Source organism: Schistocerca americana, chromosome 5 (genome assembly GCF_021461395.2).
Source record: "Schistocerca americana isolate TAMUIC-IGC-003095 chromosome 5, iqSchAmer2.1, whole genome shotgun sequence".
Taxonomy (NCBI): domain Eukaryota; kingdom Metazoa; phylum Arthropoda; class Insecta; order Orthoptera; family Acrididae; genus Schistocerca; species Schistocerca americana.
The window spans coordinates 430,452,580-430,524,668 of NC_060123.1; positions in this window are offsets into that span (position 1 = coordinate 430,452,580).

A 72,089-nucleotide genomic window follows, 5' to 3' on the forward strand; every position below is an offset into this window, starting at 1 on the left:
TGGCAATGGCCTCTTATAAAAGAGTTGGAGAAGACATACGAGTCAAATTCTGTGGTTAGAGAAGTTGGCGGGAACCATAATACTGGAGACTTGAATGAGTACCCAAAATACACATGTTCTTTGTGATTTTTATGGTCATGATAGCCCCTCTCATTGGGGAAAAAAAATCAGAAGTTTAGTTGATTTCCCAGATTAGTCTCTAGGTGTGAATTGTTAGGAGGGGCTATCAGAAGAAGAATAGATAATGCTAATGTTCTGCTGCTCTGAGGTTTAAGTCTGCTTGTGATAAGGGAAATGGAGATTTGCTGGGAGAAATTTTGTAGGTATATGAAAAGTGGGATGTAGATATGAGAATGACTTCTGCTGTGTAACGATGGGAGTAAAACACAGATATAAAGGCGAGCCCCTTGCAAGCAGTTGGTCTGGCATTGGATTATCAGAAATATTCATCGACATGGTGGGAGGCTGAATTTCTTAGGAGTGAACAACTGGCAAAACATGTTGTGTATTGGTGCAGATATATTGATGATATTATTTGTACGTCAGATGTTTACACCAGACAACTCAGAAATTCTTGGAAAATATGACCCAGTGGCATACTAACATAAAGGTCAGTATTCAGTTAGGGGATTCTAATTAACATATTCAAAATAGTAGCCATTAACTTAAAATTTATCTAAAATCCCCTTCTCCATACCCAACAGCTTACAAACATGCAGCATTTCACACTTGATTCACTGCCTCATTTCTATGCCCACGCCTCAAGAAAACTATGAGCAAGAACTTAATACAATAAAAACAACAGCTATAAACAATTAATTTAAATCTAACATTATTGATAACATAATCGACAAAAAAAACTGAAGGACCAAGATCTCTACTGCACCAGTGAACAACATAGGTAAACCAAAACGGAAATGCTGCAGTTTGCCTTTTATAGGTAAAATTTCTAGTAGAATGAGCAAAATATTAAAGGCATGGGGCTTTTCTATGTTTTACTATGTCCCACAGACATTAGTTAGTTCAAAGGATAAACCATCTACCATCATTAAAAGGGGGTTTACAAGATCAACTGCCAGTAGTGTCAGTCCTGCTATATGGCAGTAGACTGGGTGGTCAATCTAGTCTAGGCTGAGAGAACACCTTATAAGCTGTACATTAAAAAAAAAAAACAGATTCACCCTTTGCTGAACAGTGCTTAGACTACAACCAAAAATATGTAATATACGTAGTAATTGTACACATACAGGGAAAGAGTGCAAATCTTACTCAATTAGAGAAATATTAGTAATTGATAAACAGATATCTGTATCCCACATTTACTACTGAATGAGCAGGCTCAGTTCTATTATTTGCCTCTTTCAGATAATGTTGCAACTTCCACATATAAGGGAAACATTGGAGCCTTCATTGATAAATGGGTAAATCCCATCCCTGTGCATATGGCTCTACTCCAGTGTATGTTTAGTTAAGGTCAGAGTAATTGTTATCCTAATGAGTGCAATTATTACCAGATAGTTGAGGAGCAGAACAGCTGAAAATCACATAGACAGGATATAAACTTCTTGTCTTTCCTGGTGGACTGAAGTGACGTACAATTATTGTTTTTCTAGCTAGATAGTTAATCAATTGGCATGGTTTTTCAATGAGTGGCTACACCATCATCTTCCAGCAAATTGTCAGAATGACATCTCAATTATCATAGGCTCTGCAGGGGGTGGCTCAACAGATTCAGTGCTCCAGGGTAGGTAGGAGTAGGATGAAGGAATGTGCTTAAGTTCAGGCATGGTATGTCAGGGTTCACCTCATAGTTTGTCTCAATGTCTGTTGTTTGCAAGCATTTTTACAGTATTGTTGCTAGTAAATGCAGAATTCCTTAATGAATTCTGAGTGTGAATGTAATAAATTTCCTAGAGGCTGAAAAACTCATGTCCACAAATCAGCACAATTTTGGAAAATATTGCTCATGCGAAGCTCAGCTTGCCCTTTTATCACATGATATACTGTGAAATATGGATGAAGGGCAACAGACAGAATCCATATTTCGAAATGTCCAAAAAGCAATTGACATGGTGTCACACTGCAGACTGTTAATGAAAGTATCAGCATATGGAAAAGATTCACATATATATGAGTGGCTCAAAGACTTCTTAAATAATAGTACCCAGTAGCTGTTCACAATAACTGTCCTCGATGGTGAATGTTCAGCAGAGACAAGGGTATCATCGGGAATTCCCCAGGGAAGTGTGATAGGACCATTATAATTTTCTACATATGTAAGTGACTGTCAGACAGGGGAGAAGAAATCTGCTGTTGTTTGCTGATGATGCTGTGATGTATGGGAAGGTGTCAAAGTTCAGTGACTGTAGGAGGATACAAGATGACTTAGACAACATTTAGTGGAAGCTAGCTGAAAATGTAGTAAAATGTAAGTTAATGTGGATGACCAGGAAACACAAACCTGTATTGTTTGGAGATTTGGATACAACATTAGTAGTGTCCTGCTTGACGCAGGGCATAATGTTGCAGAATTGTATGAAGTGGAATCAGTGGCAGATACTGAAAATCCCCAAGGAGGGGGTGCTAAAGATATCTTGAGTTACCTTTATTTTACTGCAGTAAAAAATAGTCAAGTCACTTGAAAAGTTTAAGGAAGTTTTATTCAAACTGGTTGTACAAATATACAAATTGGAGAAAGCTTTTGACAATGTTGACTGGAATACTCTCTTTCAAATTCTGAAGGTGGCAGGGGTAAAATAAAGGGAGCGAAAGGCTATTTACAATTTGTACAGAAAGCAGATGGCAGTTATAAGAGTCGAGGGACATCAAAGGGAAGCAGTGGTTGGGAAGGGAGTGAGACAGGGTTGTAGCCTCTCCCCGATGTTATTCAATCTGTTTATTGAGCAAGCAGTAAAGGCAACAAAAGAAAAATTCAGAGTAGTTATTAAAATCCATGGAGAAGAAATAAAACCTTTGAGGATCGCCGATGACATTGTAATTCTGTCAGAGACAGCAAAGGACTTGGAAGAGCAGTTGAATGGAATGGACAGTGTCTTGAAGGGAGGATATAAGATAAACATCAACAAAAGCAAAACGAGGATAATGGAATGTAGTCGAATTAAGTCAGGTGATGCTGAGAGAATTAGATTAGGAAATGGGACACTTAAAGTAGTAAAGGAGTTTTGCTATTTGGGGAGCAAAATCACTGATGATGGTCAAAGTAGAGAGGATATAAAATGTAGACTGGCAATGGCATGGAAAGCGTTTCTGAAGAAGAGAAATTTGTTAACATCGAGTATAGATTTAAGTGTCAGGAAGTCGTTTCTGAAAGTATTTGTATGGAGTGTAGCCACGTATGGAAGTGAAACATGGACAATAAATAGTTTGGACATAGAAGCTTTTGAAATGTGGCGCTACAGAAGAATGCTGAAGATTAGATGGGTAGATCACATAACTAATGAGGAGGTATTGAATGGAATTGGGGAGAAGAGGAGTTTGTGGCACAAATTGACTAGAAGAAGGGATCGGTTGGTAGCACATGTTCTGAGACATTGAGGGATCACCAATTTAGTATTGGAGGGCAGAGTGGAGAGTAAAAGTCGTAGAGGGAGTTCAAGAGATGAATACACTAAGCAGATTCAGAAGGATGTAGGCTGCAGTAGGTACTGGGAGATGAAGAAGCTTGTACAGGATAGAGTAGCATGGAGAGCTGCATCAAACCAGTCTCAGGACTGAAGACCACAACAACAACAACAACAACATACAAATATACAAGAAAATGCCATCTTGTGATATAAAAAAGGTACAATTGTGGTTCTCTTCCTTAAATGATGAATTCTAGATGAGTCGATACATGGAGCACTTAACACTTAACAGAAAACAGTATCAATAATAGCTTTTGAGCACTAGCCCTGTTTTCCAGTAATACCATACACATTCAAACACACCACAAATGCTTACTCTCATGACCATGGCATTATTCTTCCATCATAAAATTCATCATATCACATGTTGCAGCCATGTCTTTGTATGCTGCAATGTTAAAAAACTTGTTTCTACTGTACCAACAGATGAAGGTAGACAAACAAATATCTTGTACAGCATGTGCAAAGTAGAATAGGCAGATCTAGGACAAACACACAATGCTTGCATAACAAGAACAGAACCAACTGATCACTCTCATTCTTGACTAATCTTCACACTTGCACTTGCTACAACTAGGACCTTTTACTTATTCATTCTTCAGTCTTAATATTTCTTTTTCTCAATGTCAACTAGCTTCCTATTCAGCGAATAGTCCATATTTATAATACTACATATCAAAAGTTCTCTGTACAAGAAAACAGTAGAATATTCACAACTTTTCTCAAACAAATGCGTGACAGAATAACATGTCAAGATCACAAGAATGGCCATGACTTTTCTCATAGGTATGCGTTAGCTATCTATGTGCCAGACAGAAACATATAAAATACGATGACGCAGATGTACTTGCTACATAGGAAAGTACAACTACTCGATAACTCAGTTCAGTTGAGTTGACTGAAGAAAGAAAGAAATAAATGAATATCATGTGGGCTGACTGTGGAGGTGCCATGGGTGCCAATGTGGGCAGACCCACAAGAGAGGGGTGCGTGCCCCACGTATGTATCTGCAACTGAGTGGAATGAGCATGTGAGGGTTGTGTAGGGACTGTGAATGGTTGACTTTGGTTTGTTGGGAGATTTAGGGTTAGTGTGAGTTATTGTTGAATACTGCTCAAGTTTTTGGGATCTGCACCAGGTTGGATTGAAGGAGACATTGAAACAGTTCAGAGGTGGGATGCTAGACTTGGTACTGGTAGGTTTGAACAACATTCAAGTATTATAAAGATGATTTAGGAACTCAAATGGGAGTCCCTGAAAGTAAAGCGATGTTCTTTTCAAGGAACAGTATTGAGAAAATTTAGAGAATTGGCATTCAAACCTAACTACAGAACAAGTCGACTGCTACCATCATAAATTTTGCTTAAGGACCATGAGAGTATGATAGAAGAAACTGTGGCTCATCCAGAGGTATGTGTACAGCCATGTCTCGATTGCTCTACATGCAAGTTTAAAAAGAAAGGGAATGATTATTAGTGGTACAGAGCACCCTCCACCACCCGCTGTACAGTGGCCTGTCAAGTATGTATGTAAATGAAGCCATAGAAATGGTCCAAAGCAGAGCTACAGTAAGTTAACACCAACTGTGTTCTACTTGAGATCCATTACTGGACAGAATAAGCTGAGGGTACTCCCAGCCATGAGACATCCAGTGACATGGATCCTGACTTATTGTGCCTGAACTCAAACACATCCCTCCTCAACCCTCTGACCACTCTCCCACCTACTCTGGCATTGGTTGGAGGAGGGCGACCCTCTGGCACTACCTATGTAGAAATAAGGTAGTCACTCTTCTGACACTTTTGCAGGAGGTGATGGATGTGATACTTTGTGTCATGTGGATGAACTCACCCAAAAAGAAACTTGAGAGCAATAGACAATAGAAACAGAGATGGTAAATACCCCTCCCCCCCTCCATCTACACAACCACACTCAGAGACTTTTCATGCTTTCCCAGTACTGCAGCCTAAAGCAACTTCAGTCAGGTTGCAGCACTGGGATAGAGTATAAATAATCAAGAGAAGGGAGATCTGAGAGGACACTTATATGGTGTATCAAATGATGAGCAAGTTTCTTCCACATTTTATATTAATGTGTTGAATACTGAGTAATGAGTCTAAATGAATGACTACAGAAAAACTGCTTACCTCAACAACAAGATAATTACTGTGTTACTGAAGACATTATGAAGGTGACATCAGAAACTTCAATGTGTCTCACCATTCACATCACTTGAATGTCTCTGTCCTTTCCTCACAGTGATACGTTTAAACCCTAGATGTTAGAATGTACCCTCAGCTCATCCATCTAATAAAATTTGCTTTGTAGAATTAAGAAAGAGACAGATGGACTGGTTATTATCTTCAGGGACACTGCTCACTGTACAGTCAGTATAAATGCACTCAAAGAAAGCACAAGACTTAACCACAGGAAATATAATTTCCTTCCTTTGCACTAGATGAGGTAGTGCAGAGATAAGACACAACTGAAAGGATAGCAGATCATCACAATCAAACCATCCAGATTTGAGTTTTTGGTGGTTCTTTAAATTACTTAAGACAACTGCCAAGGGGCTCCTTTGGGGAAAAAAGCCGTGGTTTATTTCCTGGCCTAATCTGTGCTTGTGCTCTAATGACCACACCTTTGGTGGAAAATTAAACCCTGAACTTATTGTAATTTCTTCTACATGTAAATAAAGGGGAATGTTTGGAGAAGTAGGAAAAGGTGTAGTAAGGTATTTTAGAATTCACATGCAAAGGAACTTGTTGTATAAAAAGGGTGTGAAGTAAAGGTAAAGGAAGTGACATCAGAGGAATCTGAAGTCACAGACAGAAATCAGTCAGCACAGTCAGCAATCGGGAGAAGGGGGGGGGGGGGGGGGGCGCAAGAGAAAAGAAAAAAGGATGAATAATTGAATAATAAAAGAAAAAATGGGTAGGCTTAGGTATGTTGAGCCTGGGAGGGTAGTGGGATGAAGGCTAAATAGGTGTGCCAGTTCCTACCCTGTGAGTTCTCGGTTGCAGTATCCAAATGACCCATAAAGTGTAGCAGGCTCTCATGTTTGCTGAATAATGCTCATGGACCTCAAGTTGCAGTAGCATGTGTCAATTAGATTTTGCATTCTTCTTGAAAAAACTCTATCATGAACAGTGGAAATGTTGCAGCAAGTGTACAAAGAGCAAGCCATGGGGAAAATAAAAGTTTTTGAGTGGCGTAAATGATTTCAGGAGAGTAAAATTGACCTTGTAGATACTCCATGGCCTGGGAGGGCCTCAACTTTGAAGACTGAAACTATGTCAACACAGCTGATCTCATGTTGTGGGAAGACTTTAGTTAACTGTTAACGAAATTGCATAGATTGTAAATATATCCTACAGATCATTTGATGACATTGTACAAAATGTTCTAGAATACAGAAAATTTGCAAAAAAGTGGGTGCCTCATGTGATCAGTGATGAACAGAAGGCTCACCTTGCAATGGCGTGTCAACAATGTAAGCGAAGGCTTCAGTGTGAACCAGATTTTTTGGACAAAGTAATTATACACGATGAATCCTGGTTTCATCATTATGACCCAAAGAGAAAACAGGACAGTACCCAATGGAAACATTCTTCAAGTCCAAGACCCAAAAAGGCCAAAGTTCAGATAAGTGCAGTAAAAGCTGTGCACATTGTCTTCTTTGACATGCAAGGCATTGTGTGGGTTCACGTGGCTCATGACCAACATACTGTTACTGCAAATTACTAATGTGATGTATTGAAGGAGCTATCAAGAAGGAAAACTGCAGCAAAAACACCGCATCTTGCTCAAATGGGATGGATCCTTCATCATGATGATGCACCGGTTCTTCATGCCATCAAGATTCAAGAAAAAATCAATTAGTTAGGCATTGAGGTGACACCACATCCACATTATTCACCAGACCTAATGCTGTGTGACTTCCACCCATTTCCTGAGTGACAAAAAAGCTTCCGGTTCATAGTGATCAAGAGCTAAAGAATAAAATTTCTCATGTATTCAACAGACTATCAAAAAGGGGCTTCAGGTAGTGTTATGAACATTGGACTGAATGCTGGAATTGTATTGCATCCAAGAGACATTATTTTGAAAGTGTGTATAGCAACTTGAATAAAGGTGAGAGGTATTTTCCACCAAATAAATAATTATGATTATTTTTTGACACCACCTTGTAGTTAAAAAATATCAACTATTTGGGATACCCACACAGTAATAGCCTAGTTCCTAAAAAATTTTTAAGACAAAAAAAGTTTTGGAGTGAGAAAACATTACATAAATTATTAGTTGTGCATCCTGTTGATTTGGAGATGGCAATGATTGATGGTCAGGTTTAAATATTATTTATGTTTGGTGCAGAAGTCCTGAGGTGACTTTTTGGGTAATCTCATATTCTTATTTGATTTCAAGGATTTTCAATAATAAAAGTCTGGTGACAGCTCAGTTCCTTTCCTGAAATTCTTTGTTTATTCACAACAGCACTTTGTAACTCACAAATGAAAACTCAGACTCACTAACTCTCACAGAAGATAAACTAAACTCACCTGAACTCCCTGACTGATGGACTCCAGTGGTTGCAGCCTTTTTATGATACCTTGACAACTGACAAAATTTACTTCTTCATTAAAATTACAATATGATAACAGTTTCATAATTAAGATGATTTTACTGCAAATATAAATTAAAATTGACATGATATTTTCAATTAATACACTACTGGTCATTAAAATAGCTACATCACGAAGATGATGTGCTACAGACACGAAATTTAACTGACAGGTAGAAGATGCTGTGACATGCAAATGATTAGCTTTTCAGAGCATTCACACAAGGTTGGCGCTGGTGGCGACACCTACAACGTGCTGACAAGAGAAAAGTTTCCAACCAATTTCTCATACACAAACAGCAGTTGACCAGCATTGCCTGATGATGCCTCATGTAAGGAGGAGAAATGTATACCATCACGTTTCTGACATTGATAAAGGTCAGATTGTAGTCTATCGCGATTGCTGTTTATCATATCTCGAAATTGCTGCTCGCATTGGTTGAGATCCAATGACTGTTAGCAGAATATGGAATCTGTGGGTTCAGGAGGGTAATACAGAATGCCGTGCTGGATCCCAATGGCCTCGTATCACTAGCAGCTGAGATGACAGGCATCTTATCCACATGGCTGTAACAGATCGTGCAGCCACGTCTCGATCACTGAGTCAACAGATGGGGATGTTTGCAAGACAACAACCATCTGCACGAACAGTTCGATGACGTTTGCAGCAGCATGGACTATCAGCTCGGAGACCATGGTTGCAGTTACCCTTGATGCTGCATCTCAGACAGGAGTGCCTGCGATGGTGTACTCAACGACGAATCTGGGTGCATGAATGGCAAAACGTCATTTTTTCGGATGCATCCAGGTTCTGTTTACAGCATCATGATGGTCGCATCCATGTTTGGCGACATTGCAGTGGATGCAGATTGGAAGCGTGTATTCGTCAGTGCCATATTGGCGTATCACCCAGTGTGGTGGTATGGGGTGCCACTGGTTACATGTTTCGATCACCTCTTGTTCGCATTGACGGCACTTTGAACAGTGGACGCTACATTTCAGATGTGTTACGACCTATGGCTCTACCCTTCATTCAGTCCCTGTGAAACCCTACATTTCAGCAGGATAATGCACGACCGCATGCTGCAGGTCCTGTACGGGCCTTTCTGGCTACAGAAAATTTTCGACTTCTGCCCCGGCCAGCACATTCTCCAGATTTCTCACCAATTGAAAACGTCTGGTCAATGGTGGCCGAGCAAGTGGCTCGTCACAATACGCCAGTCACTACTCTTGATGAACTGTGGTATCGTGTTGAAGCTGTAAGAGCAGCTGTACCTGAACACGCCATCGAAGCTCTGTTTGACTCAATGCCCAGGCGTATCAAGGCCGTTATTACGGCCAGAGGTGGTTCTTCTGGGTACTGATTTCTCAGGCTCTATGCACCCAAATTGCGTGAAAATGTACTCACATGTCAGTTCTAGTATAATATATTTGTCCAATGAATACATGTTTATCATCTGCATTTCTTCGTGGTGTAGCAATTTTAATGGCCAGTAGTGCATGATTAAAATGAGGATTTTTATCAACATTTTCCTTTTTCAATAAATTACCAGGCTTTTCACAAATATTCTTGTTGGGACACATGGTTGTAATGTATGTTTGTATTTTCAGCTGTTTGGAATACTTGGTTTACTGTGGACAGTTAAAAAGTTACAGGTGTTTTCGAGTGCTCAGCGAATTTTTACCAAACAAAAAAAAAAAAAAAAAAAAAAGGATCGAAGAATTTGCATAAAGTTTTACTTGAAGATGTAATAAAATAGAAAACCACATTCAAAATTTTGACTGTGGCTTTTGGAAAATCTATTATGACTACAAAAAGAGTTTACCAAGTGTTATAAACAATTCAATGGGGGTTGAGAAGATGCTGAAGATGACCGTCATCCTGGATGCCCTAGCATATCACTTACTGATGACAGTGTGCAAAAAGTAAAGAAAATGGTTCTGGAAAATCACCAAAGCATTGTAAGAGAGGTTGCTGGTGACGTCAACGTAATCTTTGGCTCATGTCAAGCAATTTCTCCAGATGATTTGGGCATGAAATGTGTAGCAGTGAAGTTTGTTCCAAAGTCATTGCATAGACATCGCTCAGGAATTGCTGAATGAAGTTAACAATGATGCAGAACCTCTGAAGAAACAGGTGATAGAGCATGGATGTATGAGTGTGACGCTGAAACCTAGGCCCAATCGTCCCAGCAGAAACTGCCTGAAGACCCAAGACCAAACAAAATTGAACAAGATTGATCATATGTGAAGGTTCTTCACACCGTTGTCTTTGCTCACAATGGGATAGTGCAGTGAGTTCTTGCCTTATGGTCGTAAGGTCAATCAGGACTACTACCTGAAAGTTGTATACCATTTGTGTGAAGCAGTCTGAAGAAAGCAACAAGGATTGTGGCAAAACCACTTGTGGAAATTGCATCATGATACTGTTCCCACTCACACCTCAATGTTTGTTCATGATTTTTTGGAAAAAACCGTTATTTGCCTCAGCCACCATATTTATAGGCTATGGACCTCTGCAGCTTCTTTCTATTCCTGAGGCAGAAGAGAATCATAAAAGGATGTTGTTTTTTCCATCATTGATGAGGTAAAAACAGAATCATTGATGGAGCTGAACATCATAATGAAAAGCAAGTTCCAGAAGTGCTTTCCAGATTGGAAAAAAGGTCTGGCAACAGTGTATTATGTCTAAGAGAGATTACTTTGAAAGGTACAAAGTTGATGTTGATGAAGAAATGAAGATACTCTAAGAAAAACAAAAGTGTCCATTACTTCTTTATCGTATCTTGTAGATTATAATAGATCATTAAATTAATTCTGTTAGATCTTGATTTAGGAACAGTAGCAGTTTTTGCATATTCTTGCTTGAAGACTGTTGTACTTGACATGGTACAAAATTTCTGCCACTGAATGGAAGCAGTGGTCTAATAAGAATGCCCTTAGTGATTTATAAAACAGTGAAAATGAGGAAATAACTTTTGTTTTACATGGTAGGTCATTTTAAATTTGTATAGCACTATTTGTAGCAGAGTTTTTAAAGACTGAAGTCCTTGCTGGATGGACATGGAGTCTTTTTGCCCTCTGTTGTGTCCATGTATGTTAAAGATTTTATTTATCTCTTTTACATTATTTCTCACAATTTGTATGTTTCTTTAATAAAATTTCAGGGGAATGGGAGGATCAAAAACTTTTGAAAGAGGGGCCTGCAGGAATCTGTTTGTAGCACATGGTGCATTGTGGTTATAGCTCCTTTTTGGGCCAAGAACATGACTGAGCTAGCAGTTATTCTACCCCAGAACAAGCAGTGGCTGCTGTGTAAGAGCACAAGAGCATGTGAACGCCAAAACTTTTGAATCCTTGCAGATTTATTGGTTATTTTTCTTTGAATTCTTTTAAACAGATATAGATGCAATAATCTGAAATATACGGAGCTTAAATCTACCACACTATGCCACATTGCTACCCCTTTAGACTCTGTGAAACTTGGTATCAGGGGCATGAGCACACCTTCAAGTGTGCACATTTTAAAAAGGTTCTGTTGATGTGTGACTGACTGGCATGATGTAATTGACTTGTGGGTCAAATACATGCAGATCACATAAATATTGTGCATGGTTAGTGGCATGCGCAGCTTGGCCTTACCACTCAACTACAAGTGTACGTCAATGCCACTAGATGGTAGCCCAGTCTATTTGCTTGCTAATTTGCATAAATCCCATTAGGTGGCAGCACACTCATCAGATATGCCAATTCACTCAACATAATAGTAAAATTAAATTGGATGTCAGTATATGTTATATTTATACTGACAGAAAAACCTGTTTTGTGGGGTTCTGAATGAGTTACAGTATATTAAGTATTGGATTTTATCATAAAGTAATCCTTTAATATTCCTAAAAGGAGAGTGTACCAGTGTAATCTGTTGCACTTACCTGTTGTTAGGTGACTTTGTTGGCAGACATTAAGGCAGTATTACATGAATTTAATCATTTCCATAAACAGCAGTTTATGTTGTAGTTGATTGGATACTCTGTGGGTGAAAGTACAGACATAAAACTGTGAATCAGCTTTTGTGTGCAATCTCAATATGAACTCTGTTGAATCAATTTTAAGAGCTAACAGAAAACTGAATTACCAGAACAAGTTAGCTGCAAAGGAACTAGGGCCTCCGTAGACCAGATTTGTTGATTGAGAAAGTTACAAAACCAAATAAGTGAACATTTAACAAATAAGTGTACAATAAGCATAAGTGGTTGTGTGGGAGCAATGTAAGATGGATACTGTACCGTTTCCCATGTCTCATTTTTAGATATTTGTGGACTGATACAAGTGTTAGGGATCTTGTACATTTGTTTGAAAAAATAAAAAAGCATGAATACTCCCACTTACACAAAATGTGAACTCTAAACTGTCAGTGCCTGGTAAAGTGAACGTCAGTACTCAGCCTGACAGCGTATTCAGAGAGTTTGTAAGGAAACATAACGAGCAAGTGGACAGGAGTAGACATTTTCTTTCCAGGTTAGTAGACTGCATAAAATTTTGTGGTGTGTTTGAGTGAGCTATATGTAGTCATGATGAAAGGGAAGATTCAGAAAACCCAGGAATGTTTCATGGGCTTGTAAATTTAGTAAGTGCTATTGGACAGTTCATTGAAGGAACACTTAGAAACTGTAACTGTGTTTAAAGGGACATCCAAAACAGTTCAACATAAACTTCTGGATTGTATACTAAGTGTATGCAGAGAAATAATAACACAAGAAGTTTTAAGTGCGTATTATTTGGCTATAATGACGGATGAAGCAACAGATGTGTCTACCATGCAACAATTAATGAATATGTATCTAAAAATAAAGACCATGTAACTTACCATCATATGAATGATATTAATGATTTCAATCATAGAGCAATCAAGACATTTGCACAACTGAAAAACAGATGCATGGATTTTCTTTATAAACAGCCAATGTCAGTCAAGTTGCTGCAAAGTTTTCTCTGTTTAATGTGTATCTACAGTGCAGCATAATGGGTATTAATATTAACTCTTGTGTGGGATATACGGAAGGATAGGACATTTCATAAGAAGAGATTATGCCATTTTCATGCAGACTTGGTGAGTGACAAAGCTTTAGTAATATTAAAATTTGGCTGATGAGATGAAGAGTAGTGAAACTTTATACATTATTTCATTCTGGATCTAAACTCTACTTAATTACATAAAAAAACTACAAAATTTCACAAAAGCAAATCTTTCTTTCATCAGACAAGTTACGTATGTTATAATAATTATTATTTCTGTTATTATTAATTACTATAATAATAATAATAATAATAATAATAATAATTACAAGCATTGGCCAAATGACTTAGAAGATACAAAAAAAGTGAAAACAGAAGGAAACAAAACCAAACATTCAACACAAACCAAAAGAAAATTTACCAGACAATAGATAACACACACATTAAAATAAACAATCCACCAAACATAACAGACATGGAACACTTCTGGAGCAACATATGGTCAAACCCGGTACAACATAACAGGCATGCACGGTGGATACAAGCAGAAACAGACACATACAAGATGATACCACAAATGCCTGAAGTGATAATTTTGCAACATGAAGTCACCCAAGCAATTAATTCTACTCACAATTGGAAAGCCCCTGGAAAAGCAAATTTCTGGTTAAAGAAGTTCACCTCAACACATTCACATCTAACTAAATTATTTAACATTAATGATATGAATATAATAGGGAAACATTCCACGTGGGAAAAATATATTTAAAAACAAAGATGATGTGACTTACCATACGAAAGCGCTGGCAGGTCGATAGAAACACAGACACATACATACACACAAAATTCTAGCTTTCGCAACCAATGGTTGCTTCGTCAGGAAAGAGGGAAGGAGAGGGAAAGACGAAAGGATGTAGGTTTTAAAGGAGAGGGTAAGGAGTCATTCCAATCCCGGGAGCGGAAAGACTTACCTTGGGGGGAAAAAGGACGGGTATACACTCGCACACACACACATATCCATCCACACATATACAGACACAAAGTCGCTACACTATGCATACATTGATTACCAAAAAGCTCTTGATAGTGTACCCCACTCATGGTTACTACAAATATTGGAAATATACAAAGTAGATCCTAAATTGATACAGTTCCTAAACATAGTAATGAAAAATTGGAAAACCACACTTAATATCCAAACAAATTCTAATAATATCACATCACAGCCAACACAGATTAAGCGTGGAATATACCAAGGAGACTCATTAAGTCCTTTCTGGTTCTGCCTTGCTCTGAACCCACTATCCAACATGCTGAATAATACAAATTATGGATACAATATTACTGGAACATACCCACACAAAATCACACATTTGCTATACATGGATGATCTAAAACTACTCGCGGCAACAAATCAACAACTCAACCAATTACTAAAGATAACAGAAGTATTCAGCAATGATATAAATATGGCTTTTGGAACAGACAAATGTAAGAAAAATAGCATAGTCAAGGGAAAACACACTAAACAAGAAGATTACATATTGGATAACCACAGCGACTGCATAGAAGCGATGGAAAAAACAGATGCCTATAAATATCTAGGATACAGACAAAAACTGGAATAGATAATACGAATATTAAAGAAGAACTAAAAGAAAAATATAGACAAAGACTATCAAAAATACTGAAAACAGAATTGACAGCAAGAAACAAGACAAAAGCTATAAATACTTATGCTATACCAATATTGACCTACTCATTTGGAGTAGTGAAATGTAGTAACACAGACCTAGAAGCGCTCAATACACTTACACGATCACAATGCCACAAATATAGAATACATCACATACATTCAGCAACTGAAAGATTCACATTAAGCAGAAAGGAAGGAGGAAGGGATTTATCGACATAAAAAACCTACATTATGGACAGGTAGACAATTTAAGAAAATTCTTTATAGAACAAGCAGAAACTAGCAAAATACACAAAGCAATCACTCATATAAATACATCGGCTACACCACTGCAATTTCATAACCACTTCTACAACCCTTTAGATCACATATCATCAACAGATACGAAGAAAGTAAATTGGAAAAAGGTAACACTGCATGGCAAGCACCCATATCATCTAACACAGCCACACATCGATCAAGATGCATCCAACACATGGCTAAGAAAAGGCAATATATACAGTGAGACGGAAGGATTCATGATTGCAATACAGGATCAAACAATAAACACCAGATATTACAGCAAGCATATTATTAAAGATCCCAATACCACAACAGATAAATGAAGACTTTGCAAACAACAAATAGAAACAGTAGATCACATCACAAGCGGATGTACAATACTAGCAAATACAGAATACCCCAGAAGACATGACAATGTAGCAAAAATAATACATCAACAGCTTGGCTTACAACATAAACTTATGAAACAACATGTTCCCACATACAAGTATGCACCACAAAATGTACTGGAGAACGATGAATACAAATTATACTGGAACAGAACCATTATAACAGATAAAACAACACCACATAACAAACCTGACATCATACTCACCAATAAAAAGAAGAAATCAACACAAATAATTGAAATAACCAATCCTAATACAACAAATATACAAAATAAAACAGGAGAAAAAATTGAAAAATACATCCAACTGGCTGAGGAAGTCAAGGACATGTGGCATCAGGATAAAGTTGACATACCAATTATACTATCAACTACAGGAGTCATACCACACAATATCCACCAGTACATCAACGCAATACAGCTACATCCAAACTTATAAATTCAACCACAGAAGTCTGTAATTATTGACACTTGTTCAATTACCCGAAAGTTCCTAAATGCAATGTAACATATACCGTACAGTTTAAAGGAAGTCAAGCTTGATCAAGGTCCGCGTCACCTTCCATTTTTAACCAGACATAACGTCTGAGACAAGAAAGAAATAATAATAATAAAAAAAATAAATAATAATAATAATATTATTATTATTATTGTTATATTAATATTATAATTATAATTATTATTATTATTGACAGTTGCTGCAGTTGTATAAATTTGTTCACAATCATAACTGTTATGCAACAGATGCTATTTTACATATTCAGGTTGATCTGAGTCAAAATTTGTGAACACCCATAATGTATACTCATGAGCTGCCACTGCCCAGAATATGATCCCATACTGTAAAATGCTGTGGAACTCCACAAAGTACGCAGTTTATACAATGTGGAAGCTTGCTTTGTGTGAGTAAACATAGGCTGTAGGAAACTTTCTTCAGTGTTTAATTTGCTTCTGTTATGTGTGTCCACCATTATAAATCATGTTGATGCCATACACCTAAAAGTTTTGTTTCCAGTGGTGATGATATTTGACTGGAGTTCATTTTCATTAAGGAGTTCGAGGCTTCCCCCTTTAAATAGAAGTTTAGAAAAGTAGTTGTGAATTATTTATTATTATGTCATTTGCTTGAAGCAACATAAGAATTGAAAGTCATCTATGAAAAATGAATTGTATAAGTGTTTTGTGATGTATATTAAACATGTGTATTGTATTGTTCATCTGGTGAAGCTTGGTCTGTTAAATTACACCATACAGCCATCCTGTCAGTAAAATGTGACTCTGACTTTAACATAGTAGGATTTATTCACTTGTTGACTTCACCATTTTCTGCACCTATATTTCCCTTACATATTTACATTCTACATCTTGTATCTCCTATGTCTGTGATTATCTGTTTTCCCTTTTTGATATTGCAAACTCACATAAAATAACATGCTTAAAACTTTTTAATAAATTTCCAATATCTATTCTGTCATTGCCCTAAAATATTTTCAAGATTAAGATTTATGACTGGTTACCAAAACACACATGGTCTAGGTAGAGTATCTTTGATCAGTAATCAAAATTTCCTCCATATCTGGTTTGAACCCTGCCACCACTTAAATTTTGAATAATCATCAGCATTGGCTGAAGACTTCCTGCATAAGAAGTCACCCTCATTTTACCAAAGGCCTTGTCAAAGAGAGCGAAGGAGGGGACAGAGGTTCAGGACACTCTCTTGCCCTTGGGGTGGGAAACTTTCCCTAAAAGCAGAAGGATCAGCAATGATCAACAGCATGAGGATGCAGAAGGCAATAGAAACCACTGCATTAAAGACACATAAGGTGTATCCACAGGACATGTGGCCTGTAATTAAAAAAGAGGCTTGATGATCTCTCGACTGAAAAAAGATTCTAAATATTTCCCCATTTGGATCTCCAGAAGAGAGACTACCAAGGAGCAGGCGAACATGAGAAAAACACTGAGTAATCAATGACAGGATAACGATCTATGAGTTGGGACAAGGAATGTCAGAACTTTGAATGTGGTAGGGAAGCTAGAAATTCTGAATAGGGAAATCTGAAGGCTCAGGCTAGATATAGAGGGGACCAATGAAGTGAAATGGAAAGAAGACAAGGATATCTCATCAGACGATTATAGTGTAATATCAACAGCAGCAGAAAATGGTATAAGTGGAGTAGGATTTGTCATGAATAGGAAGGTAGGGCAGAGAGTATATTACTATGAACAGTTCAGTGACTGGGTTGTTCTTATCAGAATCAACAGCAAACAAACACCGACAACGATAGTTCAGGTATACATGCTGACATTGCAAGCTGAAAATGAAGAGATAGAGAAAGTGTATGAGGATACTGAAAGGGTAATATGGTATGTGAGGGGGATGAAAATCTAAAATGCTATGGGCAGCCCGGTAGCTGGTATCATGTCAGAGATTTTTATAAACTCAATGGAGCAGAAGTTGTTTTGGAATTATCTGGTCCTGACAAATAATATAATTTTCTATGTGAGATATGTAGATGACTTGCTGTTTGTGTTTGAAGGTTCCCATGAAGGCCTAGAACTGTTATTTACCACTTTCAATAACCTCCATGAAAAAATCAGCTTCACACTGAAAATGAGACAGCTGATAGAACCTTAGACTATCTCGATCTGACTATCCATTATTGGCAACAAAATAGATTTCAACATTTTTTGAAAAGCAACCTACTCTGACAACGTCATCCCAGCTGATTCCACCCATCCTCAGGCCCATAAAATGGCCTTCTTTCACTCAAGTATCCACCGAGCCCTTTCCATTCTGCTTTTGCCAGACAATTTACAGAATGAATTAAAGGTCCTCGAAAACATCACTCAGAATAATGGATATAATTGCAGTACAGTGAGGCATTTGTTTTGTATAAAAAAAGGGCCCTGTCTGTTAGGTGTAAAGAGCATCTTCGGACTAAAAGCAGTGATGGAACATAAGGATCTACATTTGCTGAACATCTTGTCCAAATGGCCCATGCTCCCAAGCCTCTAAAAGACGCAGAACTTTTGCATAATGAAGTCAAAGGATGTAAGTTAGACACCATTGAAGAATTGAAAATTTTTACACATCTTATTATTGATAGAGAAAATTTACTTAATGATCAGCTGCAACTAAAAAATAGAAATTATTTTGAAGGATTTCAACCTTTACTCCAGTGGAGTTGACCCACGGTCCGCTTTGAATGGCTGATACTGTTTCCTGTCTGCTTTGCCCTTTATTATAGTGCATTTGTAAATTGTGTCTCCATATATTTTGTATTATACTGGTAATGTCACCAGCTGCAAAGGTGTTTCTTAATTTGCCTGATTTATGTTCAAGATATTTCATGCTTTGCACACCTGTCTCTCCCATACTAATTTGTTATTGTAGTGGGGTTTCATCCTCCTATTGTAATATTTGAATGTAAATTTTCTTACCCTGACTTAGTAGCCAGTTCTTAGGAAAATTGTTTAATGTACTGTACCATAGGTAGGCATTTGTCCATTTCCAGGACTGTTTTCTGTCACATTTTGTTTACAATTTACATTGTGCTAAGTAATTTTGAGACAGCTTGTGTCTAATGCTTGTGCATGCACCTGCGAATGCCCTGCGCATGCTCTTGTTCGCTGGCCAAGCTTCGCCGCAGAACTGCTCGTGACACCTAGTTTCCTTGTTGCTTACGTGTGACCCTTATTCCTGGCCTGGTGTAGCTCCATCTACTTTTTCTTATTGTTTTTAGTATTGACAGACATAATCTTATGATTATGCATCTTTATTCTGTATTAGTTTTATTCTGTGACATGGCCAACATTTGTCCCTCAAAACAATTTAATTTTTGTAGGTATCATGATTTTCCTTATTATGAAATCATTAGACTGATAATGTACTTCAATGTTTAATATATGTACCTATGGGTTAATTTATAGGTTCTGAAGAATATACCATTATTGGCATTGAAACCTAGGTAAACTAAAAAAAGTTTACCTTGCAACTGAAGGCTGAATTTCTTATTGTCGTAATTTAACTTCTCATTATGGGGTGGCTTGATGTGCTTCCTGTGCCTCCTACATACAACTACTTTTGCACCCTATTACTACTTGCAGAATGTAGGCTAGGCTAAGTATCACCTTCCTATTACTCAGGCCTAATGCTCTCAAAGTCTGCAATGAAACTGGGGCCTGACCAATGATGGGCAGCTAGTTAAGTCAGTATTGAAAGGGGGCATTGAACTTTGTCTTCCTGGAGGAGTGGCACTGCCTGGACTTTCCACTGGAGCCTTCTTGATACCAGTACACGGTGCTGTGCTGATCAACGTGCAGTCAATGCTTTAGGGATGTGCAAATCACAAAACACTGAAACCCAATCATAAAAAGTAATAACAGAGAACTGTTCTTACAACAAAGGAAGGATATATTCTGGTACATATCAACTTGTAATGCAAACATAAATTTGTAAAAACACCTGCCCAGTGACAGTGATAAGCAAACTATCAGTACATGCAACATGGGCTGTACAATCCTTAACAACTGGGTAACATCAGAATTACAGTAGCAGGTGATGAGATAAGGCTTCAGTACTACCAGAATTATTTTACCACATGACTGCCCTTAATAACTGAAATAAAGAATAGCTCTTATTAAAATAAGTATCACTACTTTTACTAGCAGACTAGATGAACTTTCAGTTCCCAAAAATGTTTTACAAGCTTGCCTGTAACAATTGCAATGAAAAGGGAACCTCTTATTAAAATAAACTTCACTGATTTAAATAGCAGACAAGACAACATTTGAATCCCCAAAATTGTTTTACAAATAGTTGCCTACAATACTTGAAATGAAAGGGACAGCTGTATTTGAAGAAAGCTTCACCACTGAAATAATTTTCACTTCTTTTGGAATGAACTGTGACAAATAACAAATACAATAATATGGTCGAGGGGAAACTGGCCAGAGTGCAACAATGTTAATGTGGCAAGCACACAGGTTATAGTAACAAGCTCACCTAAGTATTTAATGAATCGATAACAAAGGGACACTCAAGTTCTCCACAATCCTGACTGAGGCAAATTTCCAGAGCTTACCATCCCCATGATTGGCCAAAACACCATCCTCATACAGATCATGTTCTACACACTGAGGCAGAATTTAATATGTCAGGGCTGAATGATAGTAGACTGTCTTATGCCCCAGGTGCTCTTTCCACTTTCACTAACAGTGCCACTCTGGTTACCCACATGCCAGTCAAAGTACCTGACATGGCAAACCATCGAAGAGTCCACATGGTTATTGTGATCGAGCAGTCAATCTGAGCCAGCATGCCTCATTAATTGTGTTGGACTTCTCAAAGACCTACTCTCCTCTCAATCCCTGCAATTGAAAGACTTCTTTGCCCTCAGTGCTTCCAACCAAAGCCAACTTAATTGGAGCACTGAACCCTGCCTCTCCCAGTTCATACTACCATCCAACCATTCAGCAGAAGAAAGAACAGCTGTACACAACCTCAAAGCAAATCCCAACTGAATCATCCTACCTGCAGACAAAGATTTCACCACTGTTGTTATGAACTGCAGTGACTACTTGGCAGAAGGCTTCTGCCAATTATCTGATAGCCCTGTCTATAAACTCTGCCAGAGTGATCCCATTTGAGAATTTCATCACAACTTCCATTCCCTGCTTAAAGCCCTAGCACCTTCCCAGAACCTCTCCCCTGAATCCACTTCCATCGTCACTGCTATGACACCTCACACAATTTCTACATGCTCCCTAAAACTGACAAACCCAACATTCCTGGATGCCCCATTGTAGCTGGTTATTATACCAACACCTCCAACCAATTGTCCATAATCTAGCCTCCAATGTCAAATGTACCAACCACTTCCATCATTGACTTTTCACCCCTTTACTTCCTGTACCCCCACTCATCACTGTTGATGCCACTTCCCCACGTATCAACATCCCTCATGTCCTTTGTCTTACCACTGTTGAACAATACTTTTCTCAACACCCTCAGGTGAAAACCCACTATCCCATTACTAATCCATTTTAATAATTTTATCTAACTCATAAATACTTCTCCTTTAAAGGGAAGGTACACAAACAAATCTATTGAACTGCCATGGGCATCCACATGGCACGGCACCCCCCTCCCCTCTCATGCCAACCTGTTTATGGGCCATCTAGAGGAGACTTTCCTAGCCTGCAAAAAAGGCAAACCCCTAGCCTGGTTCAGCTTCTTTGATGATATCTTCATAATTGGGACTCAGGGCCAAGACACCCTACCCTCATTCCTTCAGAATCTCATCACCTTCTCTTCCACCTGCTTCATCTGGTCCTCCTTGACAGAGTGTGCCAGACCTCCTGTTGTCTGATGTCTCCATCAATAAGTCTGTCCACATTAATCACACCAACCATCAACATTACCTGCTTTTCAACAGCTATCATCCATTCCACATCGTACAGCCTCTATTGTCCAGTGGGTGGTCTGGATGCTGAGTGACACTGGAGACTGGAGAAGGTCTCTCTAATCAGCTAATATGGATATAAGTAATTGGAAAGTTGGGAGATGTAGGGAACTCAGTCAGGAAATAATTGAAAAAAGACAAGGTTTGAATAACTGCAATCATTAATTGCTCATCTGAGCAAGAATTGTAAGAGATGGATAATGACTTGAATGAAAGTACACTTCTTCTGACTGCAAAATATGGTGAAGGGAGATATGCAACTGAGTACGAGTGTAAGCAGAACCAGAGTGAATAATACAAGTTTAGGTCCTGTACCTGATCTACACAGACATCCCTCCTGGACCCCCTTCTGTACTGAACTCGCTTTCGGGCTACACTGCCTCTGCCTTTTACCTGTGTGGCAGGCTGCATCACCCCTTCCATACTGGTGCCTCTGTCCACTGCCCTTTGAGGCCTTGTATGTCACCATATATGTTCCCCACCTTGAGGATTCTCCTCGTGAGCTCACGTGATACCTCATGCGTCCACATAGCATTGCTGGCCAACACCCAAGCCAGTACCTTTCCTATGGCATCGCCGTTGTACTCTGAGTACTTTCTTGAAAAACTTATTCATTCTGGCTTCTGTCCATTGCCTTCTCTAAGTACAAGACAGCCCCCCCCCCCCTCCCATCCCTCGCCGTGCCCTCCACCCAAGGAAACATCTGTAGGAGCTATCCTCAGACCTCCACATATTTATACAAGAATTTTCATAAATTTTATTTCATTAATGGGGAAACATACACATTTGCTTTACAATTATGTTCAAAATACATGCATAATTACTTTAGAGCTGTCCATGACAGAAATACATATAAATCAATCTTTTTGTGTAAGAGAAACATTTACATTTTTACATTTCACACTTGAAACATAAAAACCATTTTATTTTACAGTATGAGACATTTTACATTATCCTATGCCATTATTATTATTATTATTATTATTATTATTTCTTTCTTTTCTCAGACGTTATGTCTGGTCAAAAATGGAAAGTGACGCGGACCTTGATCAAGCGTGACTTCCTTTTAACTGTACGGTATATGTTATATTGCATTTAGGAACTTTCGGGTAATTGAACATGTATCAATAATTATGGATTTCTATAGTTGTATATATAAGTTTGGATGTAACTGTATTGCATTGATGTACTGGTGGATACTGTGTGGTATGACTCCTGTAGTTGATAGTATAATTGGTATAATGTCAACTTTATCCTGATGCCACATTTCCTTGACTTCCTCAGCCAGTTGGATGTATTTTTCAATTTTTTCTCCTGTTTTATTTTGTATATTTGTTGTATTGGGTATGGATATTTCAATTATTTGTGTTAATTTCTTCTTTTTATTGGTGAGTATGATGTCAGGTTTGTTATGTGGTGGTGTTTTATCTGTTATAATGGTTCTGTTCCAGTATAACTTGTATTCATCGTTCTCCAGTACATTTTGTGGTGCATACTTGTATGTGGGAATGTGTTGTTTCATAAGTTTATGTTTTAAGGCAAGCTGTTGATGTATTATTTTTGCTACATTGTCATGTCTTCTGGGGTATTCTGTATTTGCTAGTATTGTACATCCGCTTGTGGTATGATCTACTGATTCTATTTGTTGTTTGCAAAGTCTTCATTTATCTGTTGTGGTATTGGGATCTTTAATAATATGCTTGCTGTAATATCTGGTGTTTATTGTTTGATCCTGTATTGCAATCATGAATCCTTCCGTCTCACTGTATATATTGCCTTTTCTTAGCCATGTGTTGGATGCGTCTTGATCGCTGTGTGGCTGTGTTAGATGATACGGGTGCTTGCCATGTAGTGTTTTCTTTTTCCAATTTACTTTCTTCTTATCTGTTGATGTTATGTGATCTAGAGGGTTGTAGAAGTGGTTATGAAATTGCAGTGGTGTAGCTGATGTATTTATATGAGTGATTGCTTTGTGTATTTTGCTAGTTTCTGCTCTTTCTAGAAAGAATTTTCTTAAATTGTCTACCTGTCCATAATGTAGGTTTTTTATGTCGATAAATCCCCTTCCTCCTTCCTTTCTGCTTAATGTGAATCTTTCAGTTGCTGAATGTATGTGATGTATTCTATATTTGTGGCATTGTGATCGTGTAAATGTATTGAGCGCTTCTAGGTCTGTGTTACTCAATTTCATTACTCCAAATGAGTAGGTCAATATTGGTATAGCATAAGTATTTATAGCTTTTGTCTTGTTTCTTGCTGTCAATTCTGTTTTCAGTATTTTTGTTAGTCTTTGTCTATATTTTTCTTTTAGTTCTTCTTTATTATTCGTATTATCTATTCCTATTTTTTGTCTGTATCCTAGATATTTATAGGCATCTGTTTGTTCCATCGCTTCTATGCAGCCGCTGTGGTTATCCAATATGTAATCTTCTTGTTTAGTGTGTTTTCCCTTGACTATGCTATTTTTCTTACATTTGTCTGTTCCAAAAGCCATATTTATATCATTGCTGAATACTTCTGTTATCTTTAGTAATTGGTTGAGTTGTTGATTTGTTGCTGCCAGTAGCTTTAGATCATCCATGTATAGCAGATGTGTGATTTTGTGTGGGTATGTTCCAGTAATATTGTATCCATAATTTCTATTATTTAGCATGTTGGATAGTGGGTTCAGAGCAAGCCAGAACCAGAAAGGACTTAATGAGTCTCCTTGGTATATTCCACGCTTAATCTGTATTGGCTGTGATGTGATATTATTAGAATTTGTTTGGATATTAAGTGTGGTTTTCCAATTTTTCATTACTATGTTTAGGAACTATCAATTTAGGATCTACTTTGTATATTTCCAATATTTGTAGTAACCATGAGTGGGGTACACTTTCAAGAGCTTTTTGGTAATCAATGTATGCATAGTGTAGCGACCTTTGTTTAGTTTTAGCTTGACATGTCACCTCTGCATCTATTATCAGTTGCTCTTTACATCCTCGTGCTCCTTTGCAACAGCCTTTTTGTTCTTCATTTATAATTTTGTTCTGTGTTGTATGTGACATTAATTTCTGTGTAATGACTGAAGTTAATATTTTGTATATTGTTGGTAGGCATGTTATGGGGCGATATTTAGCTGGGTTTGCTGTATCTGCTTGATCTTTAGGTTTCAGATAAGTTTGTTTGTGTTGAATGTTTGGTTTTGTTTCCTTCTATTTTCACTTTTTTTGTATCTTCTAAGTCGTTTGGCCAATGCTTGTAATTTCTGCTTCTTTTCATCTAATTGCTCTATCACTTCTTGTTGTGAGATTTTACCTAACCTTTTTCGTTTTTTTTTTCTGACATTTCATTTCTTATAAATTGTGTTAGCTGTCCAATGTCGTGTGTATATTTAGTGTAGTGAGTGCTCCTATATAATCCAGTAGTTGTAACTCTTCCATAGTTGTGTTTTCATTTATTTTGTTGTGTATGATTGTGTTGATAGTTGTTATTGATGTTTCGACTTGTGGGTTATTTGGTGGCCTATGCAAAAATAGTCTGATGTCTGTATTTGTGTCTTTGTATTCTATATATGTCAGCTGAAATTTTTCTTCTATATCTAACATGTGTGTCACTTTGTGTTCTATTTGTGCTTGTTCTGGTGGCTGTCTTAAGATTTTGTTTTCCTCTGATTGTTTAATTGGTGCGTGTTGTTCTTTGTTTGTTTGCTGTGGGATGTTTAAGTCCATTACTGTATTTTCTTCTTCTTCTGATTGCACATTATTTTGTTCCAGTATTTGTTGTACTTGTTGTTTGATGTTTTCTAATTCTGACTGGGGTATCCTGTTATTTTTGATTATTACACGGATCTGATCAGCTAGTCGTTGTTCTGTTAAAAATTTTAATTCTGGGTATCTGGTAATAAATGTTGTGTATACTTGTGATCTGTATCCAGTTGTGTTGGTTCCTAGGTTTGTTGCTTGGTAATAATAGAACATGAGGTGTCGATTAACTTCATCTGACCATCTCATCCTCTTTGTTTTCCTTCTAGGGTGGTTGCAGGAAGCGTATCCTGCAAAACACCTCTATTTGGATTTGAATCATTTTCCAGTTTGCTAGCAGTGTCGTTACCATTGTGGGCGGGCATAGGGTTCAAGCGTCGTCCCCGACCATGACGGCGCTTGTCCGAGGCTTCTTCAGTTCTGCCCTGAACCAACTAATCACACTAAAAGAGGGGTTAGCCCTATTATTATTATCATCATCATCATCCATCATCATCATCATCATCATCATCCATCATTATCCATCATCATCCTACCAACTCTCTCCACTGTTAGGATGGATATGTGTAGTATTTTACAATCAACTTTACAATGAATTACACTTGATACATTGATGTACACTTCATAACCATTATAACATAATTACAGTTATAATAGTTGAAACTACTTTCCATTAGTTTTGTCATACTTTTTGCCACTTATCATTCTTCAGCGTTTGTCCATTTTTATCTTAACACTTTGATAAACACCACCTATAACTTCACTTCTAACATTTCTAGTAGGCACTAGAGATCTGTCAAAAATTATTGCATGATTGTCTCTAGATGTGCTTCTCGTAGGACAGAAACTGACTATATTCCTCTCTGAACACTGATTTATGACAGTGTTTTTAACATGTATTTTTCTACAACAATCATTACCAATTGTTTTTCATAGAACTTAAAACAGTCTTGGCAACATTTACAGTATCTGCATAGACAACATAATATTGCTAAAATTACTATACCTGAGCCCATGAAACTCCAGAAAGAGAAATGACTTAACAGGAAATTGCTGAAGGCACTTCTCTCCTGGTATTCAGTCTCACTTTGTAGCTCATTTAAGTTATGTTCTGCATTTCCTAGGTGATGTAACTGCCTAATTGCAGGTTGTATTGGCAGTTCCAGCCTAAGTTCACTTATATTCTTCCTCTCATTATTCACTATGCAGCGATCTATTTCCATGCATATGTTCAGCACAATATCACTACTTGGGACATTTGTTAGTATTATATGTTCAGATTCTATCACCATCTTAGCCATATATCCACGACATTTGCCTAAAAATTTTATTTCCGCGGTTCCTTGGAACATGATAACATGATAACTGTGTGTCATGACAAATGACGGTAATGTCTTTGTCTACTGGGGCAACAAACAGCCATTCATTATTACTTAACTGTGTCCACAGACTGTTGTTTAACACTATTAGCTTCTGCATGTAATCCCCGGGAACTTCTCACACTGGTTGTAGCATCTTAGCATCACACTTCTTATGATCACATTTGAGCAAATGTATAAATATCTGCTTGCATATTCTGAGACTCTGATCTACTATATTACTCTGTAACAAATCATTACTTGACTTTGCATTCTGATGTTTCGTGTCATCAACTAGCAGTAGCTCTTTCTCTGGGGCAATGTACATAAATAAATGTTTTGTTCCATCCACTTCTGATGGTAACAATAGTATTATGTAGAGGTTATGCAAATTGTTCTCTACTAGCGGGACATAATTTGTTTCTAGCAATGGCAAAAATCAACATAAATAATTCTGATGAATTGATCTCCTCTTTTTACCATAAGGTTTACAGGGAACTGATTGTTTTTAATGTCATTTTTTATTGGTTCTAGATATCTTACTATCTGAACTGGATTGATCTGGCTCCAGAATACCATTCTGAGCATTGGCAGTCAATGATATTAACATATTGTATTGCCATTGTAGCTCACTGAAAATGTCTGTCAGTTGTATCAGCTGTTTATTAACAGTGATCAAAATTATGGCTCTCTCTAACCGTTTGTCAGTAATGTTCTCAAATTCTATTATGTGCTGGCTTAATTGTGTCATTCCATGCATGATAATTTCTTTGTTTTTTTGTTATGGGGCTTACTGTTTGATTAAAAGTAGTCAAGGTTGCTTTAACTATTATCACTTGCTCCTTTGAAAGTCAGAATAGGTGTTTCTGTTCCCCTCCTAAGACATCCATCCTCACCTTGAAATACATGGGGTCATCTTCATCTAGTGTTCAAAACAGAATCTTATGGACCTTGCGCATAAAGTTTAAGATTCCTCTTTTCTTTGTATGGAATTCATGCTGTGCCAACTGTGCAATGAGACCCATTGCCCTTTCTATTTTTCCTATGTGCCTTAAGCAAGTTTCACACCGTTACACTCTGTTGCACCTACATTCAATAATGCCAACCTGTCTTTATAATGTTTGATTGCTCACCTCATGAGAACCCCAGTGTGCTCAAATTTGTCTCAGTTCCATTAAATTAAAATAACTCACACTTTTCCATGTTACACTTGAAATTCTCATTCAACCCATATTGCCATAATACAGTCCAGGTGACAACTGGAACTTCATTACTTGTGTGCATGGCCCTCGTCTGAAGTGCTCAACCCCAGTGAGCAGTAGGATAACATCAACAAAGCAATATGATGCAGACATGTGGAATTAGAAAAAATCCTTCAGTCTGTATAAACTGTGAGATATTTATTTCATTTCAGACTGATTACAAAATTATGCATCTTTGTTCATACCTGCATGTACAGACCTCACCGTTGTGTATCTAACTTATGTAATCTGCATTGTTGTATGCTCTCAACAAACAACAGAACTTCATACCACAACAGAATTCATTTGGCTCTGGGTTCCTATTGTAATGTTTTTTATCTTTTATCATACATTGTGCATTCGGTGTTCTTGCACATCGGTGCATTTTTTGCATGCGCTCCTTTAGCCCTGCCACATAATCATTAAAATCTTCCTGTAGTATCTCTGGAATGTTATATGTTATTCCAAAGAACAATTCATGAGGTGTATAACCTGTTGCACTATGTGGTACTGTATTGTTCACAAAACTGTGTATGGAACCCAACTGTCCCAATTTGTCTGATTTATTTGCATAGTGTTAATGTTCTATGCGGCCTCCCCAATGCTCCATTTCTTGGAGGGTGGTAACTTGTTGTCTGTCTTTTCTTGATATACAGTAGTTTTCATACTTTTTCCATAGTCTAATTGATTAAATTACTTCCTATGTCACTTAACAATGCTGATGGTATTCCATACCTCAACACAATGTTCTTAATTAGCAGCCTCGCAACTGTGTTGGCATCTTGGCTTTTAGTGGGTTCAGCTACCATAAACTTTGTTAGCACATCCTGAAATGGAGGTCTGATTTAATGGACCTACTATCTAAATGTCACACCTTCCATAAATGTGCTCTGGCATCTCTATAATCTCTAGAGGCATCTTTATGATCTCTAGAGACATCTTTATATGCTTCCTAGTGAGCTTGTTCTTCTGATGTCTTTCACATTTCTGCATATGTTGTTCTACATCTTTCTTCATACTGTTCCATACTCAGAGCTTCCTTATTCCCTCATAGGTTCTTCCTATGCCCTAGTGTCGTTCAGCGGGATAATCATGAAACTGTTTCAGTCACACTTATTTCTTCCATCTTTCTTGACTCGGCAGTTTCTTGGTTCTGAATATACTTTTCTATATCCTTCATGCAGTTTTCACAATCCTAAATAATATCTTTTACTGTTCTTGGATCAGTTGTGTTATGCCTTGTGTCTTTATTGGCTGCTCACATAAACCAGCAGCCCTGATGACATTACCTACCGATGGTCCTTGATCCATGCCACAGCTTCTGTTTTTAGCATGTCGTGACCTAGGCTACTGTCACTTTCTAGCCACACACCATCTGCCCTGGCCTCTCTCACTCATGAGAGGGTGTTGGTGACTTAATTTTGTTTGCCACTTTTGTGCAGGATCTGTTAGTCATATACCTCCAGCTTTAACATAAATTTCATCAATATGGATGAAGGATCTGATATACTACCTACCCATGGTAGGGTTTTCAGATCAGTACACATCAGCAACTTTCTTCCAAATACATATGGTCTAAAATATTTCACTACTCAACCAACGGCCAACATCTCCCTTTCAATTTTACTGTGCCCTCTTTCTGCCTTGTTCAGTGTCCTCAAGGCATATGCGACTTCTGATTTTTCCCCGACTTAAAACCAGTCCAGTATTTGACGAGCTAGCTTCATGTTAATTATGAAATCCTTTTCAAACTCCTGGTACTGTAGTATAGGCGGACTAATCAACTTCTCTTTCAAATGTTGAAAAGCATTTTCTTGCTCGACACCCCATGTGTCATGTAGTGGCTTCGCAATGTTGCTGAAGTTGCTTATAAAATGCCAGTAGTATCCCATGAGGCCTAAATGCATCTTTAATTACTTTGTTGTTTTCAGTTGTGGATATTCCTTTATTATATTGACCTTCTGTGGATCTGGCCTCAAGCCCTGGGCTGACAAAATATGACCCAAATAGCACACTTCTTCCTTTATCAAAAACTCACAGTGATCCACTTCTAGCATCTAATTGTGGAGTCTAAGCCTGTCAATACACCTGTCAGCTATACATTATGTTCCTCTAAGGAGGAGTCAAATATTACTACGTCATCCATATAGATGAATAGTTTGCCACCTTGTAGCCCTGTCAAAAGAGAGTTAATTAACATTTGAAATATACTAGGAGCTGTTTTAAGATCCATGGGCATTCTTTTGTACTCACAATGCCCATTATGGTGTATTGCAAACACCTTTTTTCGATCCTGTTCACCTGAAAAGACTTGATAATAGCCCTCTCCTAAGTCAAGGGACGAGAAGTAATTTGCTTTTCCTAAACTATCAAGAATTTCTTCTATATTTCGCAATGAATATACTGAATTTAGGGAGATATCATTAAGTCACCTATAGTCAATAACCATTCACCACTTTTGATTTCCACTGGTATCCATCTTTTTTGAATTAAGATCAAGAGAAAATTCTGACCACTTTTATTTGGTACTATAATGTCGTTATCTAAGATCTTTTCAATAACCTGCTGGAGCACCTCCTTTTGTGCTTGTAGTACTCTATAGGGTTGTGAACTTATCATCCTACTTTCTGCTTGCAGTAGCAATTTAATTTCATTCCTGATACTGTCCATGTAAGATAATATGTCTGCTGACAAATGGAATACATCACGGTATGTGGTGCACAACTCTGACTGCTGCGTTGTCTTCCACATCAAAATGGCTCTAGCATATGTTCTCCTTTAATACACTTATCCTTGATTTCAGATGTCACTTATTTTCACTGACACAGTTCACACTAAGTGATTGCCACAACAATGTCTGCTCTGGAACTGCTTCTGCTACTGCCTGTGGGTAATCTACTGTCACTCTCTCATTGGTACTGTGTAGCACACTCATTAGGCATTCTCCTGATTCTAGTTTTACAGATGCCTCAGGTAAATAAACACTCTTGGTGATTTCCTGTTTCAGAATGATAACCTCTCTCATTCCATTTGCCCCTATTTTTTTCGACACACCTGTTCCTCTCAGCATCCTATTGTTTACATTGAAACAACTTGTCTGCACTCTTTTTGCTTCTCTCTGGCATTACCTGTTGCCTGCCTCTGTTACATTCCAACAGTTAATGAGATTCAGTGACTATTTGCTTTGGCATTTCCATATGTTTCTCACTTTGCACTTGAGCATCTCTTGCAAGAGCCTTATAGTTTCTTTGAATGTACTATTCAGAGCACATCCTGTGACTGTCTTCATTTCCTTACACACCTTCCAATCTGTGTCTGAGGTGTCTGTGACAGAGCCTTCTCTTTCTTGACCTGCACAGCTGCATTAACAAGTTTCCAACTTCTAATACCAACCTGCACTGAGCAGAGCTCACACTCTTGTTCCTTGTGATACTGTGGATCCATAGGCTTCCAATGGCATAACTGGTTATGATGCCATGTTCTTTAAAAAACGTCTTTGCCCACCTGCCCATCAAATTGAAGATCCACATATTCCCCAATTATATGGAAATGCTGCCTCACTTGCATTCTCTTTCTCATTTATAATACAGGGGTTACAGTTCCCTCTGCCCTTGCATACATGTTAGTGATTCCCCAAATCCTAGTACATTTAGCTGGATTATACTTTGTGCCATTTCTCAAACAAATTCTGCTAACTAGGCCTACCTGTGCATCTCTAGCCATGAGCAACCTCAGGCAATTAGTACTTGCTGTCCTGACACTCCAATTGTATAAAATCATTTTTACTTTCACAATTGGCTGTTAACATCTTTCCAGGTAAGACAAAGTGACTGCTGTTACTTAGTTTTCCAGGCTTTTACTTCTGCTGTGTGCATTCTGTACATGGCAACCACTTTCTGGGCATCTGTTGTGTAATGGCTGTTATGTTTGTATTTAAAACAGTTATGGACTTCAGATGCCAACATAGACCTCTATGACCTGCTTCCCTGAAATGTTGCTGCATGGTATCCAAGATCGAGTCCCACTGAGCTATACTTTCCTCACGTGCTTACCAGTTTGCAAACATTTGACATGTGTAGATGTTAAGTGCCTTTTTACTAGCACAGTTTTCCACTAATACGTGTTGCACATCTAATCAAGTGGCACTTAAATCTCTAATTAATGTCTTGCTACATATTGAGCCCACTATTTTAGTTTTAACAAATTTCAAAATGTTATCATGTTTCTCTGGGTCTACAAGTTCAAATGAAGATTGCAATTGTCAAGGAACTCATTCAGAGTGTTCTTAGTGCAAGCAAATGACTGCAGTATTAATTTTAGCACATCTGACAAATTAATGATTTGGATATTTTGTGACTCATGTGCATCAGAGCCTGTGCTGGAAACATTATCTCCAGTTCATGACGTGCCTGCTAGTCTTTTAGCTCATTGCTGGAATTCTAACTGCTGCGGTTGCTTTTTTGCACTGTCTGCTGCAAAGCGTTGCCTTGCACACCCATCCGTCATTGCTGCTTCTACTGATGTCTGCCTACCACTGTCTCACACTGCCACCTGCAAACTGGTGTTTCTGTCTGCACTGTGCCCTCACACTATGTGTTACCTACACCTCTGCCTGTCACTGCTAGTGCCGATGCACTGCTTCTGTGGTGTCTGTGACCCTGTGCTGCCCGCCGAGACCATGCTGCTACTCTGTACCTTCACACTGTCTGTGGCCTTCACCGCTATCTGCAACTATAATTGCCATTGCACTGTCTCTGCATGCTGTCCAGTGACCTGTGCCACCTGCTGTGGTTGCTGGCTGCCACTACCATTATTGGCTGCCCACAGCCACTTTCTGGGATGTTCTCTTTGACTCCAGGCGCCATCTGACCACTGCTACTGAGGCTACACCACCCCTGGCTGCCTTCTGGGATGTCCTCCTTGTCCCCAGATGCTGTCTGTTGCTGGGCTAGTCCCAGCCTCTTATTCTTTCATCAGGTTTCCTTCTTCTTCTTCTTCTTGAAAGTGAGAGAGTAACCCTCATTTGTTTCTTCCCTGGTATTCTGGCTCTGCTGCTGGACTGTGTGTGGGTTATCTGAGTAATGAAAAAGGGGTTCTCTAAGCCATTCTATCATTTTATGTGACTCTGGGCTGAGCAGGTTTGATATTCCAAAGAGAGGCAACCTATTCCTATAACTCATAGAATGATAACTGCATGCTAATTCCGCAGTGTAGCCCCACATCTGGCCCCAGAATAAAAAATTTATGTTGTGTCCAGCGAACGGTGTAGACACTCAGTGACATTGAAGACTGGAGAAAGTCTGGAGATGGCTTACTGGAAATTTGAAAGGGTTATGGAACTCAGTCGGGAAATAATTGAACAAAGACCTGAATAACTACAATCTTTAATTGCTTGTTTGAGCAAGAATTGGATAATCTCATGAAGGGAGCTACATGATTACATAATAGAGCAAGCAGAACCAGAGTGAATACTACAATTCCAGGCCCTGGACCTGACCTACACAGACATCCCTCCTGGATTGCCATCTGTACCAAACTCTCTTGTGGGCTACACAGCTGTCCAGCAGGCTGCATTGCCCCTTCCATGTTGGCACTTCAATATATGGTATCTGCCAACACCTTGCCATATCTTGGGGCTTCTCAACTTGAGCTCATGTGATACCTCATGAGTCCATGTAACATTGCCAGCCAACACCAAGACACTGCCCTACCTGTGGCACTTCCTTTGTACACTGAGTTCTTTTTAGAAAAACTTATTCTTTCTGGCTTCTGTTTGTTGCATTTTATGAGTATGCAACAAGTCTGGCAGTGACAAGAGCTCCTTATCTTTGTATGCTGAGGGTCTCGCCAAAGTATTCACAGACAGGCACTATCCCCCAGACCTAGTCCACAAACAGACTTTCCATGTCATTTCCCCTCACACACCCAATCCTCCCACCAGAACCAGCGACAGAGGATTGCCCGCTTTGTCAATCAGTACCACCCCAGAGGGGAAAAACTGAAACACATCCTTTGTCAGGGCTTTGATTACCTATCATCATACCCCAAAATGATCCAAGATCCTTCCCACCGTTCCTAAAATGGTGTTCCATCACCCGCCCTACCTCCACAAAATCCTAGTTGATCCCTATGCCAGTCCCAATCTTACCACCTTGCCACAGGAATCATATCTCTGTGGATGACCCATTTGCAAGACCTGCCCAGTCCAGCCACCAACCACTACATATTCTAGGCCTGTCACAGGCATATCCTACCCCATCAGAGGGCAGACCATCTTTGAAAGCAGCCATGTCATTTACTAGCTCTGCTGCAATCATTGTACAACTTTTATAGCTTTTATATTGGTATGAATAACAACCAGCTGTTCACCAGAATGAATGGTCACTGCCAAACTGTGGCCAACAGAAAAGTAAACCACATGGCACAACATGCAGCTGAACATAACGTATTTGATTTCAATGGCTGCTTCACTGACTGGTCCATCTGGGTCCTCCCCACCACCACCACCACCACCACCACCACCACCACCACCACCACCACCACCACCAGTTTTTATGGGCTGTGCAGATGTGAATTATCCTTACAACACATTCTCTGCTCCTGAAATTATCCCACCCCAACCTACGGTAACCTACTGTCCCCACACCCTCTGCCCAACAGTTTCCAAGCCCTCTGCCCTATCACCTCCTACCTATTCTCATCCCCTCTCCCTCTTTGTGTTCCACCCTGCACCCATCTTTCCCCTTCACTGCTCCTCTCCTTTCTCTCTTACCACGCCCCCCCCCCCCCCCCCCCTGCCAACCTCCCTGCCCCACGGCATCCTGACACTGCACTTGCTGGCAGTCTGCTCCCTGCATGCTCCGTCAGACAGCACTCTTCTTTTCCCCCTATCCATACACTGCTGTCCCTTCCCCTTCCCCACGCCCTCCAGATTGCTGCTTCCATTTTATGTGACATTTGCATTGTAGTCCAAGCTGCCAGAGACAGCAGTCATGTCTGCATGAGGTGTGCTTGCTTGTGTGAATAAATTTGTATGTGTATTTCCTTTTCTGAAGAAGGATTTGGCCAAAAGCTAATGTGTAAGTCCCTTTTTTATTGCTCCTGTCTGCAACACAACGTATCATCTTTATGCTGAGTATCGTTCTACCTTTTCCTTTTGTTGTGATCCTCCCTCCTGGAGTTTCTGTTCTTTCATGTTAAGTCACTCTAGTAGTTATAACCCTGCCTGTATGACCAACATAATATTTGCCACACAAATTACCAGAAATCTCATACATTCTACTCTGTTCTAAAATTAGAATCTTGTCTCTACTGTCGAACAGAATGTGGGCAATATTCCTACTATAGAAAGCTGGTGTACATTGTCTGAATGAAGACTCATTACTGGATGACATTGCTGGTGGTAAACCTTTTGGGGTTAAGGCCCTTGGAAGACACTGAGTCATGCTGCTGCTGGTAAACCTTTCAGCATATACCCGAAAGGTTTACCAGCAGCAGCATGACTCAGTGTCTTCTGAGGAGGATAGAGAAGTCCTGTTGATCTCTGTCTATTTTTCCACTAAGTGTTTATCAATTATGGTAGGACTTTGACTATTACTTTATGCAATTTCTTTAATTATTTTTAATTCCTTTTCAACATCAGATTTGGTTGTGATGTAGATAGCAAGCTATGTGCCAAGAGTGCAAGGCTGCAGGTTTGTGTGTTATAAGATGCTGGGAGTTGGTAGGTGTTCTGTAGAATTATTTTCCTGTATATCTTAAATAAATTCTTTTGGTTGTTAATATGAAATGAAAGGTCTAAGAAGTTCACTGAGTCCCCTTCAGACTCTATTGTAAACTTAATTTTATTGTGGTGCGAATTTAAACATAGGAAAAATTTGTTTAATTGTCTGTCTGTTGAGAATTGTTTAGAACATTTCTTTTTATTTCAAGCTAGTTTATGAAGCTGCAAGGCATGTTAGCAATACTTGAAGACTGGTTGCAGGAAGAATCTTGCACATGATCTTCTTAAAAAAATTTACTCTGGTAATTAGTTTTTACAAGTGTCTCACGTATTAAACATGAATTGCACGGATCTGTAGAATTTCTTATGTTCAAGAGCTGTTGATGTTACAAGGCTAGTTCTAACAAATGAATGATAGGTGGGTCCTTCTCATTTTGAGGCTGAATAATCTGCCTCTCTACTCTTCTTCGATCTAGCCCTCTTTCCTCTCCAATGAACAAAGTAATCATTACAAAACCTGCAAAATGTTTTTCACTTCCAAATGTGCTGTTTGACATCACTGGTATTTTGTCTTTTGAAGGTAAGCAATGTCCAACCATTCTCTCTATTTGTAGTTTTATAATTTATCATGAGAATTTTACTTTTGATGCAACAAAAATTAGGGGAGATTAAAAGTTTGAAATCCAAAATGTTAGTATTCATGTATCAATCAAAACTGTTCCATAGACTGCATACATAGTTGTTTCGTCTTTAAATGTTATTGTGATTTTCAATCTGTAAACTTTCAGAAATTATATGATAATAAATGGCATCATATGCAAAGTAGAATACTGTTGAAGTGTGACACTCTTCCCAATATTGTCCAAAATGTTGGAGAGAGGAATTGAGAAATCAGTCACTAAATAACCTACATAAAATTGTGCTGTTTGTAAATGCCCCACCTCAGCCTCCTCCTTACCCCCACCCATTCACCACTCCGTAGTTTCAATTGATTTATTAGTGGCTTACAGTTTCTGTTGGCCTACAGTCTTTCATATTATCCTGCTAGAACTGTAATGTTAGTGTTCACACGGGCCTTGTAATTTGTGTACCATATTGAGCTAATAATATCTTGATGATGATTAGTTTTGTAATTTTAGAGAAATGTTCATTTTAAGTTGAAAGACCAGTTGCCATTTCTCCATCACAGATAATGTAGATAGTTTCAGAAAGTGCAAGCAATGTTCATACATGTGCATTTTTAACTTCTCATGGCATAATGAGTAATCCATTAAATTTTTGTCATGCAGCCACACAAATATTACTACTTCTACTGATATTTTGGGCACGTACCTTCCAGCCATCCTCATAGTGATTTGCAAAACTAAAGGCAAGGTGTCAAGTGTGGCCTTATATACTCCACTGTGGCAGTATTTCCTTGGGGGTCACAGATGCTGGCCAGTGGCAGAGCAGTACACTTACAGATGCACCACTTGTGATGAAGTCTTCAGACGTTTGATTCGCTTATTGATATATGTTCGGCAGCAGTTCACCTTGATGGCTTCTCTGCAATTTCATTACACAAAGAGCCAGATTCCATGCCTTATTCAAACTAAAACCATTGTCTCTGTTTATTAAGTTATTGGTTAATCCAGTTTCATTGACTTCCTTGAAAATAGAATCTCAGACAGAAGAACTGGATGCTAAAATCTTCATGTTACTGTAGTTTATAGAATGATCCATATCTATACAAGATTCTACCACAGATCACTTATCTGGCTGTAATAAGCATGCATATTTTCATTGTTCCATGCACCTCTCATGCACGATGCATGTTGTCTGACCTATATATGACATATCACAATTACCGCAAGAAATCTTATACACACCAAACTTACAAAACAATAAATCATCCTTCACAGAACTGAGTAAGGTTGCAATCTTTGTAGACGGCTGTATATTGCCTTAACATAGTGTTTCTCAAGAATATGGCTGCAAGGGAAGAGCACCTGCACCAGGCAAAAATGCTCTTGATCTGAAGGTATTACTTTCTTCTTCAAGATCACATACTTACATTTTAGGATTCAGTTTGAATGCTCTGTGAATTTGTTGCTGGGGATATCCATTCACTTTAAAATGCTCTTGGGGAGGAGATGGTTTTATGGGTCCAAGTTTGAACAAATTATGACACCAAAGATCAAGGCTTTTGAGCTCCTTGAGTTTCTCACATAAGTACCATGACCATGGAATTGTTCTATAATTTGTAAGGTTGTTTCAATTTATCAAGAAAACTACAGTAAACAGAATTCTACATGAGGCTGGTTTCACTATTGTTAAAGAAAGGACTCATTTTACTTGTCGGAAGTTTAATAGCATTTCTGAACACCTTTATTTGCATAGGAAAATGTAGTCACCACATTCATAATTCTATGGATTTTATTCAGAGGCTTAGCAACTTCAGATTAGCCTGCCCAGCTAGCTGCGCAGCCTAATGCACTGTTTCCAGAGCGGGAAGGCGTGCCGGTCCCTGGCATGAATCCACCTGGTGGATTAGTGTTGAGTCCAGTGTGCCAGCCAGCCTATGGATGGTGTTTAGGCAGTTTTCCATATGCCTCAACGAATGTGGTCCTCAGTTACACTACATCAATGATTGCTGCGCAAACATTGTCTCCATGTCCACGTACACACAATAATACTCTACCACACAAACATTTAGGGTTACACTCCTTTGGTATGAGACATTCCACTGCTGGCTGAACTGCACAATAAACCTGGGTGTGGTGTGGGGCAGCAGTGGGGTGGGTGGACTGCTGAGGCCTGTTGTGGGATTGTGAACCACTGAGGGCTACAGGGGGATGAAGCCTCTCCATCGTTTCTAGGTACCCAGTTCAATACGCAATAAAGACACACACACACACACACACACACACACACACACACACACACACACACACAAAACCTGAGTCCAAAAATTGTGGATATTCCGGTTAGTTTTGATATGGTATCAATATATACCAAAGTACCTTTAAAGGATTCTTTGTTTCTTATTGGCCAACATTCAGACAAAAACATCACAGCTTTATTTGAGCATGTACTCCTGTCATCTTATTTTCAATTGAATTTTATGAGCAGATTGATAGAGTTGCTATGGGAAGCCTCCTCTCCTCTCTGGTAGCTAATTTATTCATGGAAGACTTTGAGGGCAAGTCTCTGAACTCGGAAAGTTTTAAGCCAACAGTCTTTTGAAGGTATGGAGATGACAATTGCAGTTTGACCTCACAGGAAGGATGAATTAATTCTTGAACATCTGAATTCTATCCACGCTAGTATCAAACTTAATACAGAAATAGAAAAAGATGGATGCCTCCCTTTTTTGGATGTTTTCATTTGTTGTAAAGTTATGGCACATTAGGACATGCTGTATATCATAAACCAATGAATAATAATCTATATTTACATGCCAATAGCTGCCTTTACCCTTCACAAACTGCAGGTGCCTTCAAGACCTTAGTGCACAGGGTGCACTGTATATGCAATAACGATAATTTACATTAAGAGCTCACATACCTCAATAGAATTTTTAAAATTGATGGGTATTCCCAGCAACAAATTCGCTGAGCATTCAGTGTGAATCCTAGAGTGCAAGTATGTGATCTGGAAGGATTTTCGCCATATGTAGGTGCTCTTTTCGTGCAGATAAGCCATATTCTTGAGAAACACTGTGTTAAGGTGATCTTCCAGACTTCTACAATAAAGATTGTAGCCTTACTCATTTCTGTGAAGAATGATATAATGTTTCATAGGGTGGGTGTGTATTGGATACCTTGCAGTAATTGTGATATGTCATATGTAGGTCTGACAACGTGCACTGTTCATGACAGGTGCATTGAACACTGAAGATACGCTTGCTTACAACAGCCACACAAATCAGATGTGGCAGAATATTATGTGGGTCATTCGATGAACTATAGTGGTGTGAAGATTTTAGCATCCAGCTCTTGCTTTTGAGATTCTAATTTCAAGGAAGTCATAGAAATTAGATTCACCAATAACTTAATGTAGGTTAGAAAATTTAAAAAGGGAAACGGATAGGTTAAATTTAGATATAGTGGGAATTAGTGAAGTTCGGTGGCAGGAGGAACAAGACTTTTGGTCAGGTGAATACAGGGTTATAAATACAAAATCAAGTAGGGGTAATGCAGGAGTAGGTTTAATAATGAATAAAAAAAATAGGATTGTGGGTAAGCTACTACAAACGGCATAGTGAACACATTATTGTGGCCAAGATAGACACAAAGCCCATGCCTACTACAGTAGTACAAGTTTATATGCCAACTAGCTCTGCAGATGCTGAAGAAATTGATGAAATGTATGATGAGATAAAAGAAATTATTCAGGTAGTGAAGGGAGACGAAAATTTAATAGTCATGGGTGACTGGAATTCAATAGTAGGAAATGGGAGAGAAGGAAACATAGTAGGTGAATATGGATTGGGGGTAAGAAATGAAAGAGGAAGCTGCCTGGTAGAATTTTGCACAGAGCATAACTTAATCATAGCTAACACTTGGTTCAAGAATCATGAAAGAAGGTTGTATACATGGAAGAACCCTGGAGATACTAGAAGGTATCAGATAGATTATATGATGGTAAGACAGAGATTTAGGAACCAGGTTTTAAATTGTAAGACATTTCCAGGGGCAGATGTGGACTCTGACAACAATCTATTGGTTATCAACTGTAGATTAAAACTGAAGAAACTGCAAAATGGTGGGAATTTAAGGAGTTGGGACCTGGATAAACTGACTAAACCAGAGGTTGTACAGAGTTCCAGGGAGAGCATAAGGGAACAATTGACAGGAATGGGGGAAAGAAATACAGTAGAAGAAGAATGGTAGCTTTGAGGGATGAAGCAGTGAAAGTAGCAGAGGATCAAGTAGGTAAAAAGATGAGGACTAGTAGAAATCCTTGGGTAACAGAAGAAATATTGAATTTAATTGATGAAAGGAGACAAATATAAAAATGCAGTAAATGAAGCAGGCAAAAAGGAATACAAATGTCTCAAAAATGAGATCGACAGGAAGTGCAAAATGGCTAAGCAGGGATGGCTAGAGGACAAATTTAAGGATGTAGAGGCTTATCTCACTTGGGGCAAGATAGCTACTGCCTACAGGAAAATTAAAGAGACCTTTGGAGAAAGGAGAACCACTTGCATGAATATCAAGAGCTCAGAAGGAAACCCAGTTCTAAGCTAAGGAGGGAAAGCAGAAAGGTGGAAGGAGTATATAGAGGGTCTATACAAGGGTGATGTACTTGAGGACAATATTATGGAAATGGAAGAGGATGTAGATGAAGATGAAATGGGAGATACGATACTGCGTGAAGAGTTTGACAGAGCACTGAAAGACCTGAGTCGAAACAAGGCCCTGGGAGTAGACAACATTCCCTTAGAACTACTAACAGCCTTGGGAGAGTCAGTCCTGAAAAAACTCTACCATCTGGTGAGCAAGATGTATGAGACAGGCGAAATACCCTCAGACTTCAAGAAGAATATAATAATTCCAATCTCAAAGAAAGCAGGTGTTGACATATGTGAAAATTACCGAACTATCAGAGTAATAAGTCACAGCTGCAAAATACTAACGCGAATTCTTTACAGACGAGTGGAAAAAACTGGTAGAAGCCGACCTCGGGGAAGATCAGTTTAGATTCCATAGAAATGTTGGAACACATGAGGCAATACTGACCTTACGATTTATCTTAGAAGAAAGATTAAGGAAAGGCAAACCTATGTTTCTAGCATTTGTAAACTTAGAGAAAACTTTTGACAATGTTGACTGGAATACTCTCTTTCAAATTCTAAAGGTGCAGGGGTAAAATACAGGGAGCGAAAGGCTATTTACAATTTGTACAGAAAGCAGATGGCACTTATAAGAGTCGAGGGACATGAAAGGGAAGCAGTGGTTGGGAAGGAAGTGAGACAGGGTTGTAGCCTCTCCCCGATGTTATTCAATCTGTATATTGAGCAAACAGTAAAGGTAACAAAAGAAAAATTCAGAGTAGGTATTAAAATCCATTGAGACGAAATAAAAACTTTGAGGTTCGCCGATGACATAGTAATTCTGTCAGAGACAGCAAAGGACTTGGAAGAGCAGTTGAACGGAATGGACAGTGTCTTGAAAGGAGGATATAAGATGAACATCAACAAAAGCAAAACGTGGATAATGGAATGTAGTTGAATTAAGTTGGGTGATGCTGAGGGAATTAGATTAGGAAATGAGACACTTAAAGTAGTAAAGGAGTTTTGCTATTTGGAGAGCAAAATAACTGATGATGGTCGAAGTAGAGAGGATATAAAATGTAGACTGGCAATGGCAAGGAAAGCGTTTCTGAAGAAGAGAAATTTGCTAACATCAAGTATTGATTTAAGTGTCAGGAAGTCGTTTCTGAAAGTATTTGTGTGGAGTGTAGCCATGTATGGAAGTGAAACGTGGACGATAAATAGCTTAGACAAGAAGGGAATAGAAGCTTTCGAAATGTGGTGCTACAGAAGAATGCTGAAGATTAGATGGGTAGATCACATAACTAATGAGGTGGTATTGAATAGAATTGGGGAGAAGAGGAGTTGTGGCACAACTTGACATGAAGAAGGGACCGGTTAGTAGGACATGTTCTGAGGCATCAGGGGATAAAAAATTTAGCATTGGAGGGCAGCGTGGAGGGTAAAAATCATAGAGGGAGACCAAGAGATGAATACACTAAGCAGATTCAGAAGGATGTAGGTTGCAGTAAGTACTGGGAGATGAAGAAGCTTGCACAGAATAGAGTAGCATGGAGAGCTGCATCAAACCAGTCTCAGGACTGAAGACCACAACCACAACAACAACAACAACAACAACAACAACAACAACAACAATAACTTAATAAACAGAGATAACGGTTTTAATTTGGATAAGGCATGGAATCCACTGCTTGGTGTAATGAAATTGCAGAAAAGCTGCTGGTGACATACATTGGTAAGCAAATCAATTGCCTCAATTCTTCACTACAGGTTGTGCATGTTTATTTGTACCTCTTTGTCACCGATCAGCATATGTGACCCACGTGCACAGAACCGTTGTGGTGAAGTTTATAAGGCCATGCTTGGCACCTTGCCATCAGTCTTATGACTCACTCTGGACAGTATGTGGCTGAAGTGTCAATGGAAGAAGTAATATTTGCATGGCTGCATGCCTGGAATTTAATTAGTGTTTATACACACTGTATTGAAAAGTCACTACTCACATGAATATTGCCAACAGAAATGCCCATACTGGGGGACTTTAGCCAATGAATACACTAATGATCACTCAGTCCATAGTACACTTCAGTACAACAAACTAACATAAAACAAAATTGCAGAGAGATGAAAATTACACAACTTGTGGTCTAGTGATAAGCATTGCTGCCTCTAGATTCTGGGATCCCAGGTTAAATTCTGAGCTGGAGATTTGCTTCACTCAGAGAATGGGTGTATATCTTGTCCTCATCATTTCCTCATATCATCATCAATGTGCAAGTTGCAAAAGTGGCATGGAAAAGAAAGACTTGCCGTAGGTGGCCGAACTACCCAATTGGGTCTCCTGGCCAGTAATGCTACACAATCATTCCACTTCAGATATGAAAAGACAGTATAGAATGGATATACATCAGGAAATGCTGGCGAAAAATTGGAGAAATAGAGAAGTAGTAAAACCTACTAACAAAAAGGCATTACTAATTGACACATGTTAACTGCATGACACTCTATACAGGGATGGCCACAAACAAACCGATAGGATACATAAATGGACACAAATGAATCATCTTCTTTGGGGACATTCAGAACTCACTTGCTGACCATGTTCTACAGCATGATTCAAAAGACACAAGAGGCAGCTACACCTCACATACCATTTGGATACTCCAACCAAGGACCAGTTTCCCTGCACTGTGGGGAAGAGAGAATGCACACCAACATATCTCTCATCCCCTTACTCTCCTGGCTCAAACTATGAAAAACACTCACCCTTCACACATCCTCCCTTCTTTTTTCTTTCTCAGATACTGATACTTCCTGCTAGTGGCCTGTGAACAGTCACTGCTACAAGCTCATGTGTTTCCTGATCCACTGTTATGGCACAGTGTCCAAAGAGCTATTCAGTATAGTATTCACTAAACTGAAGGGGCTGAGGCTTAGCTCATTCTTCTGGATTTATAACAGCTCAGTCTCTCTTCATATTGGTTCTACAGTAGAATGATGAAGATGATACTGGTCAGTTTCAGTAATAACCATGTGATTTTCTGATATGCTCTGATATGCATTTTTCTGTATGGATATGAGATTTCCATACTTTTTATGAATGAGGCTTCTGATACTTTGATGGATGACGTTAAACACATTCTCTTTAATATCCATGGCTTTGTGCAAGCTGTGGTAATTTGTGTTGGTATAAGGTATTTCAACTGTAACTTTATTTATTCTGCCACTCTGCCTTTAAGATGAATTTACCTTAAGAGAGGGCTAAGGAATACATTCAAAATTCAAAATTTATGGTGTAGGATGGATACTGCTTTGGTCAGATCAGATGCTTTTCCTGAATGTGCATCTTACCAAGAGCATTCAGATGCAATATAACCCATGTATGATGTGACTGAGTGAGGGGAGATGCATCAATCAATGTTTTGAGACATGGAACCTAATTTTAAATTACATTGGGAGATGTATTCTGGTAGATGCATGATCTAGTACAGAAATAATTTTCCTTTTATTATATTTTACATGTTTTGGCAATTCATTGTTTGCAGTAGGGCTAGTATTGAGCAAACATATTTTCATGCAGATTCTTAAGGTGTCTAACTTTAACTACTTTATTTAACGAATGATGTTCAGTTTTTATGAATTATGTCAAAATGTATCACTCACTGGGTGCTATTGCTGATGGTACGTAATGTTTTTGCCTATCAGATTCTCTGATTGTTAATGCTGTTGATACCACAGCCTGCTGACTTCAAGTTGTTCTTGTTAGTGACTACAGTGCTTTTCAATGTTTAAACATTAGTGTGCATTTGTGATACATGGGGGTAAGATAAACTGTGATGGCTTTGTTATAATTTATGTTGTTGACTTCAGGAATTGTATGTATCAAGGAGAGTAACTATTTTGTAGTAAACAGGAAGGCACAGTTGGAAAATGTGTAAACAGTCTGCAGTGCTAGAGCTCCAGTAGCATAAGGGAGTGTGGTGATGCTAGCCCTAACTTAATTATCCCAGCACATCCTGTTGACGATTTGGAACAAATGATGGCCATTACTTAATATGTTAAGTAACTCTGTATATTTATTAAAAAGTGAAACTCATGCACTATTCTCAAAATATAAAACACTCTAAGAAAAAGACAAAAACAATTCTGAATGCTTTTAAAAAGTAAAAAAAAATAAAAATAGTACCCATAAGTCAAATGAAATTGAGCTCCCAGAAAATAATTGTGGCAGAAATAATTGTGGCAAAAATGGCAATACTTTCAAAATGCTACACTCCAAATTCTGTGATTACTTTCTCAGAGTTGTAGAAATATTGCAATCACTAACAAATAACCAAATATGGATGCATTAACTACAGTTGTGCAGACACTGCATACACCACATACTGACGTTAGGATCAAAACGACAAACAGTTTGCAGTGCAAGAGCTCCACTAGTGTGAAGGGATGTGATGTCAGATTAAAAAATTCATCAGGTCACTAAAAACTAGTAATTCTGCTAGATATGATAGTATTTCCAGCAGAATATTAACATCTCATGTTGACTCAAAAGGTTTAGCAATAAGCTATCTTTGCGATTAGTCACAGACTTTGGGCATATAAGCTGACAGACATGTGGTAGTGACGCTCATTTATAAAACTAGAGATGGGCAAACTACCTCAAACTAAAGACCTATTTCAGTCCAGTCTCATCAAAAGTGTTTGATAAAGTGGCCTATGTTACAATTGTGAGGGTCAATGGGCTGTGACCCTTATGGATGCATGATGACAATCTGTGGAGCATGTAAGGATCTGTCAGGTGCCCTGGGCACTAATGACACTGCATTAGTAAATTATACATTATTAGCTATGGTTTTACAATTCTATTATCTTCTCCATGCCAGCAGCGAGGAGTGCTGTGGATGCAGCACATGTCGTTGAATGCACATGCAGCACAGAAATCTCTCGGGCTATTGGTGAGATCATGGGTGCTGAAGCAGCCAGAGCAGTGCCATGCTCAGTAGTGGACCCAACTGGCAGCAGGTGTTGCTCATCTGGTGATTATGTCCAACAGCTTGATGGTGCTTTTTATCAAGGTACACTTGTGGATATCGAAGGGAATGCTCCAGTAGGCTTCCAGCAGGTCTGCATGGGATGGTGACAGTGGTGCAGAGCTAAGTCGTGGCCTCTCCACAGAGGAAGGGCATTGATGCTAGTGTCTACTCACAGACAAGGGGCAGCAGCAGCTAGCATAAACCTTTGGTAAAGCAATAGTACACCAAGCACCATCTCCTTGGCTCCAAGGGGCCAATGGTAAGAGGCTTCAAGTCCAGCTGACCAGGCTGACTGCATTCTCAAAGATAGTCATCTGGTGACTGGTAGTCAGCACATCACAGCTCATACCTTGAATCTGGCTCACTGCAAATGAAATAAAGAAGGGCTCAGGAGACTGAGTATTTACAGTTGTCTGTAGAGACAGTGATGTTATGTCTTGGCAAGGATTACTGAATGTGGCTTAGCTTTCTGGGTCTGATGGCAGTCTTCACCACACCTCAGTGTCTCAACAGTGGCTTTCAGCTCTTCAGCTTGGCACACTCTGCAATGTCAGTGGGCTAAGATACATTCTTGTGTAAGATTTACATCTTGTTCTGGCACCCTGCAGTGCTGTCAGCACGGTGGTGTGTTCCCTTCACAATGAGCTTGTACTGCTGAAATGGTGTTTCAGACATCTTGCTCAAGTAATGTCTGGCAATGGCCTTGGTTGTGTGCCACAACGTTTGCAGTATAAGCTCTCTTGCTTGTTTCATTTCAGCTGTGATGCTGCACATAAGTCTGTCATGGTTTGGGTAAGTGGTGGCTGGTGGAAACTTTAAAAATTTTTACATTTGCCCAGTATATCCTTTTGCAGTGCTACAGAGTACTGATTCATTTAATTGAGCAGAACTGTCTCACAGGGTAGCTTCTCCACAGAGAAAACAATACAATACCTCAAAAATGAAGTTCTGACAGACATCTGATAAAACTATTAGTATATTATGTGACCTTGCCTTTGACTACATTGACCAACAAATTCTAATTGGAAAATTAAAGTAATGTGGCATAATAATAATAATGATGTTAATTTCATGTGGCCCAACAGCCTTATGTACGTCTTTCATTTGGACATCATATAGGTGACTGTTGTGTCCTTAACCTATCCCAGTAATCCTTCCAGGGAAGGGGAACCTATAGTTTAACAAGGAATCCAAACCATATTCAAACAATTTATAGAAATGCAGTTGGGTGATGTCATAGACAACTGTCAATATTTTGACCATGCCATATTTTGACCTTGCCATTTTCAAGGTATAACTGCAGCAAGTAAGCAATGTGGAAGGGAATTTAAAATCTTGTTTTCCAGAGAAACTCCAGAAAGATAACCTCTCATACACTGTAAACACTAGCATCATCACAAACCAAAAGATGACTGATGTCACAAGTTATCAATAGTGAAATTAATAATCTGTAGGTGAGGTAGCATTAACTCAGTCCTGTTTTTTGACAAGAGAGAGGGCAGGTTTCCACACAGAATTTAAACAAAAACCACCATCTCTGTTCATAAGGCAACTTGCTAATTTAATTTCAACAACTTCCTTAATAACACTATCCAAATAGCTGGAAGTGCATGCCAGACTCTCCATGTTGTTATATTCCATAGGATTACCAGTGCCAAGACAATGTTCTGTAAAGGCGGATTTACTTGGCTGTTGTAAGTGCAAGTGCTGTTTATGTTCAGTACACAAATCCTCCGCAGTCCTGATAGTCTGACCATTATATAACATACAACAACTGCAAGGAATATGATATACACTCATCATATGCAAACAAAGATCATCCTTTACAGAAACTAAAAGGACCCTGATATTAGATGGTGATCAAGAAACACACTTCACATCATATTTCCACAATATGTGACAAATGCTGCTTGAAATGCTCCCTGTGTAAGACAAAAAGGCTGCACAATTTGTTGCCACCATGGTATTATGATCACTCATCCAGTGCACAGTTGGTGATAGTCAATGCACATCTGATCTGTCTTTCACTATAACCATTCTGACAAAAGATGACTTCGAGATGGGCTAACTCAGCTGACAAACTCTCAGGGTCTGAGATGACATGGGCCTTGTGAACCTTCACGTTAAGCTGGATGGTGACAACTTGTAACGTCTAGTAAGAAACAAAAACAACATATTATGTAGTAACGAGAAAATTATATGTATCATATTGTGTTATTGTATAAAATTATGTATTTTTTTTTATTATTTATTTTTGAGAATATCTGCGTCGGCGAGTAATGAAACCGCCACAGACGATAAATGTCGAACAAAGATTAAAATAAGTAACTAGTATATAATACGTGACGAATAGCAATTTCTTTGTCTTCTTCATCTGGGAGTCGAACGAGTAAGATACCCTGTGTCGTAGTAGCGAACGCTAGTGTAGCATTCTTTTGTCGAGACTAAGCAATGTACGCCATTACGTGTGAATTCACAAAGGTCTGTAATCACTGAGAGTTGTTTAAATGAAAACTTGTATTATTTATTGTTAAGCTTGCTTGCATATTATCCCATCCTGTTGAGACATTTTTCAGTTATATAAATATTATCTGTGGTGCTGAGCTGCGTGGAGAACGAAGAGCCGCTGCCGCGGCGTATTTAAACGACTTACAATATAGTCGAGCATACCGCAAGGAAGCGGTAAAATAATAGTAAAATAATATTATTTCTTTTAGCTCCCAGACTGGCAGTGAAGATCAGCAGATTTTATGATGTGTTGCAGATTGACGCGGGCTGCTGATAGGATATAATTTACAGTGCAAATAATTTAATGTACCTTCAGAATCTGATAGGAATCCTGCTGTGCTCCGTTCTGATCTGGCAAACTTTATAGTGACAACGTATTTTTTAATGAGAGTCTCATGTTCTTGGGCTAGTCGTGGTATGAAATAGCATTTTAACGAGAAATAAAATCCACTGCGAACTTGTGTTTTTGAACGATCACACGGACTGTAACATCAGTGCTCATAACAAAGTAATTTCAACTTTTAATCACTATGAAGTAGGGAAGATATATTGATTCTTAGCATGAGTTGCAGTTACGAAAAATCGTTCCTTAAATTGTAGGCCAGATTCAGAACAATAAGACTTCCATATATACATTTTATTCCGCTAAAGGGTAATGATGATAAAGAAAAGCAAAGCACAGCATTGCTAAAAGTATTTCACGTAACTCTTTTCGTAAATGTGTTGTTACAAAGAGAATAAATAAACCAAAGAGCAACAATTTTACAATCCGCGAGAGAGTTGGACGTGAAACTGGCGCCCCACGTTGGGCGCCAGTTTCGCGTTTTTGTTTATCGCATATACGAAAAGAGCCGCGAAATATCTGTTAATAATGCTGTGCTTTGCTTTTCTTTATCATCATTACCCTTTAGCGGAATAAAATGTATATATGGAAGTCTTATTGTTCTGTATCTGGCCTACAATTTAAGGAACGATTTTTCGTAACTGCAACTCATGCTAAGAATCAATATATCTTCCCTACTTCATAGTGATTAAAAGTTGAAATTACTTTGTTATGAGCACTGATGTTACAGTCCATGTGATCGTTCAAAAACACAAGTTCGCAGTGGATTTTATTTCTCGTTAAAATGCTATTTCATACCACGACTAGCCCAAGGACATGAGACTCTCATTAAAAAATACGTTGTCACTATAAAGTTTGCCAGATCAGAACGGAGCACAGCAAGATTCCTATCAGATTCTGAAGGTACATTAAATTATTTGCACTGTAAATTATATCCTATCAGCAGCCCGCGTCAATCTGCAACACATCATAAAATCTGCTGATCTTCACTGCCAGTCTGGGAGCTAAAAGAAATAATATTATTTTACTATTATTTTACCGCTTCCTTGCGGTATGCTCGACTATATTGTAAGTCGTTTAAATACGCCGCGGCAGCGGCTCTTCGTTCTCCACGCAGCTCAGCACCACAGATAATATTTATATAACTGAAAAATGTCTCAACAGGATGGGATAATATGCAAGCGAGCTTAACAATAAATAATACAAGTTTTCATTTAAACAACTCTATTAAAACCTTTAAATATCTCAGTGATTACAGACCTTTGTGAATTCACACGTAATGGCGTACATTGCTTAGTCTCGACAAAAGAATGCTACATTAGCGTTCGCTACTACGACACAGGGTATCTTACTCGTTCGACTCCCAGATGAAGAAGACAAAGAAATTGCTATTCGTCACATATTATATACTAGTTACTTATTTTAATCTTTGTTCGACATTTATCGTCTGTGGCGGTTTCATTACTCGCCGACGCAGATATTCTCAAAAATAAATAATAAAAAAAAAGTACATAATTTTATACAATAACACAATATGATACATATAATTTTCTCGTTACTACATAATATGTTGTTTTTGTTTCTTACTAGACGTTACAATGTGCAGCAAGCTATTTACAATACAGCCAAAGTATGGTATACACAATGAGTATGAAATAAGGGAATGGTGCAACATGAGACAAAGTTAATGTTTTGACTGAACATCATGCCAAAGTTAACTTTTGGTTACAGAAAGTTGTTGCCAGTGTAAAGCTGTCATGAGATGTGTCTAGCATATAAGACAGACCAGTTAAACTGAGTACAAATATTTTACGAACTAACTCAAGTGATGAAATACCACGAGGTACCAGGAGACCGTTTCGCGTGAGAAGGTATACCATAAAACCAAGCATTTCAAGAATTATTCAGTAATGAGTGATATGATGGGAGGAATAAGTGGGACTACATGTCAAAGTGTTGTGGATGGTGGTACTGAATGATGTTTTCTCATAAGGATGGTTTTTGGAGTATGCTGTGTTGGAAAGCACAAGGAGGAATGTTTTTATCAAGTTCTGAAAGTTGTCCCAAAACAAAGGATTAAGAAACCACCAGAAAGACAGATGAGGAGCCAAGTATAAGAATTTAATGAAGCCAGGGCATGTTTTGTTAAAGTTGATATGTCAAGAATACTTTATTAAGAAAGAATGAGAGTCATTTTAGTTTGTTATTGTGGACTGGAGTGTTAGAAGCTTTTTTTTTTTTTTTTTTTTTTTTGTAAGAAAATTTGCCAGTGCTCTGAAAGATCGAAGTTGAAACAAGACCCTGGGAATAGATGATATTCCATCAGAACTATTGATGGCCTTGGGAGAGCCAGCCATGATAAAGCTTTTCCATCTAGTGTGCATGATATATGAGACAGGCAAAATACCCTCAGACTTCAAGAAGAATGTAATAATCCCAATTCCAAAGAAAGCAGGTGCTGACAGGTGTGAAAATTACTGAAATATCAGTTTCATAAGCCATGGTTGCAAAATACTAACATGAATTCATTACAGAAGAAAAGAGAAACTAGTAGAATTCTACCCTGGAGAAGATCCGTTTGGATTCTGGAGAAATGTAGGAAACCATGAGGCAATGATGACCCTATGACTTATATAGGAAGATAGGTTAAGGAAAGGTAAACCTTTGTTCATAGCATTTGTAGTCTTAATGAATGCTTTTGACAGTATTGACTGGAATACTCCCTTTGGAATTCTGAAGGTAGCATGGATAAAATAAAGGGAGTGAAAGGCTACTTAGAACTTGTACAGAAACCAGATCATGGTTGTATGTGTTGAGGGGCTTGAAAGGGAAGCAGTAGTTGAGAAGGGCATGAGACACGATTGTTGCCTACCCCCAATGTTATTCATCTGTACATTGAAAAAACTAAAGAAAAATTTGCAGTAGGAATTTAAGTTCAGGGATAAGAAATAAAAACTCTGAAGTTTGTTGATGACATTGTAATTCTGTCAGTGACAGGAAATTACTTGGAAGAGCAGTTGAATGGAATGGACATTGTCTTGAAAGGAAGATGTAAGAAGAACATCAACAAAAGCAAAACGGGTATAATGGAATGTAGTCAAATTAAATCAGTTGATGCCAAGGGAATTAGAAGAGGACATGAGACAGTTAAAGTTTTTCCTATTTGGGCACCAAAAACAACTTATGATGCCGAAGTAAAGAGGGTGTAAAATATAGACTGGCAAAGGAAAGAAAATCATTTCTGAAGAAGAGAAATTTTTTAACTCTGAGTATAGATTTAAATGTTAGGAAGTCCTTCCTGATGGTACTTTTCTGGAGTGTAGCCATACATTGAAGTTGAACATGGACATTAAACAGTTGAGACAAAAAGAGAATAGAAGCTTTTGAAATGTGGCGCTACAATGCTGAAGGGTGGTTGGGTAAATTACATAACTAATGAGGAAGTACTGAATAGAAGTGGGGAGACAAGAAATTTATGGAATAACTTAAAGGAGGAATTGGTTGATAGAACACATTCTGAGACATCAAGGAACCACTAGTTTAGTATTGGAGGGAAGAGTGAGGGGTAAAAATCATAGTGGGAGACCAAGGGATTTGTACAGCAAGCAGATTCAGAAGGATGTAGGTTGCAGTAGTTATTCAGAGAACAGGAGGCTTGCACAGCATAGAGTAGCATGGAGAGTTGCATCAAACCAGTCTTAAGACTGAAAACCACCATTACCACCACCACCACCACCACCACAACAACAACAACCATTGCAAAAGGCCTAACAGTGAAAAATGTTTTGTAGTATTTGAGTAACTTAGCAGGGCTTGGGGCCTTTGACAAATGTTGGGAGATGAAGCAATATGAGTGAGAGCCGAAAGATAGATTTATGAAGTCAAAGATTACTATAGAAATTTGATTACCGTAGTAGTTAAGAGTAGCTGATTCAGTATTCACTGCTTAAGGTAAATTACATAGAGAACTGGACAATTGCAATACCCATGGGACTGGAGCTTCTCCATGGAAACAGGCAGTGTAGTGCCACTATCTATTCTTTGAGATAAAATTATAATTTCTTAGCAAAATCAGTGAGAAGTAGTGTGAAAGCCACCATGGAGCATTGCATCAACAACCAAAAGTTTGTAGTCCCCATTATGGTGACATGTGTTGTAATAACAGACACCCAAGTGGATTTTGAAGCCAGGATAGCTGGTGCAGCAGTAAATTGTATTACTTAGTGGTAACTGTGTCACCAGTGCGGTGATGTCACCCCACCAAGGCAAGTCTCTTGTTATAAGAACATGATTAGTTTCTGGGTTTTACTGAAAACAATGTGCCTGAGAGGCATATAAATAAATCTGAATTTCAAGGCAAGGGATCATTCAAGGTTGCTGAAACTTGTAGCACCATGATGATTCCAGGACTACACTGGACAGCGAGACAACTGTGCATCGCCAGCAGCAGCCACTGGTTTGAGATGGAGCTGCAGCTGTCCCCAACACTAAGTTCTTCGTGGGACTTGGTACAACAGCTCCAATCTGCTGTCTGTGCTTGCTGCCACTGCCACTGAGTTTGTACAAGGAGTGGCAAAATGATCTGATGGTTTTTGCCACTGTGCGGTTGAGTGAGTAGGTGGTGGGAGTGGGTGAGGATAAGCATGTTTCAGAGTCTACAAGTGGACATTTTTAGTAGCCATGGAACAGTGGTCAATTGACCATTCAGTGTTTGTTTTCAATGCATTTTTTAAAAGTGGTGATTCCTGTGTTGCTCTGCACTGGCAGTTCCATAGATGTTTTAATTTAGGTTCACGAGGAAAAGTTCCGATGCACAAAAAAATTATGCTGTAGGTGAGTAACATCAGAGCTATTGGTTCAGCATTGAAATGGAAGTCAACAGGCCATCCAAGGTCAGCCTTGATGCCAGAGATTATCGATAGGGTAAGAGAAACTGAGGAAGCAAGTCCTCAGCAACTGGCCCATGAACAAGCTGCTGCTTTGTGTATGTCTGACCACTTGGAAAGACAAATTTTGTGGTTCAGTCTGCATTTCCATCCATACAAAATGGCTTTTTTTCAGCAGTTAAAGCCCAATGACTATGCAAAGCGAAAAGTATTTTCAGAGCAAATGACTGATTTTATGACAGATAAAAAAATTTTCATGATGAGCGATGAGACACATTTTCATCTGGACAGTTATGTAAACAAACAGAACTTTCGTTATTGGTCAGCTACAAATCCTGAAGAACTGCATGAATGTCCTGTGTATAGTCATAAAGTCAATGTGTGGTGTGGTGTAACAAAAACTTGTGTCATTGGCCCATACTTCTTTGAAGAGGGTGGTCAGACTGTTACAGTCAGTTAGCAATGTTATCTTTTGATGTTGCAAAACTTCCTGATCCCTCAACTTCAGAGAAAATACTTAGTGCAAAGTATAATGTGGTTCCAGCAGGAAGGGGCAACTGCCAATACAGCCAATGAGCTGATGGGCTTTTTGAAAAGTAAGTTTTGTGGCTGAGTAATCTCATGTTTCAGGGATATTGCATGGCCAGCACACTTCCCTGATCTAAGCGTTTGTGAAGTTTTCTTGTGGGTTTTCTTGAAATCAAGAGTATACACAAACAAGCCCCACACAATGGAGGAACTTAAGGTGGCCATAACTTAAGAAATTGCCAACCTGTCTCCTGCAATGTTAGGGAAGGTGTTTGACAGATTTGGTGTGAGACTGGAAGAGCACTTCACCACAGGAGGGCACCATTTGAAGGATGTCATCTTCAAATCTTAAACTGATGAAATTGGTTGTTCCAATGTTAGTTTCCTTAATTTTCATTAACACCATTCTGTTATAACCAATAAAACATTTTTTATCATTCTTAACATTTGTGTAATTTGTTCTTTAAAACTGTCAGACCTTCTTGCCACTCCCTGTAATAGGACTTGGTGCCACAGCACGAGCTATCGCCCAACTCTTCCTAGATAGCAGTAAGTCATACCCTGTGTACAGCCATCTTTGCGCATTGTTATGATGATGCGAGCTGAGCAAGGAGCCATGCAGACTCTACACTGCCAAGAAAAGTACTGGGCTTCTGATGTCAATGGCTGTGGCCTCTAAAGCAGGCCATGTGAGTGAGCTCGCACTCCGTGAGTGTAGCCAAGGGTACTTATCACTCCAGCTTCCCCTACCACTGCACCATTCCAAGCATATTGTGGTGGGTTGGTGGGTTGGTTATATGCTGAAGGTTCCACACAGGAGAAACTTAGGATGACATGTTTTCAACACAGTATGACTACTTCTAGAAGCGAAAATTGCGGCATACTTGAAAGCAGATTTTTATTATGTGTGTTTCTTTTCAATTTTTTATTTTTATGCCAAAGCAATAACTTTCACTACTTGATTGAAAAAGTACATTAGATACTGCTAATAAAATGAGCAGAACTACAAAAAGCTTTGCATTCAGGCATTTAACACAAAATTATGAAGTTTATAAATTTGTACACATTTCAATATTATAATATGTGATACATCTAGAACTATGATTCATGATACAGTCAAACACATGAAGCTACACAGATTAAAATCTATTCAACCTGAATGTTGGTGAGACACTGTCAATTTCATAATAGAAAAAAAAGTTTATACACTTGTGTTGAATCAAACATTGAACTAACTGTAGTAGCTTGTCTGTGCAGTAGAGGATAATGCTCCTGGGGTGACATTTTATAAAAGTCTTGTAAATACCTAGATTTGACAAACTGACTGTTGAGCTGGTTGCCACATTGTCTGTCTATTAGTTCAAGTTGGAAGTATTGAGGTACATTAGCAGCTTAAAGCAAGAATGATCTGAAAAAAGATCTAAATTCATCTTCAGTCATGCAGTGTCTTTGAATTTCTTTGAGAAACCATGATTAAATGTTTCAATTACTACAACACAATCAGCCCTGTCTGGTCCACAAATGGTTTCCTTGAATTGTGGAAAATGTTTGATGTTATGAACTTGAAGCTGATTTTTCCATAGGATTACTTTTTGTTTGATGGCATCAATCTTTCCCACCATATATTACCAAATGATTCTCCTCTTTCATTAAGTCACCCGACCAATTCCAGTAGTACGTGCTGTTAACCACAAAGGACTTTTTCACCACTCTGCTTACCCTGAACTCAGTTTTTTCCCTAATGGCTGCCTTCATTTCAGCCAGGGTTCACTGTCATTCATCAGAAGGCAAGTGTGTTGCATTGTCTTTCTGGCTGGTGGGGTAATGATGACCAAGTAAGTGTTTTTCCAGGCATAGTGCAATGGCATATTAAGTGACTTACATTGCCTCTAAAGAACACAAAAGGTACTGTATTCCCATTCAGCACAGTGATGTGACTCTTCCATTTTTTAGTTTTTAGATAAATGAATAGATACCGTAGTATTCCTAACACAGAACATAAATCTAATTTAATGCAAGTAATATTGGCAGCCAACAACAAGGAGAATGCTTTGCTCAAGGGGCATCTGGTGGCTGCACCCTTAATTCTCCTCTTTCTCCTCATCCTCAACCCTACTCATTGCTGTGCTCACAGCATGAGGCAGGAGCAGTTTCGCCAGGCCTGCTCTAAAGGCTGCTGGCTGACAATGGGCCTTCCCTCAGCAACACAGAGCACTACATCAGCAGCCAGGGTAGAAGCTGCCGCCCATTCATCAGCACCATCCAGGGACAAATGTGAGAGTTGTGTTTGCCTCACTATATAATGTATTGAAGTAAATAAAAGTCATTCTTTACTGTCAACAGTATTTCCTCTGGGACCCTCAATTCCACCACCCACCACCCAGACTCTTCACCTTAGTGAGTTCACTATAATATATGCAAAGTACACATGCAATACTGGCACATAATAATAATAGTAATAATAATAAAAGAAAAGAATAGGCCTCCGGTATGTTCTGCCAGTCGTAAAAGGCGACGAAAAGAACAAACCACTAATAGGGCTAACCCCCCTTTTAGTGTGATTAGTTGGTTCAGGACAGAACTAAAGAAGCCTCGGACAAGCGCTGTCATGGTCGGGGACGACGCTTGAACCCTATGCCCGCCCACAATGGTAACGACACTGCTAGCCAACTGGAAAATGATTTAAATCCAAATAGAGGTGTTTTGCAGGATATGCTTCCTGCAACCACCCTAGAAGGAAAACAAAGACAGAGGATGAGATGGTCAGATGAAGTTAATCGACACCTCATGTTCTGTTATTACCAAGCAACAAACCTAGGAACCAACACAACTGGATACAGATCACAAGTATACACAACATTTATTACCAGATACCCAGAATTAAAATTTTTAACAGAACAACGACTAGCTGATCAGATCTGTGTAATAATAAAAAATAACAGGATACCCCAGTCAGAATTAGAAAACATCAAACAACAAGTACTGGAACAAAATAATGTGCAATCAGAAGAAGAAGAAAATACAGTAATGGACTCAAACATCCCAGAGCAAACAAACAAAGAACAACACGCACCAATTAAACAATCAGAGGAAAACAAAATCTTAAGACAGCCGCCAGAACAAGCACAAATAGAACACGAAGTGACACAGATATTAGATATAGAAGAAAAATTTCAGCTAACATATATAGAATACAAAGACACAAATACAGACATTAGACCATTCTTGCATAGACCACCAAATAACCCACAAGTCGAAACAACAATAAAAACTATCAACACCATCATACACAACAAAATAAATGAAAACACAACTATGGAAGAGTTACAACTACTGGATTATATAGGAGCACTCACTACACTAAATATACACACGACATTGGACAGCTAACACAATTTATAAGAAATGAAATCTCGGAAAAAAAACGAAAAAGGTTAGGTAAAATCTCACAACAAGAAGCGACAGAGCAATTAGACGAAAAGAAGCAGAAATTACAAGCATTGGCCAAACGACTCAGAGGATACAAAAAAAGTGAAAACAGAAGGAAACAAAATCAAACATTCAACACAAACCAAAAGAAATTTTACCAGACAATAGATAACACACACATTAAAATAAACAATCCACCAAACATAACAGGCATGCACGGTGGATACAAGCAGAAACAGACACATACACGATGATACCACAAATGCCTGAAGTGATAATTTTGCAACATGAAGTCACCCAAGCAATTAATTCTACTCACAATTGGAAAGCCCCTGGAAATGATAAAATAGCAAATTTCTGGTTAAAGAAGTTCACCTCAACACATTCACATCTAACTAAATTATTTAACATTAATGATATGAATATAATAGGGAAACATTCCACGTGGGAAAAATATATTTAAAAACAAAGATGACGTGACTTACCATAAGAAAGCGCTGGCAGGTCGATAGAAACACAAACAGACACATACATACACACAAAATTCTAGCTTTCGCAACCAATGGTTGCTTCGTCAGGAAAGAGGGAAGGAGAGGGAAAGACGAAAGGATGTAGGTTTTAAAGGAGAGGGTAAGGAGTCATTCCAATCCCGGGAGCGGAAAGACTTACCTTGGGGGGAAAAAGGACGGGTATACACACGCACACACACACATATCCATCCACACATATACAGACACAAAGTCGCTACACTATGCATACATTGATTACCAAAAAGCTCTTGATAGTGTACCCCACTCATGGTTACTACAAATATTGGAAATATACAAAGTAGATCCTAAATTGATACAGTTCCTAAACATAGTAATGAAAAATTGGAAAACCACACTTAATATCCAAACAAATTCTAATAATATCACATCACAGCCAATACAGATTAAGCGTGGAATATACCAGGGAGACTCATTAAGTCCTTTCTGGTTCTGCCTTGCTCTGAACCCACTATCCAACATGCTGAATAATACAAATTATGGATACAATATTACTGGAACATACCCACACAAAATCACACATTTGCTATACATGGATGATCTAAAACTACTCGCAGCAACAAATCAACAACTCAACCAATTACTAAAGATAACAGAAGTATTCAGCAATGATATAAATATGGCTTTTGGAACAGACAAATGTAAGAAAAATAGCATAGTCAAGGGAAAACACACTAAACAAGAAGATTACATATTGGATAACCACAGCGACTGCATAGAAGCAATGGAAAAAACGGATGCCTATAAATATCTAGGATACAGACAAAAAATAGGAATAGATAATACAAATATTGAAGAAGAACTAAAAGAAAAATATAGACAAAGACTAACAAAAATACTGAAAACAGAATTGACAACAAGAAACAAGACAAAAGCTATAAATACTTATGCTATACAAATATTGACCTACTCATTTGGAGTAGTGAAATGGAGTAACACAGACCTAGAAGCACTCAATACACTTACACGATCACAATGCCACAAATATAGAATACATCACATACATTCAGCAACAGAAAGATTCACTTTAAGCAGAAAGGAAGGAGGAAGGGGATTTATCGACATAAAAAACCTACATTATGGACAGGTAGACAATTTAAGAAAATTCTTTCTAGAACGAGCAGAAACTAGCAAAATACACAAGGCAATCACTCATATAAATACATCGGCTACACCACTGCAATTTCATAACCACTTCTACAACCCTTTAGATCACATAACATCAACAGATACGAAGAAAGTAAATTGGAAAAAGAAAACACTTCATGGCAAGCACCCGTATCATCTAACACAGCCACACATCGATCAAGACGCATCCAACACATGGCTAAGAAAAGGCAATATATACAGTGAGACAGAAGGATTCATGATTGCAATACAGGATCAAACAATAAACACCAGGTATTACAGCAAGCATATTATTAAAGATCCCAATACCACAACGGATAAATGCAGACTCTGTACACAACAAATAGAAACAGTAGATCACATCACAAGTGGATGTACAATACTAGCAAATACAGAATACCCCAGAAGACATGACAATGTCGCAAAAATAATACATCAACAGCTTGCCTTACAGCATAAACTTTTAAAACAACATGTTCCTACATACAAGTATACACCACAAAATGTACTGGAGAATGATGAATACAAATTATACTGGAACAGGACCATTATAACAGATAAAACAACGCCACATAACAAACCTGACATCATACTCACCAATAAAAAGAAGAAATTAACACAACTAATCGAAATATCCATACCCAATACAACAAATATACAAAAGAAAACAGGAGAAAAAATTGAAAAATACATCCAACTGGCTGAGGAAGTCAAAGACATGTGGCATCAGGATAAAGTTGACATCATACCAATTATACTATCAACTACAGGAGTCATACCACACAATATCCACCAGTACATCAATGCAATACAGCTACATCCAAACATATATATACAACTACAGAAATCCGTAATTATTGATACATGTTCAATTACCGGAAAGTTCCTAAATGCAATATAACACATACCGTACAGTTAAAAGGAAGTGACGCTTGGTCAAGGTCCGCATCACTCCATTTTTAACCGGACCTAACGTCTGAGAAAGTGAAGGAAACAATAATAATAATAATAATAATAATAATAATAATAATAATAGAATATAGTAATCATTGGAATATGGATAGTACAGGGGAGGATTATAATAGTAACGATGATAATGCTAACAGATACAGATAAGAACATATGGTACTTCAGAATGTCAGTCTTATTAACAAATTCCTCTTTATGTCCTAGTATAAAGTGAGTAATGAAATATAATAGTAATGAATGACACCAATATAGAAGGGAAAAAATTGGAGGAGAAGTTGACTGCTCACAGAACGAGTGAAATATGACATGGTAACAATAATGGAAATTTCTGGAGGGAGGCAACCACTCACCTATGGAGGATCTATGTGTGTAATACAGCAAAACATAACAGGAAACAGCAGTCACACTAGCTTTTGTGTATCAGTACTTTTTCCACCAGTAGTACATACATTTACACACACAATAACAGTCACCAAAACACACATTCCCATGGCCCTTACCATGTGCTCCAAGGATTGATCTGCTATAGGTGAGTGGCTGCCTTTCCCTTATTTTACATCTAATAGGGTAAGTTTAGCAGATGAGATGGAAGAAAGAAATCTAAGGTAGCTAGGATTTAGGAAGAATGGGTGGTGTTGACAATGTGGCAGAAATACTGGTTTATCATTGTACAGAAGCAAAACAGCTATGATATGCTGAAAAGGAAGCTACCCCAATGACAAAAGGTAAATCTTTCCACTTCCCTTGAATGCAGAGTAATTATGAAACTAAATAAGAAACCAGAAGATGTAAAAATCACATCACCTATTCAGCCACACTCACCCTGACTAGCTGTAAGAAGGACTGACATTATCAAATAACCGTAAGTTACACAAATAGCTTATGCAGCCATTTATGGCTAGCTCAAGTCATCTGCAGTTTTCAGTGTTCACGCCATACCAAACTACAGTACAATAGTAATGAATTGTTAGAACACAAGATGGGACTACATTTATATTTACATATACATCTACATAATTACTCTGCAGCTCACAATTAAGTGCCTGGCAGAGGGTTCATCAAACCACCTTTAAGCTGCTTCTCTACCATTTTACTCTCTAGCAATACACAGGAAAAATGAGCCCTTACATCTTTCCATGCTAGCTCTGATTTCTCTTATGTTAAGATGATGATCATTTCTCACTATCTAGGTGGGTGCTAACAATATATTTCACACTCTGAGGAGAAAGCTGGGAATTAAAAATTCATGAAAAGGCCCTGACACAGTGATACATGCCTTTGTTTTAATAAATTCCATCCCAATTCATGCATCATATCTATGGCACTCTCCCTTATTTTGCAGTAATACAAAATGAATGAGGTGCCCTTCTTTGAATTTTTTGGATGTCCTCCATCAATCCTATTCAAGATGTGTCTCACACTACACACCAATACTCCAGAAGAGGGGGACAAACACAGTGTAAGCACTTTCTTTAGTAGATCTGTTACATTTTCCAAGTGTTCCACTGATAAATCACATCTTTAGTTTGCTTTGTCCACAACATTATCTGTGCGATCATTCAAATTTAAGTTATTCATAGTTGTAATTCCTAAGTATTTAGTTGAGTTTTTGGCCTTTAGGTTTGTGCAATTTGTTGCATAAATGAAGTTTAGTGAATTCCCTTAAGTATTCATGTGGATGACTTCACACTTTTCATTATTTAGAGTCAATAGCCACTTTTTGCACCGAACAGATACCCTGTCTAAATAATTTTAATTGTTTTTCATCATCTGATGACTTTACAAGTTGGTAAAGGACAGCATCATCTGCACAGGGCTGCTCAGACTGTCTGCTAAATAATTAATATACATTAGGAACAATAGAGGACCTATAACACTTCTTTGGGGAATGCCATGTATTACTTCTGTTTTATTCAATGACTTTCTGTCAGTTATTAGAAACTGTGACCTTTCAGACAGGAAATAATGAACCCAGCCGCACAACTGAGATGTTATTTCAGAGGCATGCAGTTTAATTAAAAGTTGCTTGTGAGGAACAGTGTCAAAAGCCTTCTGTAAATCTAAAAATATGCAGCCAATTTGATGATTTCTGTTGATAGCACTCACTATTTTGTGAGAATAAAGAGCTAATTGTGTTTCACAAGAACTATATTTTCTGAATCCATGTTGGCTATTTTTTTTCTTTGAGGTGATTCATGATGTTCGATCACGGGCTAGCTTTTGTTTTATTTTAAATTGAAATATTTTTCTAAATTTTTGGATTGTGTGTAGACAAGACAGATTTTTCTGCTTTCTTTGACTTTTTTTCTTCTAAGTTTATGTGCTCATCCAAGATTAAGCGGAGATCTCTTACTGTCAAGTAGCTGGATAACATTAATGAGTATAGAAAGAACTGTTTCATGAAAATGTTTGCTGGTCAGTGTTTGCTGATATGAGGATCATCTGTGACTTTTTTTGTTTTAGATTAGACCTAGATATTGTTCTCACTATGATAGTGGAGAAAGCTCTTCAGTCAGATCTGATTTGGAAGCAGCAGTTTGCTTCAGGTTGGTGCTTAAATACAACTGGATGTCATCAACATGAAATTTGTAATGGCAATAGATGAAATACCATTGAGATAAAGTGAGCAAAGTAGTGGATGGAGGACTGAATCCAGGAGGACTCCTGTGGACAGATGTGTCCACAACTTCTTTAACCCACTGATAAGTAGTGGTTTATCCATACAGCACATGCTACGGGCCCTATGCCACCTAGGGTCCTGCAGCCATAAGAGTATATATCAACAAGTCACCTGTAACAAGACTCTCATATAATTGTTAAGTTGTGTTTAAATGGGTAGTCATTATTTTTTTGCGTGGGGGAGGGGGGGGGGGAGGGGGGAAGGAGGGGAATTCACCATCTTACTCCTTTCTGATGGGCGTTATTATGAACTTGGGCCACAGTAATGTCAACAGAGAATATGTGTGTTATAGTGTTAACAAAGTTCTCCTAAAATTCAGTTTGAGTGAAAACTGTAGGTTTCCTCAGTGAAACAATTGATCAACTAGAATATTCCCACAGTATTCATTTGAATTAAGGTTTGTGGAAACATAGCTCATTTGGTTGTATTTATGTGATCCTGTTTCACTGTCTTTTTACAATATGTTTGACTATCAAGATTCAATGTACTTCTGTAAAGTTTTCATGTAAGGTGTAATGTTTATCCATTCATGTATGACATTGTGCTAATTATCTAAGTCTAAATGTTTCAGTATTAGGGTTATATCTTCCAATGCTAAGCACTACATATACATAAGACTTTCACAGGTGGTGTGATGTGGCATTTTACTGTATGGCATAGTCCTGTGGAGTGTGCCCCCAAAATTTTATTCTTTTGAGAGCTCTAAACGTTTTACTTTTATACTGCAACATAATTTACTTTTATGATCCAGAAAATGATGGTAGCAGCCAATGGCTGGTGTTTGTGGGGGTGTGAATACTTACCAAGTTCAAAAACATTTGTTAATAACACAGTTTGGTAAATCAGAACACATGAGAATAATAGAAACATAAATATTACTTATACTCAAATCCAAAAAATACATATGAACTTAATATCCTGCACAAAATACCAACTCAACAACGTTCTTTGTAAATGTAACTTAATAAGAACAAGAGAGCACAAGGTAAATCAACGAGCCTACAGCTAATTAGCTACACAACCTGGAAGGAACAATAATGGAAGCGGGTAGCTAGGCATAAGTTCAAGATATAATTCACAAATTAAATACAAGTGAGAACTGACTCAAAAACACCTATGCTGCCAATTAACCAAATGGAGAATGAGAGAGATAACTTAAACAAAACAGAAGGCAGCCTACACTATGTTGTAATACAGACAAGATACACAGGTCCAGCAAAATCACAGCATAGGGCAGCTGATTAGATACAATATGACTACCCATTTAAACACTACTTATTAATTATATGGGAGTCCTGTTACAGGTGGCTTGTTGATATATACTCTTATGGTAGTTGTCAAACCACAGTACTGCAGTATCTGAGAAATTAGGTTGTTTCAGTTTCATATGGTATGTATCAAAATCAATATGTTGAATTCAAGTATCATGGTTACTTCACAGTTGTCCATGACACTGCAAGGTCCTCTCATACTATAAACCATATGTCTTTCTCAGAATAGCCATGTGTCTGCCAAAGGTGACATAGGAGCTACGGTTAAATTGAGTTTGCCCTTTCACCCAGGACAGTAAAGAAAAGATAAACCTTTCTTGGATTACCTAAGAAAATTGATATGTAGACCATCCTCCTATTTATTTTGTGTAGAAGTCTCATTGATGTCATCCCTTGCAGCACGAATAGCAGCACGCTGGAAACTTCCTGACTTCCAAAATTTCTGATTGCGTGCCTATGACTGGATATATGGGTAGCAAACTCTACTTTAAATAACAATTTGGGATGTCATTACAGTACCTTTATTGAGATATGTCATAAAATACCACACAATTACTCACTCTAATACACATAATTCCATAGAATACAGAAAACTGAGAGAATAGCTGACGTCAGTTTCGGGGACGGAATATATCCTAATTTATTCAACACTCATCAATAATCAACAGCAAATTTCATGTGACATTGGAAGGATTTGTCCTTTCTTGGTAGCATCTCCACCACCATTTATTTCTTATTACAAGTTTACTGCATAGTGTAATAACAGTAAATACGCTTTAATAGCTCTTATACTACCCATGGCAGTTATTATGTTAAAAGTGCATTCCAGTATTAATGTCAGGTTGTCCCCAGCATCTACAATTGCTTTGACAGATATGCTCTCAGTATACCTACAATGACACAATGTGGCAGTACTCGCTGTCTGCTTGCCCGCCATGAGAATCACCTCTCTGTGCATTGAAGAATCACACTCTGTTATCACACATGATAACCACATATCCAGCTTCCATGTAGCATTCGAATGTAAAGGGACAAATGGCAAAAAAATGGTATCCATAATAAGAGGAACCTCACAGCATGTTTCATGCTGTCAGTCACTCTAATTACTGCAGTTGCTGTGCTATGGTGTTTTCGGAAGCCTGAGTCATATTTGACACAGATATTATAAGTTTTAAGGTAGTCCTTCAGATGTTCACAAGCAATATTCTCCAAAGCTTTATGTACGGCAGGTAACATGTTGAAAGTCTCTTTGTGATTTCAGATTATAGTTCTTGGATACTGGTTACATTAAAATTTGGTTTCAGTCAGTGGGATATCTACCACTAACAAGAATGAGACTGAAGAAGTCTGTAAGAAATGAAATAATAATATTGGCAACAATTTTAACCATACCTGTGCTCACCTCCATCATTACCTACTACCTTACAAGATATTCTTTTACTCTCCATACTGTGCATATAGAAACATTTTTTAAGAATAGCACATCTGTCATGAAGATGTCTTGTGTCTGATAATTTACTGCAACCTGAGAGCTGAGTGCCATCAAGAAAAAGTCATTTAATTTGTATGCAGAATCTTGTCAAACAACAACATATTTGTTCTTTCCCATGACAATGCTGTGCAGTTTTTCTCACAGAATTACATGATTTCACTCATTGCATACAACAAAATGGCCATACTTGATTTTGGTGTTGTGCATGTTTTGATTCACTTTATTCTGCAGTTTCTAGTATACTTTATAAAGTTCAGGTGTCAGATTTCACTTGAATCTTTTATGTGCAAAATTTCATTTATTAATTATCTGGTGTAATTACATAGTCAGCCATGAAGCAGAAGCTCTTTTTCTTTGACTGAAAACTGAGGGATACAATTATAATAAGTGCAGTGATTTTGTGATAATTCTCAGGCTATACTGGCTAATGTAGCCTTATTTTCTTTTATCCCAACGAATATCTGAAAATCCTTTCGTATGGCAATGAAGTTGACCTGTTTTAAGTTCAGTACATTATTATGTGAGATTTTCTTTCTAACAGCCTGCATGAAGCACTTAGGGAATAGCACAGATGGACAAAAAGAGCTGGTGAAAATTACTTTATCTGTTCTCTTCACTGTCATTACATCTACTAGGTTGTGGCTGTGTGACATTTGATGGTTTGAATCCAGACGTATAACACTCATACCATTGGGGTGAAATGGTCTCCTTAAATTATCTGTCATGTGAGATTCTTGCTGCAGGTCTATTTTTGTGCCTTCCATAACTATTAAATGTACAGACTGTGAAAAAAGTGAGGACAAAGCTGATTTGAAGGCTGATATCACACAGCTTTTGGGCATTTCATAGCTTACTCCATTTAAAAATTTGTGATTAGATACATTAATTTCAAGAACACTGTTCCTCTTTCAGCATTAGCATCCAGTATATTTAGTATCTTTAGTTTTAGATCAGAAAAAACTTATGCGCCCACATCAACCTTGAATGAATTACATGATCAGCTGCAGATAGGTACAGTGAAGGAAACTGCTAAAATATTAAAGCTTTTTGATGATGTCTTTCTTCTGCAGTAGAAAATAAAAATTCACATAAGCACAACTTGCACACATATGGCCACTGTCTCCATGTGCTAGAGCCTGCCTTGTGCCTATTTGTGACTCAATGCCTCCTTTACATGGTGAGTATCAATCTGTCCTTTCCATATCATTGTTATTCAATCTTTTGGCAACATAATCAGCCCTTAGAAAGGTATAGCCAGAGAGGTGAACAGGTATTTTGTTTACTTGGGACTGGGATGCACAATTCTCTAAATGTCAATCAGAAATCACTTTCTCTTCACTAAAACACTATGCTTGAGTCTTTCCTGTAATCAGAACCAGTTTAGTTTTGGTCTTTCACAAAGAATATGATGAGATCACATACCTTCACTCCATGGAAAGTTCTTTTTTGTGGGTGATTGTTTGAGGAAGTGGTCTACTCTCACTCAACAATTTTATCCATCACCAGTCATGTCATAATTTAACCTGAATGGTCATCACTCTCCTCACAGGCCATATTAAAAATGAATACAATCCCCATTTGCTGATTTATTTGATCTTCTGTCAGCAAATGTGGGCTCCTATAGGCACACAATCTGAAGTCCACTCTGTCTACCACTACATCAAGCAACAGCAGAAGTTTATTGAAACAAGTGTAGAGAGAGTTTGCAAAATAATTCATTTGTTTCTTATTCACCTCAGCTTCTTCTCTAAAACATGAACTGGTTTGTATACCATCACTGCTACCTGCACACTATGTTGCTCATCATAGACATTATTCCACACTTTATTTTTTTCCATCTATTTCCTTAGACATGATCTATTCTCTACACAATTCATAATTTTGATGCTGAATGTTGGCTGGTAACAGATTCTGTACTTTCAGAAACCATATGAGTGAGTACACATTATAAGTGGTTGGAATTATCACTCCCCACTGTAAGGGTTTGGTTGATGACATTTCTGTGCTGCTAATGGTTCCAGCTAATTGATGCATGCATGCATCATTGTAACTGCAATGCAGTAATAAGAAAATCATAAATGGAACTTACTTTCTTGACATCCTTTGTATCATTAGCTCTAAAGAATGTGCATCATATGGCACACAATCTTCAGTTTTGCTGTATATTAAGATGTTCCAGTTTCATCATGGCTGTCTGTAAAACAAATTCAGCAGCTTTTTTCCCCAAGATCAGATATCATATAATCTGCAATCAGCTGGGACCTTTAGTCAAATCCCTTCCCTCTCTCTCATCTAGGAATGCTCTATATGAAATAGGTTGATTTTAGTTAGGAAGCAACAGTTAAAGGTAGCTTATTTTCTGTGTTAATTTACACATTGTCCGATTTATCTCTCAGCTTACTGCTTCATGATGGGGTCTGTAGAACATTTGGTGTGAATGAGTGAAAATAAACTACCTGTTAGCTAAAAACATGTACAGATAGAAATTCTTGTTTTTGTATTTACTTCTGTCTCAAAATGCTGTGGCCATTCACATATGTTCAAGAAATCCTTGGGCAAAACAAAGTGTAATAAGTTAAAATTTTTTGAAAATAATGTCAAACATGGTATGTGTTAACTATCAGATAATAAATAATAAGATGATTATTGTGAGGCATGCTTCATTATCACTTTAACTGTCAGTCTCACCAACTGACGGGGGGTGAACCTTTTGGTAGACTGCCAATCCCATCACGATTTCTTCTGTTTTTGGATAAAAATCATGTACATTAACGGGTTTGATCTGTCTTTTTTTGTGTTGTTACTAAAATATATTTTCTAAAACAGGCAGTACATCACATTTGTTGTGTGAAATCAAGTTACTGGAAGTGTCTGGTGAAGGAGTACATTCTCCACAATAAAGTAAAAAAATTTGAAGATCCTGTGAGCCAATTCATAAGGCAATATATGCAGAATAACAAGTGTGTGTGGACACTCATTGTCAGAGTTCCTCCGGGGACCAACTGAGCAGGCAGGAAGGAAAGCATTTCCTGGAAAAAAATCCAGGTAAAGAAAGAATACAGAGGGTATTCAAAGGAAAACAGCAATGAGTGTAAAATTGCCATGTGAAAAGAGCCATATTTCAGAACGCATTATCACATATACATATTGGGGGTGCAGCATGAAAATAATGCATAATAATTTCTAATTAAGGTTTTAGGATGTTATTTTTAAATTGACAAAAGTAGAATAATAAGTTATTAGGACTGGAATGGCTATTAATTTTTTTTAACTTTGGTAAACTTTTTAAACATACTTTTTGTGAAACCTAACATTCCTTTAAAAAAAATAAAGAAAAAAGAAAACTAAACATTGAAAGAAGCTGGAACTATATAATCTAGCTGAAGAACTTGCAGGCTTTCATCACAGAGAAATGTTCATAAGTTTTATTAATAAAAAATATCAAAAATCAATAAAAATGTCTGGCATTCCAAGAAACAGCAAGGTTTACACGGGAAGCTGTCAGTGTGCAAAGCTGTGCAAACTTGGAAGAGAACTGAGTGAAGGAACTGAAAATCAGAAAAGCATTACTCTTTTAACTTAAACTTTGCACAAAATTTACAGATGCGAAGCTGAGCATGAAACATTTGACTAGATGTTAAATAATAAAATGTGGCTATGGCACTGATGTACGGATTCTGGTCCCTACACTTATAAACCAATCAATAATTTAAGTACTATTTAAGGACCATATACTCAATGAAACTTTATTGATGGGATCCACCCAAACATTTTACACTGTTAACACAAAATTGAAAACATGGAAAATAATGCAGCATGAATATTTCCCTTATTACAAGGTTTCAATTACATACTTAGAGAAAGAAAACTGAAGTTGAAATGAATTATGTGGATAATAAATGATCCAACGGAGTGTTGGTAAGTTTAAATAATGAAATAAATTAACTAGGCATTATTCTGTATTACAACCTTGATACATGAAATGAGACAAGAAAATTTACCTTAAGTGAAAAAGCTACATTGAAGATTTTTGTAGTAAAAGCTCCAACAAAATGAAACCAAATGGAATAATAATATTAGCAATAAGGAGAAATATTAAGCAAAAGGCAACCTGTTATCAAATGCACACATGTTAGTTTCTCCGGTTTGGTAATACACTCCTGGAAATGGAAAAAAGAACACATTGACACCGGTGTGTCAGACCCACCACACTTGCTCCGGACACTGCGAGAGGGCTGTACAAGCAATGATCACACGCACGGCACAGCGGACACACCAGGAACCGCGGTGTTGGCCGTCAAATGGCGCTAGCTGCGCAGCATTTGTGCATCGCAGCCGTCAGTGTCAGCCAGTTTGCCGTGGCATACGGAGCTCCATCGCAGTCTTTAACACTGGTGGCATGCCGCGACAGCGTGGACGTGAACCGTATGTGCAGTTGATGGACTTTGAGCGAGGGCGTATAGTGGGCATGCGGGAAGCCAGGTGGACGTACCGCCGAATTGCTCAACACGTGGGGCGTGAGGTCTCCACAGTACATCGATGTTGTCGCCAGTGGTCGGCGGAAGGTGCACGTGCCCGTCGACCTGGGACCGGACCGCAGCGACGCACGGATGCACGCCAAGACCGTAGGATCCTACGCAGTGCCGTAGGGGACCGCACCGCCACTTCCCAGCAAATTAGGGACACTGTTGCTCCTGGGGTATCGGCGAGGACCATTCGCAACCGTCTCCATGAAGCTGGGCTACGGTCCCGCACAACGTTAGGCCGTCTTCCGCTCACGCCCCAACATCGTGCAGCCCGCCTCCAGTGGTGTCGTGACAGGCGTGAATGGAGGGACGAATGGAGACGTGTCGTCTTCAGCGATGAGAGTCGCTTCTGCCTTGGTGCCAATGATGGTCGTATGCATGTTTGGCGCCGTGCAGGTGAGCGCCACAATCAGGACTGCATACGACCGAGGCACACAGGGCCAACACCCGGCATCATGGTGTGGGGAGCGATCTCCTACACTGGCCGTACACCACTGGTGATCGTGGAGGGGACACTGAATAGTGCACGGTACATCCAAACCGTCATCGAACCCATCGTTCTACCATTCCTAGACCGGCAAGGGAACTTGCTGTTCCAACAGGACAATGCACGTCCGCATGTATCCCATGCCACCCACCGTGCTCTAGAAGGTGTAAGGCAACTACCCTGGCCAGCAAGATCTCCGGATCTGTCCCCCATTGAGCATGTTTGGGACTGGATGAAGCGTCGTCTCACGCGGTCTGCACGTCCAGCACGAACGCTGGTCCAACTGAGGCGCCAGGTGGAAATGGCATGGCAAGCCGTTCCACAGGACTACATCCAGCATCTCTACGATCGTCTCCATGGGAGAATAGCAGCCTGCATTGCTGCGAAAGGTGGATATACACTGTACTAGTGCCGACATTGTGCATGCTCTGTTGCCTGTGTCTATGTGCCTGTGGTTCTGTCAGTGTGATCATGTGATGTATCTGACCCCAGGAATGTGTCAATAAAGTTTCCCCTTCCTGGGACAATGAATTCACGGTGTTCTTATTTCAATTTCCAGGAGTGTATATCAAGTAAATTCTTAACTATTATTATTAAAAACTGAATAAGAAATTTTTCTAAAAGTGCTAAGTTAATATTTCTGAATATCATCAACAAAGTCAGAGGCAAGAAGCACCATCAGTAAAATAACAAAAAATTCTTACAGAATTCTTATTCCAGATCATTTTGCGTATGATTACCCCCCTCCCCCCTGAAAAAAAGGCAAACAACTCTAACACATTTTTTTAAAAAAATTGTGGGAATGAGTGTAACCATATCACAGAC